Below are 72,089 nucleotides of genomic sequence, written 5' to 3'. Positions count from 1 at the left end.
TCCTTTTTTCCCCCCCCTTACCAATATTCCTTTGTCCTTGGGAGCTAAAGAAATGAAATCAGTGATGATTCCTCTAATTCAGAGTAAATTTTCCTTTTGCCTTGCATGCATACTAGCCAGATGAGTGGGTAATGATTTTGAAGGTTGACAATCTGCTTCAATTCTTACGAAGCAGACAAGTCTCTGAAGAAATAAAAAGAAGCAGGAAAAAAAAAAGCCTGGTCAACACAGATTTGAGATCTTAGTTTAGACTTATAGGAAGTGTATAAACTTAGTAACAAAGAGGGAAAAAAAAATCTAGCTCTGCTATTTATGAATATTGCAATCTTAGGCAAATAGTTGTTTTTGGCTGAGCCTCAGTTTCTCCATTTTGAAAGTGGAGAGAGAAACATCTTCCAGTAATGGCCTGACAGTTAAATGAGTTACCATCTACACCTAGCTTGATGCCTGATGCTGTTGTGGGCTCTCCACCAAAATTATTTCCCTTCCCCTCTTCTCTCTTTCACATTATTCTTGCCTTCAGACTATACTAATGCCTCCTTTCTTTCTTTCTTTCTTTTTCTTCTTCTTTTTACTGAAACTAAAGCTACCCTGACTTCTAAATGTTAAGAAATCTGTGGTGCAGCAGGTATGTCCTGTTTCCATGTGGCTTCAGTTATTCAGCTCTAGTAGTCGATCCATTGGTGCTTCTAAGCACAGGAGCACTCCTGAAAGTTACTCAATCAAAGCCCTTTTAGTTAAACGTTTCCTTAATCCTAGTTACTTCACCGCGGAGTAATAGGTGATGACTGAATTCTGCTGACCTAGAGAAGTCACCTTTAATTTTATTTCTGATAGCCTTTAATTAGGAAGATCTAAAACAGCCTGACAATATCTAACGCCAACATATGTCCCCAAAGGCAAGGAGCAAAATCTCCCATAAGGTCTTTTCTGGGATTTGTCCTTTCATGTCACTAAGTTTGACACTGTCAGCATGGAAACACAAAGCAAAAGGTGTGTGTGTTGAGGAGGGGAGTTAAGGGGGGTTGGGAAGGTGGGGAGAGAAGCCAGGAGGGGAACGGGGAGACAGGAAAGAAATCATGGAACACTCCTCAGCTTTGTGAGCATTATCAAATTGTGGATGATGTCATCTGCCCAAATCTGTCACCAGACAGCTCAAATCTGTGAGTAAAAGTTGGGAGAAGGACCCTCTTAAACAAACAAAAATCATTGTGTTAACACAGCCTCTGCTTTTGGGACTGGGGCTTTTAAGAACAGAATATCACATTTCTGAAAAAGCTAACTATGAAAATAACAGTATTTTCAACCACAAGTCTCCCCCTCCCACCTCCAGCAAACAGCTTCCAAAATGCAACACCTATCAAATATTTCCTCAGAAATGCCAGATTGCTGGGATTGTAAAGAGTTCTACCTTTTTTTTTTTTTTTTTTTGACATTTAGACAGATTGAATTTGAGAGAGGAAGTGGCTCTGGGTCCAGACTGCCCCACACCACTGTCAGAGGAAAGAACTGAAGTCAAATGAAGTGATAATATACTGTAGAATATTTAACAGAGCGCAAGGCAGAGGAAAATGGCAATCTGGGAATATACAACTGATCCCCAAAATAGACACGGTCTCCAGCGCCAAAACAGACGCCAAGTACAGTAGATCATAAAATGGGAAAATTACCTCTGCCCCGTGGGCTATGTGTTGACACGGGGGAGATGGCTCCCCAGCAGTCGAGGAGCTGGGTCTCCATGCCCAGTCACAGTCATCGTTTGTCATGGACCCTGCCAACTTTCCTTTCTACTCCTTTCTGTATATTCATCGGTGTGGAAGCTGGTAAGTAACCCCCTTAATGGCTGCTACGTGCTGCGGTGGGATTAATGACAGATAAAGTACTAGTTGAGCTCTCGGATCATGTTGTGAATGAAATCAGAGGGTTCTGTGCAGGACATTTTGCAAAGCTCTTTCCATTTCGTGGAAGACTCAAGGTGACTAGGGACATTTAGATTTCTCTCTCAAGGAAAGATAAATAGAGTGATGAAGGAAAGATACACTCCCTTCTATGTGCTTAATAAGCGACCTGCCACCTTCTGGGGGAAAGGGGGTAAGAATGCTTATGTGGTGGCTCAGAGTGATGTAAAGGTTGAACAGTTGGCCAAACTTCATCATGTGCTGAAAGCCACAGAGAGAGGAATGATGTTTCCAGGGGGAGGCACCTTTTCAAGGAAGACAGCTACCTCATATTCATAGTGGAGTTGAGGAGATGTACATTTTCAAGTCCTATTTGTCTTTTTAGTGTATGGATAAAAGAAAGTGGTCAGTTTTCCTCACTTCCTGGCAAATTTTCACTGACTCTTTCTCCTAGGCATGTGACTCTTTGCTAGCCAGCCCTTGAAGGCTGAGATAACCATGAACAGAAAGAACTAGGAAAAGTTTTTGTCCTAGATTTCTTTCTTCTTTTCCTGTTTCCTGCTTTTTTTCTTCCTTCCATCATTTCTCTCTTTTTTTTTTTTTTTACTTTCAAACCCAGAGACACTATGTACTATCTTATACAGAGGAAAAACAAATGAAGAAAAATAAATGCTAAAGAGAAGAGATGGATAAATAAGGAAGGAAAAATAACCAAAAAGAGACAAAAGAAATCACTGCTGAAAGCTTTGCTGGATTACATTATGAGACAATATGAGTTCAAGAATATATGTACACACACACACTATGGAAAGTTTTCCACAAAAAATGATTACTCTTGATTCCTAAACTTACAAAAATTAAGTGACCTTAAACCCTGGCTGAAGTTTTTTCAGGTGTGTGAATCTATAAAGTTTCAGTAAAAAGAGAGTCGCTATTTGTGGAAAGTTTAAGTTGCTATTATGTGAGGCAGAAGCTAGAATAATAAAAATGGTTTACCCAGAATTTCTATTCAAATCTTGTGGTTTTTAGAATAGAAATTTGTTCAGTCTTGGTGAAAAAGAACTTCCCATTTCAAAGAAGAAAAATTTATAAAAATTTCAAAACATTTCTTCATCCAATAATTTTTACAAAATGTTAATTGATAAGTGGAAACTAGTTTTCTTTTGCAGATTTAGAAAGTGTTAAGGGGACAATTATATTGGCAAATTAAGTTGGACATTTCTCATATGTTAAATGTTTGTAAAAGCATTTCTGTATTTTATATAAATCTGTATATAATTAGGATTATCTTTTCCTGGTAGACCATACTGATAAGCATAGGAGGATTTTTTAGTATGAAAACAGAAACAACTGTTTTCATTAACAGTGAAATTAAAGTTATTAAAGTTCAGAAATATATGTGGAACTAGAAAAAAGCCTTCTCTATCACATAAATTCAAGTACTTTTGATACTTTGATGTGGATTATTTATTTCTCTGTGAATTCATTCTCTTAAATACGTTTTAGTTATAATTATACCATCTGCATAATTTAATAATAATGATGATATCCGTAAGTTATTAACATCCATAACTTCCCAGATATATTATCTACTTTACATTTAATCCATAAATTAACCATATACAGTAGGAAGATGAAGGAATTAAAATTCGAACTTGCCTAAGGTGACATAGCCAGTCAGTGGCATAGCTGAACTGGAATTTCAGACTTTTTCACCTGTGCTCATTCCTCATCATCACATCTGTCTATGGAATCTGAGACTATTTAAGCGTCAATATGAGCAATAAATGACATTGCATCTATAAGCATTTCCCACTTTTAATAAGTACACATTTCCCAAAGATAAGTTTCAACACAAAGTTGCAGTTCCGTAATAGAAGCATGGTGGACAGCTCACCTTTGTAACAGTTTCAACTAAAAATCCAAGTTAACCTTTCGGTTTTTGTTTTGTTGTTTTGGCTAACAAAAAAAAACATGGGTTCATGCTAGAGTATGCTCACTCATGAAAATATACCTTATTTTTTACTCTGAGAACTCTATATTTATTGCTAATTCTTTATCTTACATATTGTTATGATTTTAATTTTGATGGAGTTGTAAGACCCCATCATTGTATTCCCTTGTGCTGTGTTCTTGAACGTTAATTATATAAAAGTAGAATAATTTTCCTGCACAAAGGAAAAGAATGGGGAAAAGAAGGCTGTCTGACAGTCTCAATTATTCAGTTTCTCAATAATACACAGGGCACTATTTGAACCTGTAGCAATTTTCTGGCACCAGGAGTATCAAAAGCATATTCAACGGATGAGAGGAGGGAGAACAGTTCCTTCGATTAGACTGGCAATTGACCATCTGCTTCAGAGGGTAACGTTTAACCTGTAGGTAATCACGGGGAAATACCTTGATGATGAGTGTCAGACTTTATTTTTTCCTGGATTGGGGCAGGGTGGGATGGGAGTGGTTAAAACACAAGACAGACAGCTGCCCTCCCGTCCTGTTAGAATCATGGACACATTCAGTACATTTTAAAGCATCTTCTCCCCAAACCAACCAGAAAAAAAAAAAAGCACAGTGTCCAATATTCAGTTAAATAAAGTCAAATTTAAGCTCCATCCCCTAATATTTCCTTAGGAAGGTAACTCCTAGCATCAGATGAAATGCATAGTGTGGATATAGATGTTCTTGCATCCCTCTTAAAGCCACCATCTGAGGACTAAGATGGTTAAGGTCCAAGGAATGATTCTGAAATTTTTATTAATATTTATGTATTATTTCAAGGTTTTGGGAAGTTATTCAGGGCTTTTATTGGATAGAGTAAAATTCTATGCACTTTTGAGAGAAGAGTATGTTTTTGTCAATTAGATTTCTATTTTCTTATGTAGCCCAGCATGAAGGAACATAATACTGTTAGATAACAGACTTCCAGGTGGCTGCAGCTGAGGGAGTAAGTGATCATGGAATCATTTTCTTTGTGTTTAAATTTGTTTATTATTAACACAACATTGTAAACCAACTATACTTCAATAAAATAAATTTAAAGAAACTTTTTGTTGTTTTTAGTAATGGGAATGTTTTTTTAACATAACCTGAAAGCTATTTTTTATTGACAAATAGTTGGAGAAAAGGAAGAAAGAAAGTATTCCCAGATATCTAGCTAGAGCAAAATTTACGCAGAAACACTGTGCAGACCTGTGCAGTAACTTACAGCATCAGGAACATCCAGTGCCTGGAATTATATTAATAGCAGTTCCCTCTTAGCTCTGGTAATGCAAAACTCAGGTGTAGGGAATTTTAGACACACTGAATTAATCTATTATCCCCTCTTAATACCCCCAGCAAGTGTCACTACCAACACAAATGTCAGGATGTCTGTTTTATTAAGTATTAATTTGTAGTCATTTATTTATTCAATAAGCAAATATTTGGAGGCAACCTGCCGTGTACCAAATACTGTTCTAGGTTCTTGGGAATCCAACACTGAATGAAAACAAAACAAAAAATACAAAACAAGAAAAAGAATTCTCTGCTTCTGTTGGAGTTTACATGACAGTGAGGAAAAACACAATAAAGAGACAACTAATACACCCAGAATATAGTAGATAATGATAAATGCTAAGAAGAAAAATTAAATCAAGGAAGGGGCTAGAAAACCCTGAGAAAGTAGACGCTGAAATTTTAGGTAAAGCAGCATTAAAGATTCGGAAGAGGAGGAGAATGAGTAACACAGCTAAGGGGAAATGGCCCTAAACATATGCTGTCCAAATACAGCGGCTCCTAGGCTCAGGCGGATAGCATAGCGGACAGCAGAGACGTGGGGCAGGCCTGTCTTTGCAGGAAGTTCTAGTGGATCTTGCTGCCCCCAATGCGCAGGCTCTGAACTGGAGAGCGACAGAGGAAGCCCTGAGAAGACCAGGGTGGTTGTGGCTGAGTGAAAGTGGTGGAGGGAGATAGAGGACTCGGTCAGAGAGTTAAGGAGCAGCCAGCACACACACAGCCTCTCGCAGGTCCTGCATGGACTGTAAGGTGCCACCCTGAGCCAGAGGGATAGTCTTTGCCATGTGCTGAAGAGGAGAGTGGCACGATCAGATCTGTGTTATTTCAGGGTCACTCGGGCTGCTGTTCCGTGAAATAAGTGAAAAGAGGCCAGGAACACAAGTTAGGAGACCATTGCGATGACCCAGAAAGAGGGGATGACAGCTTACAATAGAGGGTAGTTGTGAGCGGTGTTAGATTCGAGATCTACATTGGAGTGAGATAAAAGCCACGTGGAGAACACTTATTACCATTTAGGTTCTAGACCCTCACTGTTAGAAATCATGGTTTAGTTGAACTATTATGGAACATAGGAATCTCTCTCTCTGTTTTCTCCAGTGTAAATTCTAGTCCTGGTGTCCCATTTTGTCTCCCGACTTGTATCTGCCCTGCATCTCATTAAACTTTTGAAATAAATCTGTTTGGATTCATTTAACATTAACATTGCAGCTGATGAACACTGGGTGCTTCTGATGCATGCATTTAGGGAGCAATTAAAACCCCATCAAATGCCTCTCTAATATCATTGTGAAAGATAGGATACTTGACAAGATTTTTTGGGGGTGGGCTCATGTTTGATTCCCCAGAATTAAGCTAAAAGATACACAGCGGGTACCTAAGTGAGATGGCATTTCCACTCTTTTTATCAATGTGGCAGCTATAATTTGGCAAACAGATCGTGGACATACATTTCTCCTATGACAGTTCTTAAAATTTATCTGTATAAGATAAAATCATCCCATGATCTATTTTCTCTGCTTTCATAAAAAGCATTGCCTACAAGTTTCCATGATGTGATGATTTTTAAAGTTACTATCAAAAAGTACTTGCAAAATTGTATAAATGTTGAACAAACATTTGCTTTTTAATATTGAGATTAAATCAAACACATTTTGCTGTTTCATTTTTCAGATACATGTAACTTCAGCTGGGAATTTTTTTCCCTTTTTCTGTTTGTTGTTTTCCCTTCATTACCTCAGAAAATGAAATCAGATTAGACTTCAAAGAGGAAACTGAAGGAAATGCATTTAAAAGAAAAAAAATAGGTGAAGACGAATCAGGCTGAAATGAATAGTTACATTTTTGTCTACAATCTGGCATAACTGCTCTCATGATATAATCAGGAGAGGAAAAATGCTTCTAAGTATAATTTTCACATAAATCAAGTAGCGAATGAAAAGGAAAAAATAAACTTAATATTGTCTTTAGTACTATCCACAGGTGGGTGGAGGACCATATAGGAATAGACTATTGGAAAGTAAATAGATATTATGGATAGGCAGAGAAGACGAAAATTAAGGATGGCTGAAAACTGTCTTTCAATATGATTTCCCGAAAGGTTAATTATTAATGATTTTTTCCTTTTGTTTTAAACAAGACCTTAAATATACCCCAGGGAGAAAAAAATCATGTAGTCACAATCTTTAAATGTGAATTCATTGATCAGATCACTTTTTTTCCTGGCAAAAAATCCTAGGAAAGCTTTAAGTATTTGCTATCAGAAGTTTGAAAAGAAAGGCATGAAGCAAAGACAATAAATCTTACTGCTTTTTAGGGACCAATTCAGAGAATAGTAAGAATTTGCATAGACATAATTTCTGGAAATGCAAGTAGTTTCATGGCACATTCTAAAACATGGATAAATTGAGTATACTGTTTCACCAATTCCTGTATTTTTCCTTGGACTTGATCTAAAGGGTGGTAGCCGAGAGCCTGGTAATCACTCTGGGAGCCAGTTGCATTGCTTTCTGAGTTTTTGAGAAAATGCTTTCTATCATATTCACCCCTCCACATTAAGCCAAATAATTTTATCATGAGAATAAGGATGGCAAAGAAACTTGGGAGAGGCAAGGAAATGCATGGTATGAGGACAAGGAAGTCTGGAGAAACTATCCTATTTTTTTGGTCCCATAACTCCCCTTATATTACCCCTTGGTTTCAGCCATCACTAATTTTTATCCTCCCTATCTGTAACATCCATTTCCTTTCCAATAGTTTGGTCCCATTAAGAAGTCTTTAGGAGCTGACTCCTCGGGGGAAAAAAAAATGTAACATGAGGTCAGGTCTTGGGAGGGACTTTGTATAGGAAGCCATGCAAACAGTGAAAAAATGAGTCTTTCCCCAGAGGTGAAATGGTAGTTATACTGTAGTGGTAGCAAATGGTGTTTGTCATGAAGATGACTTATCTCATTGATTTTGATTTTTCAAAGAAAAAGATAATTTTAAGAGCCCGGAGTTGAAAAAAAAAAAGAAAAACCCAGAATATTTCTGATATGTTTTAAACATTCTATATAACCCAAGAGTAAACATTCTCTATATGCCCTAAGTATTTCTCTGTAAAAATATTCCAGTAAAACTTCATTAAGCAAGTAAAAATGGAATGAAGCATCCTATTTCAAGTGATTCAAGTTACATATAACACTAGCTAAAATTTCGGGGCACTTACTCTGATTAGGCTTCCCTGATAGTTCAGTTGGTAAAGAATCCACCTGCAATGCAGGAGACCCTGACCTGATTCCTGGGTGGGGAAGATCTACTGGAGAAGGGACAGGCTATCCACTCCAGTATTCTTGGGCTTCTCTGTGGCTCAGCTGGTAAAGAATCTGCCTGCAATGCAGGTAACCTGGGTGCGATCCCTGGGTTGGGAAGATCCCTGGGTTGGGAAGATCCCTTGGAGGAGGGAAAGGCTTCCCACTCCAGTATGCTGGCCTGGAGAATTCCATGGACTATACAGTCCCTGGGGTTGCAGAGTCGGACACAACTGAGCGATTTTCACTTCACTTCACTCTGATTAGCACTTTATATGCATTATCTCATTTAGTAAGTGCTTCAACTCTATAAGGGCTTCCCTGATGGCTCAGACGGTAAAGCATCTGCCTGCAATACAAGAGACCTGGGTTTGATCTCTGGATTGGGAAGATCCCCTAGAGGAGGAAACAGCAACCCACTCAAGTACTCTAGCCTGGAGAATCCCAAGGACGGAGGAGCCTGGTAGGCCACAGTCCATGGGATGGCAAAGAGTCGGACACCACTGAGCGACTTCACTACTTCAACTCTATAAAGTAAGTGTGATGAAAAACACGACCTGTTTTTATGCTGAGGAAACTGAGCTATGAGATCACTCAACAAATAAGAAACTAAGTCAACCCTGCAATCTTAATAATAGAATTCAGTTCCCTTGTAGCCTGGACTCCAGGAGAGGGTCGATAAAAGGCAGTCAAAAACCACCATTGCCAAGTATCATAAGATATTGTTTATATATGGAATCTAAAAAATTGGTACTAATGAACTTATTTACAAAACAGAAATAGAGTCACAGATGTAGAAAACAAACTCATTACCAGGGGGTTACCAGGGGTAGAACAGGGCAGGGATAAATTGGGAGATTGGGGTTGACATATACACACATTTATCTATAAAATAGATAACTAATAAGGACTTACTGTATAGCACAGGAACTCTATTCAGTACTCTGTAATAGCCTCTAAGGGAAAAGAATCTAAAAAAAGAGTAGTAGATATATGTTTATGTGTAACTGATTCACTTTGCTGTATACCTGAAACTAATGCGCATGCTCAGTTGCTCCAGTCCTATTCAACTCTTTGTGACCCCATGGGCTGTAGCCCAGCTTTTCTGTCCGTGGGATTCTCTAGGCATGAATGCTGGAGTAGGTTGCCATGTCTCCCTACAGGGGATCTTCCTGACCCAGGGATTGAACACACGTCTCTTATGACTCCTACATTGGCAGCTGGGTTCTTTACCAGTAGCACCACCTGGGAAGCCCATACCTGAAACTAATAAGACATTTTAAATCAACTACACTCCAATAAAAAATGTTAAAAACCACCCTTGCAAATCTACTCTGATGCCGCAGTGGGCCTCCAGCGGCTCAGCTGATTCTGCAGTGGACACAAATGGGCAAACATTTGAGTTCAGTCCCTCTCCAAGCCTCTCACTGACACCTTCTTCCCACGAAGCCTGCCTTCCTCTCTAGAGTCCATCTGTTGTTTTGTCATAAATGTCCTCCCCTGGGACTATGACTCAGGACCACCCTACCTTGCTTCTTGCCTCTAGAACATTTCAGTTTTATTGAACAGCTTCTTCTATAGCCTCCCAGTGTTGGCAGAGCGCTCTTTTTCCTTTGCCCTGAACTGGAACCTAGTTTTCCCTGAAAATATCATCTCACTGGTGTGTGCAGTTGAGACTTCTCTTTCTACCAGACCCCAGGGCCAACTGTGTGGTTAGCACTATCCTAGGTCTCTATCACCAACGAGAGAACTTGTTCACCTCCCTCCACGTTTCTGTCCCCAGCTCCACCCCACCCCCCAACCTCCTCATGGTTGTCAGCCAACACTCTCCCTGTCACTCACCTTTAGATTCACGATTCTGAGACCAACATACATAAAGGTTCTTTCTAAAATAAAAGTACTGATGCAAAAAGAAGGATAAATGGAAAGGAGATATATCAGGAGATGCAGAACTGTAAGCTGTTTTTATAGTGACGTCTGAGACAACCAGACTTGAAATTCTTTTAAAAATCCAAGCTCTTTAATAAGCATTCAAGAGCCTACATCATCTGGTTCGTGCCTGCTTACCTCCTAAACATCCCCCCTCATCACTCCATTCCTGACCTTTTAACACCTGAGCTGTGCAGAATTTTGAGTGGTTAAAAGAGAGCATTCCATGTTCCTTCTTACCCTCCTTCAAACCATATTCATGCTCCGTCTTCTTTGCCATCCCAATCCGAGACCAATTTATTTGGCTAACTTCTAGCCTTAAGGCTCAGTTTAGTGGTTATTTTTCACAAGACCCTTGACCCCATCAGGTTAGTGGCAGTGGTGGGAAGAGGAATTTAACTCTGTAGTCATCTCTCTCATGCACTCCCTTCATGGTTTTACAGTCATCTATTACATGTCTGTCTTCCCCACTAGACTGTTTAAAGGGATGAACTATGGTGTAATTTTCTCTTCCCCACCCCCCTCCTCAGCGCATCATGGAGTGCAGAGCACAGAGCGAACACTGGATGAATGCTTGTGCAATGAATGGATACCACCAGTGTCTTCAGGGGAAAGGACTCACTTAGAAATATTTCCCCTTTTATTATTCCCTTTAAGTTCCTTCATCATTAGGACAAGTCCTAAATGTGATTTCCAAGTTGTAATTTTGCAAATTGATGTTGTGATTTATTTTTTCCAGAAGCATGACTGCCTTTTACATTGAGGGCTGAGCTGGGGAAGCACACACTTGCAAGTTTTGTTTGCATACTCAGGACACTGAAAAATGCTCCCATTCAAAAAATCCAATGCTTTTAAAATCCCTGGCTCTTTCGTTTTAGAGAACATTCATGGTAGATGCCCCCCCTGAGTAAAATAAATGTAAAATCAGTGTGTATCAGAGGGCACATTTAAACATTTTAATTGAACTGCTAACCTAATCAGCTCCATCCTCTGATATATGCCCTCTCCATTCTCATTTCCTGAAGTCAAGAGCAAGAAGTGTGCCTTGTTCCAAGACGTGCATTACGTGAGTAAGTGCCTCTTAATCAGCACATATAGGTTTCGGTCTTCAGATATACTTTCCTTCCTTCTCTTGACTCCACGCTGCCTTTATTCTTCCCATTATTTCTAGAATCTTCGTTTGGCTCCTACTGAGAACTCCAAACATAAGAGGGAGGGTGTATGTAGGTGGGGAGGTATGTTTGGCCTTCAATAAGAAAAGTTCTGTGATCTCTGAGGCATTTGCCATATGGATTCTTACAGAGGCAGACACTGGAATGCTTTCTTAGAAGGCTCCGGAATGTTTCCAGAGACACAGGCATGCAAATTAAAACTTCGGCAAGGGCAGGACTGATTTACTGTACACATTTGCCAGAGGCTTTACCAGAATATTTTGCAGCATGAATTGTAAACTTCTTTTCTTAACAGCAAAAACAAGGAGGACATTATAAGCCTCCTTGTTCTTTAGACAAGAGTTAGAGAAGGTAAAATGGTATGCTTTTAGTGTATGTTAATTTCTGTCTAGGGTGCCTCCTGTCATGTCTTTTATTGTAAAACTTGGTTAGCAAAAGTAAGTGAAGAGAAAAACGGGTTTTGATGAAAGAAGGACAGCTTCAGTGAGGAAGAAGAGAAGGTCATTTTTGGAGGGGTAACTCATTGGCACCATCACCATAGAGTAGTTATGCAGCCTCTGACCCCGTTGCTGTTTTGGAGGTTCAAGTGTTTATCATGTTCTCGATACACTGTGAAATGGTAGCATGGCATCCCTAGCTTGCCAGAAGGTAGCGCTGGCATTTCTACTGGTGGAAGGTTTACAGAAGGAGACTGAGAGTCTAGCCATGAACCTATTGAAGTACAAGCAGGTGGTGTGGCTTTAATGTAACTTAAATTTCCAGAGCTACAGGTCTCAGGGAAGTTAATGAATTGTGGTTTTACAAGAAAATATACATATAAATCATCACCTGGCAGTTCCAGGAATAAAAATGAACAGTGAGTTGATTAGCAAAGACTGTTTCCCTACCATCCTGCGTCCCAATTCTTAACTCGCCTCAAATGTTAATACTTTATACCTAAAGTCATCACCAAAATAATTATTTACAAACGGCTCTTTAAAATTACAGAACAAAATTTATTGTACGAACCTGAGAAGAGTCCACATAAAATAACTCCTCAATAATATTTACTGACTACCAACATTTTAAAGAGTGCACAAAATCGCATATTGGAAGTTCATAGAAACAATTATCTTTTTAAAAAACTGAATGAACTGGAAAACTTGTGGGTAGAGCACCTTTTTAAAATCAGAAAGAGAATGATTTGTAGAGCTGAAATTAATTCTTGGAAACAATGCTTTTATTACTTGATATCCTGGACCCAATTCCTTTAATTAAAAAATTAGTACAGTAGAAAAAATGCCTGGTAAAATTTTAAATGTGTCTAAAAATTGTTTAGTAATATTCAAAATTTGCTGAAGCAGAGCTCTTCAGTATCCTGAAGGATATCATAAAATTATTCATTTGGCTTTTGTCTGAGAAAAGACCGTTAAAAGCTATAGCTCTAATATTAGTGTCTTGAGCAGAAAATGCGTGATTAATTAGTAAGTAAAAAATTTAAGATAAAATGGAATGGATTAGAAATATTTTTTCAAAAAAATTCAATAATTCAAAGGTATGAGGAACTACACATTTTCCCCCAAAGGCACACAGACTAAAAATCTTCACTCATGCATTGTCAATCACCAACCAAGCTGGCATAGCATTTGTTAAGAAGTAGTGCGTGAGAGTTAAAAGTGTGAAATAAGCACCAAGGACCAATTCTTAATGCTGAAGTACTGGTTACTGGTAATTTTTTGTTTTTGTTTTACTACAAGGAATATTCTTCCTATAAACATTTCCCAGAATATTCTACTTTAAATTATATATTACTTTAAGCAATAATTCATCCTTCCAACACCTGTCAGTTCATCTATTTCCTAAATCTCCATTATGCTTTTAATTCTTTGCTTTGGGCTGCTGTGTGCTTACAGCTGTTGATCATTAAGGTCACAGCTGGCCTGTAATGAAGTAGTCTTTGCAAAAAGAAAAATTATTTGTGTTTCTTCTCATGTTCCAGTGGACATTAGCTAAAGCAAGTCCAGAAGCAGATAGCCGGCCCTGTCCAGGCAGCTGGTTAGCAGAGTTACACACTGGCCTGGAAATCACTTTTTCTGCAGCTAATTTGAGTTTACAAACATCGAATAGGGAATATCATATGCTGTCAACTAGATTCCTGGGATTTACACATGTGACAAAACTACTTGTTCATATTGGAAAAAAACAAAAAACACAACCCCCTTACCCCCCAAAACCACGCAAGTATTCACATGTATTTGGAATAAGAACCTTTCAAAATACAGCTTTGTAGGTGGTGGTAAGTTCTGGTTGCCAGTGCCTTCCTAGATAAATATCAGCGTGATTTTAGGTACAACTGTTTGACAACAGACAGTGGGACAGTGGAGCAGGTTACTACATCAGTTAAGTAACCCAAAGTATGCAAATTGAAACAAAGAGGCTCTTTCTTTTAAATAAAATAGAGAATCCCTGGAAGTTCTGAATCAGGGTGAAAACAAATTCCATTTCTATCAAAATTGTTTTCTAAAATGATGTCATTGTTTCTACATATAAGCCTCTGAAAGCCAAAGAAAAGACACAGTAGAATATTGATTAATTATTAATAAATAATTAATAATACCTGTAATCATGATTTGTCATTTCACAAAGTAGGAGTCTTTCTTCATTTCATCCCTTCATCAGTCCAGTTACCCAACAATTGTTGAAAGCAGCAAAGAGAACAAATTAAATGAAGCTACTTAGCATTTGCCAAATAAGCCACAAATTAAATACTCTCTTAAAAGAAAAAAAAAATTTTCAAGTCTAAGAAAAGAAGTCAGTGCTGGTTGATGAATATTGTCATTTGAAGATATATTTATGTCATGAAATCTTTTCTTTGTCACTTGAAAATTGTCAACAATCTTTGCCTTATATTTGGTTCATCTTGAAAGCCACAAATGGCATGATTTAACTGTTACATGGCTTTGGGATAGTAACAGTGGGAAAGAAAACAGCAAAATAAAAAACAAAGGCAATGATAAACTTTAAAACAGCTCATTCAATCTCTGAAAGACTGGGGAGAGATTAGAAAGATCTAAGGACAAAAAATAAAACAAATCGGAAGCTGTTGGGTTGGCCAAAAATTTCATTGGGTTTTTCTGTAAGATAGTATGGAAAAACCTGAGCAAACTTTTTGGCCAACTCAATGTTTTTGTAAAACAGATTCTTTGGCAGAAAAAAAAAAAAAATGATGTCTGAAGAACAGAGCTAAGGACCTATGACAGCAACATATCTTTGGCTTTGACATCTTAGCAGAGGTGGCTGCTCGGGACTCTGAACACAAAACTTAGGCTTCCAAATGCAGTGAGCATTCACTAACGTAGTAGTGATTGACCTGGGATTTGGTATCTCTCAAAGTGGGCCTTCTTTTTAAAGATAAGTTTTGTTTTTTCTTAATTCTTAGTACTTATTACAGATATTAGACGTGTTTCTTTAGTGTGGGCATGTTAACTCTTGATGTGCTGGGCAAATTCCAATTTGGGTACTGTACTGTAAAAAGCAATCAAAAAATCTGGAAGTCTATTTCATATAAGAAAGCATATGGCTTGAAACTAAATATAGTTTAAACATATGAAGCATATTAAATTAATTATTATAATTTAAGCGATTTGAAAAATGTCTCCAGTTTTTATGACATATGCTTCTAATGATTCACATTACCTGTAGGTACTTCAAAAGCATTGGGATTTAGATTCTCTTCAGTAATTAGGGGGTCAAATGATATGCTGGCTATATTAGGGAAAAGAGTCCTCTGAAAGTGGGCCACAAACCAAGATAATACCCTTCAAGACAGATGGGAACCAAGCCTCAAAATGTTCTGCAGTTGTATACCACTTCTGAATGCCGTGCTTTAATGCTGTGAGAAAATATAAGGGCTGTATCTGTAGAGCTTCATACAATATGTGTATCTGAGGTTGAACAGAACGGTTGTCCCACCCTCAGAGCCCATTTCTACCTCGTAGACTATTATGTGGCAATGTATTTTCATGCTTTACCACCTCTGAACATCCTAATCTGAACCAAGTACCCTATTTATTTACTCACTCACTCAGATATTTATTCTATTAATATTTATTGAATACCTATGTGTTCTAGACACTGCTTTAGGTAGGAAAGGAAAGGTACTAAGGAAATGTGGTAAAGAAGAGAAATACAGTCATTGTGTTCTTGTATTTTCTTCTGGTGGTCAGATGGACAATAAAAAATAAAAAAGAAGAAAAGAAAATTAGGAAACATCAAATACGGAAAGGAAAATCAGAAGAGAGTGATTGTTGGGAGATATGAGTTTCTGTCTGCAAAGCAGGTGACCTGGGTTCAATTCCTGTGTTGGAAAAATTCCCCTGGAGGAGGGCATGGCAACCCACTCCACTATTCTTGCCTGGAGAATCCCTGTGGACAGAGGAGCCTGGCAGGCTACAGTCCATGGTGTCGCAATGAGTTGGACATGACTGAGCAACTAAGCACATGAGTGTCTTTAATCTGGGTTGTTCAAACAGGCCACACCGAGCAGTTAGGTGACACGTTCTTAAGACTTCAAGTCTGAAGAGGCAAGTACACTGCTTTTTAATCTTGGAGGAACAGCTGGTAGATGGGCCTTGAGCTGGGAAAGTGGTTCAGGAAAGAGCAAGAAAGCCTAATGGCTGGCTCCAAGCACATAGGGAGGGAGGAGAAGAAATGATTGTTGGGCAGAAGTGAGATGATACACAGCCCACAGTAGGGTGTCTGTATTTTATTTAATCTAAAATAACCATGATAACCATAATGATGCTAATATTAAGAGGTAATTCATTGAATATGTGCTGGGCACTGTTAAGCACTACCTGCAACTACCAATAAGTATCTACTTATTATTTCTGCTGCATAAATGGGAAAGTGAAGCACTGGGAACTAAAGGAATTTCCCTCATCACCAGGCTAGGCAGAAATGTCATTTGATGATAAATACTCTATGCCTTAAATTTCACAGAACTTGCAAACACCCAAATGAAAATTCTTAATCCTTCCTTTTAGCTCAGACCCTCAAATATGCCTTACATAACCACTCTCTGCAAGCCATTGTACTCAGCACAGCTAGAGTGCTATCTCACAATTTCACCTTTGTTGAGACTCATTTCTTACAGAGACAGGCCATGATGGAGATTACATGGCAAAGTGGGAAAAGCAACAGATGCAAGAATTACCATTCTGGTTTGACAGGCTGGATGGAGTAGTAGTTAAGAGCATACGGTTCTGTGGCCTCAGACAAATTATTTGATCACTCCAAGCATCCCATTGATGTATTGCTAAAATACAGATAATAATAATATTGCTTACCTCATGCAGGTGTTCATTCATTCATTCAACATATATTCATTGAGGGTCTTCTACTGCCTTTATGCAGTTCACATTCTACTGGGATAGGCAGAGCTCAGCCATGGTTAATATATGTTAAAATGTATAGCAAAATGTACGATATGTTAGATGGTATTAAGTGTAGTGGAGAAAAAATAAAGCATTAAGAATGACAAGAAGAATCAAGGTGGGGAAATGACTGCTTCAGGTGAGGAGCTCAGTTGAGAAATCACTGTGAAGATGACACTTGAGGAAAGATCTTTAAGAAAAAGAGGAAACCAGAGGCAGAGACTGAATTGAGAGAGAGTCTGCTGTTTTGGAGAAAGTCAAGGGAATGCAGTGTGGTGTAGGATCTACTGAGGCAGAGACATGACTCTGGTCTTTACTCAGAGTGAAAAGGAACAGCCAATGGAGGGCAGTGAGCAAATGAGTGATACAATCAGACCTATGTTTTGACAAGACTTGCTCTGGCTGCTGTGTTTAGAAGGGACCATGGTGGAGAAAATACAGGCAAGGAGATCCCTCAGAGACTATTGTGGTATTCCAGGTCAGGGACTGTGGTGGCTTGAACCAGGATGGTAGCTGTGGAGGTGGTAAGAAGTAGTCATATTCTAGATTTATTTTGAAAGTAGAACAGAGAGAATTTGCTGAGGGATCAGCTGTGAGATGGGGAAGAAAAAGAGGCACAGAAAAATTGCAAAGCCATTGCTTATTGTGAAATATACATAAGAACCTGCATATAAAGCATGGAGTATGGTGCTTAGTACAGAGTGGGGGCTCCTGGACTGATCATTCTTATGTAAATTTCAACATGGACTTTGTAATTTCTTCACCCAATACATGGCTTTGGTTCTGTCTGTGTAATAGATTTACAGTCAGAAGCATGAACAGAAACTGCAAAGTGATTCATACATTTAAATCCTTACAATAGACGTTTAACAAGGATTTGGGGAAGAAAGTTTAAACTTGGTCCCCATGAACAATAGGTGTACTTAGTACTTACAGAGCCTTGATAGAAGTTCCCAAATGCTAAAATGAGAAAAACTAGAAGCATTAGGAAGGGAAGAAAGAAAAATAGGTTCACTCACTAGAAGGGTTAAGGCACTGGGGAAATGACTATGGTAACTGCAAGGGAAAGTTCCCTAGAATAAACCAGAGGAGTATTAAGGTGAATGGACAAAGTGCTAAGGTTTATTTTTGGGTTAAGAATGAACTGCAGATTTCCAATACTAAAGTCATTAGTCGAGGGGAGCAAGATTAGACCTAATAGGAAATTGAAGGTAGAGTCCATTTTAAACTCGCCTGCTTAGAAAATATTTTAGATAAAATGCTGACTAAATAAATCAAGAGGTAGATATTGTATTTCAGCTTTTTAATCACTTTACAATAAAAATGAAGGGAATGTTATTGCCTGCCATTTTAGTCTTCAAATGCAGATCTTAAATTGTTTTCATATATACTGGATAGAAAAAAAGGGCAGCTTTTATCATAACTGAACTATTTTGTTCTATTCCTATTGTGAATCCTGTTAGATAGCTCTGTGACGTGTGCATTCATGAGAAGCACCTTTTCATATTTTAAGAAGTATATAGGATGTCTATCTGAATACTAGCATTGGGATTTCTCAGAAACATATTACAAAAGTCACTAATTTTTGAAGAAAGCTGAAGAACTGAGAGAGTCATATCACTAAAGAAGGATGTAATTTGCAGGGATTAAAATGGTGGCTACCAGAAAGAATGGGAGATTATTCCAATAATTCTTTTTTTAAAAAATTTCATTACATTACCAGCTTCATAAGGAAGTTATTGACAGACACGTGTTGTGAGAAAAACTGTACTTCCACCTGCTAAGAAACTGTACTCATGGTTATGAAAACTGCCTGGCATTTTTAGAATCAGAAGCTTCTGTAACTTTCTTCTGAAAGGTATTACCCCTTGGAACTTGCATTTTAATTAGTGATTATTTTCTCTGCTTTATTTCTACGTAGTGATCAAGGTGCTTGATTGAGCTTTTTGAAAATAGGACATATGCATTGTTTCGAAGTAGTTTTGCATAAAATGTGAATATGAATATAGCAACTACGTTATTTATTTGAATCACAAATACATTAGCAACTATTACCTTCTGTCTTTCATTTAGCTGTCTTGCAATAATATTAAAAGAATATTACATGTGTCTGAATTACTAAAGGTTTTTTTTTTCAACTCTGATTTACATATTATTCACTTAAAGCTAGCAATATAAAATTGCCTTTAATGTTTACTGTTTCAACTTTAAAGTTTTTCTTTTTAATCAGAGAAAATCAAGTTGGCAAAATACAATTACGATTTTCTCCAATTACATTACCTTTAGGCAATGCTGTCTTTCAGATTTGTAACATCCTCTGTTCTGGTACTATGGAATTATGGAATGTACAGTGTTTAAATGTATGTTTCTAAAATCAACAGATTAGAGATTCTTAGAAATACTATATACTGTATGTATTAAAACCATTTCTAGCACCTAAATGTACTTGTTATGTTTAACGTTTCAAAGAGCAATAATTCTGTGTTGAATTAAAGACCTTAGGAAAGTTTGACATTTGAGGGTGTATTTTTGAATTATTTAGATAGTATTTTAAATGTAAGAGGATACATCAATTCCCCTCTAAGAATCACCAAAATGATGTTATTAATGTCTTCCTTAAATATTTTTTAAAATCAAAAAGTTACGATTGGCCAGAGATTAATGGTGGAAAGTTTTAGAGTGAAAGGAAAATTATTCAGAAGGTTGAAAGCAGTTAGAGTTATAAAGGAGAATCTTTAGGTCATCTACGTAACATCAAGTCTCAAATGGAACAAAAAGTTTTTATTTAGTTTATTAATCTTAATTTTGATTTTCAATGTGGATTAAAATGAACCTGTTTTATTTTTTTCAGAACTTGCTCAATTTTACTATTTTGATTAACTTTTCTTCTGTTTAAGAAAAACATTTTATTATTTGGAAACTGTCATAACTGACATTAGAAATCCCAGGCTATTTTTCTATAAAGTTTCAGAACTATTATTTTTTTTAATTAAAGCTTGAACTAACTCTCCAACTCTTTCAATTACATGTTTTTTTTTCTTCTCTATGAAAAAGAAAATCACTTTTTTTGTCATAGGTTTATGCATTCTGTGATTACTGAAATATAGCAAAGAAAGTTAGTTTTTAAAAATGAATATTTCTGGTATAGTACAATCAGAGTTCAGCACAATGATCCTGATGTCTGAAAGATATGCTTATACTATTTGTTCAGAAAGCCTGAAGCTATCACTTAAGAAAAATTCTAAGAGCATTCTATATTATACATATTATCTTTTAGGGAGGATAGTAGGGCAGGTATTATTATCCAAACATTTAATTAAATACAGGGGGAAAAAGAAGCTATATATTCAGCACTTCTTCCATTGATAGAATTTTTGGCAGTGGGTTATTTGGCCCTTGCAAAAGTCTAACTCAAGCTGTTTTTTGATTAATAAGAAAACTCAAGTGCAAACTGGAAGAGAAGCTTTCAATGATATCAGCAGCTATAGGAGAATTAAAACTGGGTTAGGAAATGATCTAACATTATGAGGTCAGTTCTGCCTTTTAAAGATAGAAGTCAAACCAAATAACCTAGTTCTTTCATATTAGAAAACTGAAAACAAGCTTGCTTCTTAGAGAAAGAGAAGTTCATAAGAGATCAAAATCATAAACTGGGAGTTTTACTCTGGCTTCATGTCTTCCTTTCTCCCAGGCATTGGCCAAGTTACTTAAACCTCAAATGGTTCGTCTATAAAATGGGGATTACAATAATCCCTTCCCCTGTAATGATGCACAAAAATTGAAGCCTTGCTCTCAGTGCTTTTTGAAGTTCTTCAGTAAGCAGTAAGGCATTATTCAGACATGTGTAGAGAAAATAGCATTGAGAAAAAAAAAATCAAACAGGTCTGTGACCAAATGTAATGACTCTTGGAGATTATGGTTTCACTCACTGACCCACACCTTAGTTCTGTCGACCTCGATGATATTAAAAATAAAGCGAAAGTCATTACACAAAATAAAAAACTAAAAGTAAAAGATGGAGCAGATCTGCCTAGAACTGATCAACAGAGTGAAAGTAGAGGAAAGTGTTTTTGTATTCTAGTAAGGATGATTGTATAGATGGATCACTTACTTGGGCAGAATTGAAGCAAAAGTCTGTTAGGGAAGTAAGCAAGAATCTGGGGTCTGTAAGCACTTTCAGAGCAACTTTTAATTATACAAACCTTTAGTCACACAGTTTCTAAAAAAGGGAATAGATGCCAGCTGAGAAATTCCTCCAAGCCCCCGCTTGCAGCATAACTCATCAGATCCCGGCTTTGAAAGGTAACAAGGACTCTCGGCAAATGCAGGACTCCATTGGGCCGAGTTACAGAAGATGCCAGTCTATCAAAACAACAGCAGCAACTACAACCAGAGTAACAATTAAATGAGCAGTTTCAGCTTGGTTTCCATTTTTAAAAAGACAGTGGTAGTAACTTCTGGTCTGGTTCTCCAATCTCCGTTAGACCGTATTTCAAAACGGGCAGAGAATTTTTTTTTTTTTAATTTTATAACTTCCTATAAGAGGGATACAATTTTCATCCAGTTTTGAAGGTTTCAATACCTTGTCTTAATAAAAACCATTCTAAAGTGCTTTCAAAACAAACAGGAATAATTGAGGCTAAAGAAGCACTCTGTCCTGATAATTTAACATGAGAGAATGTTCAGGAGTAATAAATATTACTAATTTTTCTTAATATCTTAAATATATCCCTTTATTCCCCCTCCATTTGGCAAAAGGAGTGCCAAATGCAGAGAGCGTGGGGCTAATTTTCATTCACAAACACAAAATTTTCCTTCTAGGAGAAGTTTTCTTAATCGCTGATAATAAAAGGCATCTGTGCCCTGTTTCATCTTGCAGTTGAAGAGTGTGAAATTGTGACACAAGTGCACATGCACACTCGCACGCGTGCACACACACACACTCACACATACACTCACGTGCACACAGACATTTCTGTCTTCTGTCATATATTTAAATCCCATTAGAATTCTCATCAAGCCCCTCCAAAATTTAGCCACAAGCAGACATTTTATTTAAGGAAAAAATCTTTCCATGGGCATCTTATACTATAAAACTTAAAAGGTCCCAACTGATGGGGGTGGGGATTGCCCAGAGCGCATACATTAGTCAATAAGGAACAGTGCTTTGATGTGTTTTGGCTATTGCAAGCCAAGTTCCTATTAATTATAGGTTGCTTTACCTTTCCACACATAATTTACCTTTATTAAATGTAAAATACATTTTATATTATGATTATACCAGAGCCAGGCTAGCTGACGATTCTCTTTTCTGCATTATGTGATGACAATAACTGCTATTACAAAACCCAACATACTTTTGGTGAGCATGATACCTAAAATGTGATCATCTCAGAAATACCTTTGAGCATAATTCCTAGGAGGGAAAAAGAATGAGATATTTTAACATCTTTCCATTTAACCTCATATACAATTCCTTTTGTTCACCTGTTTTGACTACTGCTGCTGCTGCTGCTGCTAAGTCGCTTCAGTCGTGTCCGACTCTGTGCGACCCCATAGAAGGCAGCCCACCAGGCTATCCCATCCCTGGGATTCTCCAGGCAAGATTAGATTGGGGTATTTGGCTTTATGTAAAATAGAAAACAAAAATTCCACTGACCTCAGTCAAAACTGGAAGTCCTTTGACTGAGGTCAGTGGAATTTTTGTTTTCTATTCAAACACCCCAATCTAATCACAATTCTACTCATTAACACAAATTTGAACTTTGTGTAGTTTGATTTTACTAACCAAGAAATACTCAAATTCTGGTGAGTTGATTTAGCTCTTCTTTGAAGCTCTATAATATACAGAATTTGAACAGAAATATCAGTTTCCAAAGAAATGTACCTTTTTTCCCCTTCAAGATTCATAGTGAGTACATGAACAATTTGTATCTGAAAACACTCTTGAATTCATTCCTGCACATTCCCAAAAGAACCAGTAAGATACAGAGTATAGAAACAATTCCTTGCAGAAAATATGATTTTAATTTTAAAAACCAAATCTGTGAACTAAACAAACCTTTGGTTTCAGTTTACTTTAATCAAAGGATAATGACTTAAAAATTATTTAACTCCCAATTGAACAGTTTACTTTTAAATTGAATAATCCAAGAAAAGTATATTCTGGCTGTGGTAAATTTTAAAACATAATTAAATTAATATCAAAATAGAAAGTACAGCATTTTGTTTATTTTTATCATTATTAAGTTGGTGACCACTCAAATCATAGAGTGTGATGTGTAAACAGAAAAATTCAGCGGTCCATCTGTGAGGATTACACCTGCCATAAACGTAGTAAGTTTACCACTGGAAAAGTATAACACTTCTCTACTTCCCACCCCCTTATTTTTGTGTTAATAATATAAATGTTCCTGTGGATAACACAATCAATTTAAAAAACACAAATTCTTCTACCAAAAAAATAGTTAATTTGATAGATACCGGGGCTCATCTATCATAGATATATTTCAAGTGAAGTAACTACAATTAACTAACATAATTAAGGGTTGTATTTCAGTTTTAAGAAAGCCAACTGTGTTGAAATGTGTGTGTGATTCAAAGATTGGTGATACTCAGCTTTCAAACGCTACTGGGTTATACATCTCCCCTATGCAGCCACCTCTTTGGAATCAGTATCATTTGTGAACAGATAAAATAAAGATCACAGGATAAACACTGCCCATATAGCTTTACAGAGGAGGATGTGATAGCTCTGATCTCTTGTCTAGTTGCCCAGATTAAGGATTCAGGACAGGAGGAATCAGTCTTAGCAACAAACCACACTTTACATACAAGACACAGTCCTTCTTTTGTACAAACCACGTCAAAGCATGGTCCCTGCTGGGACCTAATCTATAACAACTTTTTGACCTCCTGCTTCTACAGCTTAATTATTTAGGATCAAATAGACAACTAGATACATTAACATGACCCTGGAAGCCAAACCCTGTTACTCTCTTCAAATATTCAACTGACCTTCCAAAGTAAATATTTCCCCCTGACCCTTCCACCACTCATTTTCTCTTAAATTGGTTGCTAATGCTTTGAAAAGTCTCCTGATATTTTGCAAGCAGCTTTAAAGTAAACAAACCCCGGACTGTATAATTTTAGTCTTATTGACTGGTGCTCTGATAGAAACTAAAGCATGCAAGAAGTCCCACAGATTGAGCATTATGTTAATCACACCAACCTTTTTGGCTCAAAGTTAGAGATCTTTGTGGCAGGCTTACAAAATCTGCAGCTTCTACGTTAGCAGAGAGCTTTCTTTGTTTTGTGCCAAGAGGACCTACTTTGAAAGAATGAGGCAAGAGTGAGTTGAGAATATCAGCACCCTAAGCAGAATAAGGATTACTTTGACACACGAAAATATAGGTCACGGCTATTTCCATGGCATAAGTACCACTGGCTATATCACTTACACCCAGATCATTTTGGGAAAACTACCAGCAACAAGAAGTGCTTAAGTGGACAGCAAACACATCTTGTCTTAACAAGGTACTTTGGGCTCCATTTACAATCTGTTGAACTTAACATCACTCAACTATATTGCTTGCCTTAAAAAAATTATGTAAATGAGCTAGAAGTTGAACAGTTGCTTTGCCTGTTTTTTTTTTTTTTTTTTTTTTTCAAGTTTAGGTGGTAGGGCACAGAAAAGCTAGAATGAATAGTGAAAGCCAGCAGTATTACTTTAGTATGTAGGGTGGGGAGAAGAACATAATTAGTTTTATAACATCAGTGGCCCATTCTAAAAGAATGCCTTTTTGAAGCAAACACAAACACACCCCATATGAATCCATTCCATTTTCAATGAATCGAAATGGTGGTAATGGGCAGAGTAATGCATTCACTCCAGTTGTAAACAGACATTTTCCTCCATGTGAGGACATAATCCCTGCTGACATTAATGGGAGTGACACGCAGGCAGGGAGGAGAGAATAGCCCCTTTTGTTTGTTCTCACTCACATTACTCTAGAGTCCATTTTACAAGTCCAACTTCAAACTGGTGGAAAACACATCCTGTGGACTGATAATGGAAAAATGAGATTAACCAAGTGAGCAAACAGCCTTCCTTCTTTCTGTGATGTGGGAAGTTAAACAATGCAATGGAGAAGGATCCTGATTTTACCTTTTCTTTTCATTCTTTCTTTTGCCTCCATTACCCACTCTATTTAAGAACCTCTTCATGCTTGTAAAATTCCCTTTCTTGGTTCATGTAAGAGAGTAATAAAACCATTATAGTTTTCCTTCGCCAAAAGGTACTTTAGAGACTAACCTTAATTTAGATCCAGACACTGCTAAGTCAAATACATCAGTGTTGGGAAAACGAATTAGAAGAGAGGTTATTTTTCTTACTAATTTTTAAAAAAGGTGTTGCAGATTGAAAATGCCTTAGGAATCATTCCTTAATGCTATGGCTACATTACAAAGTCATAATTCTCCCACTTTGACACTTGGGATTTCCAGTGGCTTATTTTTAGGAATCTACGTTAGGAATTAATTTTTTACTTACTGGTTCATATCAAGACTGAGATTCCCTTTACCAAAATGGTACCAAAAAAAAAAAAAAAACCCAAAAACAAATATTCTCACCAGGTAGAGATAGCCCCCAAATAATGACTTAAGCTTTCAAAATTACCCTTCAAAAACTATTTACACATAGTCACATTATCTTCCTCACAGAAATAACAGTCTAGAATTTGTCCTTCAAGCTGCCCAATTCTTTGTGTGCTTTATTTACATCTTTTCCCCTTAAATGAACGGATGTGTTTGTTGATATGTTTTGATCCTAAGGGAAAACTGATAAGATCTCAAACTGGAGACTTCAGTCTTCATTCATAGCTGAAAAAGAAATTGAAACTCTCTTTCCATTAGTAAAAACCTGTTAACTGAGTGAACACAAAACTAATGGAATGTAATGAAGTAAAAATTCTTTTTTCATATTACTTTTCAATCCATAAAAATCCATAATAGCTAAAAAGTTGAAATACTAGTCAAATCTGGGAGACTGAAAGAAAACATATCTTCAGAGCTGGGCCTGTTACAATGAAGATGAGATATTAAAACCAAGATACTGATCTCATCTGTTCACTGAATCCAGTGAGATGGTTAGACCCAAGGATGTATACTAATGGTTTAATTCCCAAATAACCTACAGTGTGAGTAACTGTCTTGTCATCTTTTTCTTTTTTTAAGGTGTAAGTTCCCCCAGAGGGATCTCTGGGATTGCTTTGGTGCATTTGTAACCCAGCAGCTCTGAGAAGCCATAGAGCCATCTGAGACAGTGGCATGCAGATTCTTCATTCATAAACAATTTCTTTCATAGGATACCCGTTTTGGAGGTACTCGTCATTCTCACTACACACTATGAAAGATTGCCAACCGTGCTTCGCTGCTTTTCAGATTCACTTGTCATGAACAAAATATGTGATTAAGTTCCATTTTCTGTAAAAGGAACTCTATTTAATTCTCTACTTGGGAACATAAAGAGGTGAAGGGGTATCAGGTTTTAATTATTCCTTGCCTTTTTAATCTCCAACATCTGGAATACTTTTAATTGGATAGTATTGTCACATTTTTAAAGGCACTATTTTAATTTTTAAAGGAGTATTAGTGTTTTTCTACAGAATGCAACAATGTGAACTAACACTAATAAGTACATTATTATCCCTATGACTCAGCAGATGTTTAGTCTTCATAATTTAAACATGTTTGTAGTAGATCGCATTTTCCAGAGATGACTGCAAGAATATCCACAGTCTCTTCTTACAATATGACTTGGACACTCCCCCCAAAAAAGTAGAATCAAAAAGGTAGAATCCACCTGCTGCTCTTGAAACTGGGTGGGTTTTGTGACTATTTTAACCAGTAGATTATGGCAGAAGCCACCCTCTGTGACTTCTGAGGCTAAGGCACCACAGAAGTCTTTAACTGCATGTAGGCAATCCAACGATCCTAAGACTTCCATGCTGTAAGGAAGCCTGAACTACCACATGCAAAGGGACCACATGAAAAAGGCCTGAAATTACAGGAAGAGAGAGAGATGCCAAGGCAATTCCCAGATATTCTGCTCCCTTCCACCTCTGCTATTCCAGCTCCAGCCATTGTCTGACTATAACCACAAGGGAAACTTTGAGTAAGAGCTGGCCAGCTGAGAGTCTTGCCAGAATCTCTGAGCCACAGAAACCATGAGAGATAATAAAATGATTGTTGTTCTCTCAAGCCACCAAGTTCTTCTGTGATGAGTTACACAGAATTAGATAAACAGAACAGTGCTAAATAACTTTTAGAATTAGGTCTTATGATTTTAGAGCATTTTGAAGATTATGGGTGTGTGTGCATATGCTCAGCCATGCCTGACACTTTGCGACCCCATGGACTGTAGCCTGCCAGGCTTCTCTGTCCATGAGATTTTCAGCAAGAATACTGGAGTGGGTTGCCATTCCTCCTCCAGGGTTGAACATTATTTACAGGCAGAAGAATGTGTGTTTTTTTGCTGTGTAAGTTAGTCTTTATTTTTAAATGAATATTACCATAGGGTAGACCTTGCCCTAAGTGAATCCACAATCAATATTCTTGGGACAGCTGAGGCATCTTTCTATCTCCTGTTCTGCATGTGACACAGCCAATAGGAATGTATCCAAAGTAAGTGCTCTATAAATAACTGCTCTTTAATTAAGTTGAATTTGTATGCTCCACAAAAAGATTTTATTTTAATTAAATATAGTAAAAATAATCTTCTATAATGAAGTATTCATTGTCATATGGAAACAGAGTCAATCAAACATAAATTTAATTTTATCATGGTGCCTTTAGGTCATATTGATTGTGAAGGTTACAGAGCTGGTTACTTCTATACTGACTGACTCAAGACTGTTGATCCTAATGGTGAAGCTGCCTAGACTCACATATCACCTTTTAACTGGTGGCCCCAGTTGGGTTTCCGCTTGTAATCTGGTTTCTTCCATGTTCTGGAGGAATAAATCATATATTCAATCTCATTAAACAGGAATGGATTTAACTGGTTGAGGATGTATTTTTAAAATATTCTAGGTATTTTTAGGTTTTCTAGGTTGCTTGAAACTGTTGAAGAAATGCCAAATAGAAAGAGCTCTGCTGTCCTAAGAATCACAGTCTCATACATTTGAACAAAATGTTAGTGCGTATCTATTTACTTCAAGGTTCTGTTGAAATTATTCTATAAGATATTTCAGCCAATAGTTGTCAAGTTTAACATATTAAATTAGAAAAGATTATTAAGTATTCCATCCTTTGAGTTTGATAACCTTAGTACTTCTAAAATTTCTCGTACAGCATAAACTAATTCTCCTTATTATCTTCATTAGCTCCAAGGCCCAGCCCCTATCCTACCAGATCCTTAGAGACTCTGGCTCCCTCAGTATGCCTCGTGGGGCTTGGTAATAAACCTCAGAAGTACTAGGAATGACATTCTATGGGGAAACCTGACCAATAATAGACAGGGAAAGAGAAAAAGCTGCCCTCTGCCTTTCTTAGCCTCAAGATATCATGCATGACTAGCAACCAACCATGTTTTTGTTTTTGTTTTAGATAAACAAAGGACATGGGCCTAGGAACCAAGTTGTGAAAACAGGAGATACTGTAATTAGTGCCTGTCACCATCAATCTTGAGCTTCCTCAATGGCTCAACAGGTAAAGAATTCACCTGCAATGCAGGAGATGTGGATTTGATCCCTGGATTGGGAAGATCCCCTGGAGGAGGACATGGTAACCCACTCCTGTATTCTTACTGGGAAAATCCCATGGACAGAGGAGCCTGGTGGGCTATGGTCCATGGGGTTGCAAAGAGTCAGACACAACTGAGCACACCATCATTCTCAGATATCCACTCATGCAACAGGTGCAGCCCATTCCTGTAGTTCGGGGTCCAGTTTCCAGGGAGGATACTTCCACAAATGGATACAGCAGTGGCTATATTGATGTAGGAGTTGAAACTACCACCTGGGCATTATTTTTACATGTCACACCTACAAATCAGTAGACAAAGACAGGAAATGCTGTATTGACGAGATGATAAATTCTGAGTAACATGAAGAAACAGGTTGTTACTGCACAATGAGAGGGGCTTCGCAGGTAGCGCAGTGGTCAAGAATCTGCCTGCCACTGCAGGAGACACAGGAGACTCTGGTTTGATCCCTGGGTTGGGAAGATCCCCTGGAGTAGCAAATGGCAACCTGCTCCAGTATTCTTGCCTGGAATGTTCCATGGACAGAGAAGCCTGGCGGGATACAGTACCGGAGGTCACAGAGTCAGATACGACTGAGCACACATGCAGGCACGCATGCGCGCACTACACAATGGAGAACAAATTGTGTCTGAAACCAAGAATATTCACTAAGGAAACGCATTTCTCTACCCAATGATAACTGCTAACGGGTCACTGAAGACCCCTGAAAAGGACGGTTTGTGCCACTCTTCCTGGCAAGCAAATCAAGACAGCCAGAATTTTGGGAGAAACTAAGAAATAACAGGAAGAATACTGAAGGGGGATGACAACAAATATGAGACTCCCAGGTCCAGCTCTAGCAGTGAAGAGTTGTGGCTCGGGGGGTTAACCTTTCATGGGTCTTTTTAAGAGATTGACACTAGTCAGTCTGATCTTCCTAGAATGTTCTTGCACCTCTCATCTTAAGAAAAAGTGAGAACATCTATTTCTTATATGGAATATGGATGTAATAAAGGGTGAAAATGCATCTGAGTGGCTTATGTACTAAATTATGTACAGTAGTGGATTATGGTGGAATCGCTGTTGCCACATTTTTACTTTGAATAGCCAGCATCTTCAATATGTGCTCAATGGAGAGCCTCCATCACCATCAATTGTTTTATCTCCTGAGATTTCCAGTTCTCTCCTCGTCCCCCTGGGTCTGGACTTCAACAGAGTTTCATGGTATTATCCACTCAGCTCCAGAGCCCAAGATCAAAGCAACCAGACCTATGGAGTCTCTGGCTTTCTCAGTGTCTGCCTGGAGGTCTTGGTAAATTCAATTTGGAAATGCAGGACACTTAATAGTTTTGTAGAACAGTTTTGAATCCAATACAGATAAGACATGCAAAGGAGCTACAGGTAAGTTCATCTTTCTCTCCCCTACTGATGGTCTTACGTAGCTCTCTAAAGACATCTCATATGACCGACTTTTTCTTGTGAAACTCTGGATCACTTGGTAAGCTTTCCCTCTTTCCCTACCTCTCTTCTTTTTGTCCATCACTTTTGTTGCCTAGAGATTGCATCACTTAGTAAGATATTAGCATATATTCTAGAGACTTATGCTAAGACAATTGCTAATCTCTGAATAAAGTCTAAACTGCCGGTGTTCATAGTATGAGCTGCATAGATTTGCTATATCACCTCCCTCATTCTAGAGAATACCCATCTAGTAATAAAATCTCAAATCATAAAAACTTTAGTATCTATCTCACAATCATCTCTTATAAAGCTTTGGTAAAATGAAGCTCCCAGTTATCATATATGCTAACATATTTCTATTCATCACAATTTGCAAATTTATCATAGTTGACTCTCATGTTAAGTTTTATCGACCATTCTAGTTTGTTGAGTCTGTTTAGAACTTTATCTTCTAAATCTTTAAGTTCCTCTCCCAAACAATATAAACCAAACATGCAAAAAATGTGCAGACACACAAGCTGACTTTCTTAGCCAAATCATTAACAAAACATTGAACAAGACAAAAGTGAATACAGTCTCTGTGGCATGCCACTATGGACTACTTACAGATTGATACTGACTGTTGTTAAGCTACACCTATTGATTGTAGTGGCTCAATCATTTATGAAGCCACCTAGGTGAACTATTATCTATTTAATCTTTGCAGATTCTTCCTTTATAGTTGCTTCCATGTCACAGTCTATATCTTAAAAAAAAATGTTTTTATTAACTTTTCAACATAGAAAAGCACTTGAGAATTCAATTATGACTGATGATGTTCTTTTAAAGCCAAATGAATCCCTCTGGAAAACTTGGAGAATAATAAAAAAGTCTCTGATCAATTTAATAGTGCATTTCAAATGCCTTAAGATGCACATAACTCTTGGTTCAGTAATTCCACTTCTAAAAATTTGTCCTAAAGAAATAACCATAAAAGTGTGTGAAACATACATGTGCAGATTTTTATACAAGCAAAAATTAAAATAATTTTAGAGATTAAACTTTGATACAACAGTAGAGGCCCAGTGAAATGAAGTAAGCAAATCTTGGAGTTGGAATAAAATTTACTCATTAAAAATAGTTCTAAGGCTATTTATTGATGTGGAAAAATATTTGTATTAAGTGAACAATTAGCCAGATATCTTTCTGCTGTCTTTTCGCTAGAGCTTTTTGGGTGGAAGCAACAGAAATCTTTGATTATTACGAGATCAAAGTGCTAAATTTATCATTCTATGGGCTAAATATAGCATCCTGCTTATACCAATGTCTCCTGTCCACAGAAGAGCTGAATCAGCTACAATTATGACATGTGTTGCATACATAAACACATAGCACACACAGTGGGAAATTGACAACAAAATAAGAACTCGGACTAACTCAGAAGCATCACCACAATCATGACACTAAACATTTTTTGCCCTGATTTTCAAAAGAAACAGTGTCAAAAGGGAGGAGAATTTTTGCCTGTGGACTCAATTGTTTCTGTGGCCTAAGTATGCCCTGCAAGCACTGAGGCATGGAGACTGAATAGCTCAAGTTTTGGGGTTTTTTTTTTTTTTTTTTTTTTTTTGAGGTTAGTTACATGAAGATTATTTAAGGGTGCTTTGGGGTTTGTGTAAAGTTGTGTTCTTGCCTGGAGAATCCCAGGGATGGGGGAGCCCAGTGGGTTGCCGTTTATGGGGTCACACAGAGTCGGGCACGACTGAAGCGACTTAGCAGCAGCAGCAGCAGCAGCAGCAGCAGCAGCTCAAAATTAATACATTAACTGCCATACTGGAAAGAGTTGTATTTGGATAGACAGACCTGTACCAAGGAGCAGCCAAATAGCGACATTAATGTAGTACCTATAGAATATGGGACTGCCACGGAATGAGCAGGGGGTAATGAACTGTTCACCTCGTCAGGGAGTGGTGTTCTCTGTCTCTCATGCACACATACAAATAAATAGTGGTGGAAAATTTTTCACATGTTAAAGTATGGGGAAGTCATTCGGTTTTATACATGATTTAACTTGAATTTTAGGTGAAAAATAAACGCGAAAGTGTTAGTCACTCAGTTGTGTCCAACTCTTTGTGACGCCATGGACAGTAGCCTGCCACGATCCTTGTCCTTGGGATTTTCCAGCAAGAATACTGGATTGGCTTGCCATTTCCTTCTCCAGAGGATCTTCCCAACCCAGCAATCAAATTCAGGTCTCCCACACTGCAGACAGATTCTTTACCATCTGAGCCACCAGGGAAGCCCTATTAACTATTTTATCTTGGAAGATTCTTCCTTTATAGCATACTTCCATGTCAGTCTATATCTTTAAGAATATAGATTGTATGCCTATCCATTGCCTTTTAAACATGCATTGTACGTATGCTTCAACTATTAAAAAATAATGCATTTTTTCTTTATTTTTATTTCAAATTTATTTATTTTAATTGGAGGCTATTTACTTCACAATATTGTAGTGGTTTTGCCATACATTGACATGAATCAGCCATGGGTGTACTTGTTTTTCCCATCCTGAACCACCGCCCCCCCCCCCACCCCAACCTCCCTCCCCATCCCATCCCTCTGGGTCATCCCAGTGCACCAGCTCTGATAAATAATGCATTTAAAAAGTCAAAATGGGGTAACAGTGGTTCAGGTATTCAAAATAGAGCTGTGGGGCCATTGTGGATATGGTTTCAGACATGTTCCTATATTACTGAGACCTTGAATCTTCTGAACTGTATCAGACCCAAGGATACCACCAGCTATTCTGAAAATAGAATCTGCCAGTTGTCAGCTGCAATGTTATAGTCTTAAGGTTCCCCCTATAACTATGCAACCATTTCAAACCCCAATTAATCCTTACTTAACAGCCACCCTAACTTCTTGCTAGCTCCAATCCTAATCATGACAAACAATTTATATAATTTTGTGAGTTTTGCCTTTATGTCATCGTTGTTTAGTCACTAAGTCATGTCTGACTCTTTTGAAAAAGTCGCATGGACTGTAGGCTGCAAGGCTCCTCTTTCCATGGAATTTTCCAAGCAAGAATACTGGAGTGAGTTGCCATTTCCTTCTTCAGGGGATCTTGCCAACCCAGGGATGGATCCACATATCCTGAATTGGCAAGCATTTCTTTTCCACTGAGTCAGCAAGGAAGCCCCTACTTTGTAGCCCTATGGCCTACAGTTCAAGTACTTCTTGAATCCATGCCTCCCAGTCTATAGTCCTTAGTTCAGTTACTCAGTCATGTCTGACTCTTTGCAACCCCATGGACTGCAGCATGCCAGGCTTCCCTATCCATCACCAACTCCCAAAGTTTGCTCAAATTCATGTCCATTGAGCCAATGATGCCATCCAACTATCTCATCCTCTGCCATCCCCTCCTCCTCCTGCCTTCAATCTTTCCCAGCATCAGGGTCCTTTCAAATGAGTCAGTTCTTCATATCAGGTGGCCCAATTACTGGAGTTTCAGCTTCAGCATCAGTCTTTCCAATGAATATTCAGGAATAATTTCCTTTAGGATTAACTTGTTTAGGATACTCCTCAGTTTGGCTCAAATAAAACACTTTTCTATTCCTATTTTAGATTGGTTTACTGAATATTATCCGTCGACAATAGAGAGACACACACAGAAATGGAGATAGATGGGAAATAGAACATGTTGGAGTGTTTTTAAGTGTTTTTAAAATAATTTCCATCCTCTTACAACTCAAAGCTGAGTCACAGTGCAATGAACTGTTTTGATGAGTCACTATATACTTTAACCGGAGAAGGCAATGGCAACCCACTCCAGTACTCTTGCCTGGAAAAATCCCATGGACGGGGGAGCCTGGTAGGCTGCGGTCCATGGGGTCGCAAGAGTCGGACATGACTGAGTGACTTCACTTTCACTTTTCATTTTCATGCATTGGAGAAGGAAATGGCAACCCACTCCAGTGTTCTTGCCTGGAGAATCACAGGGACAGTGGAGCCTGGTGGGCTGCCATATATGTGGTCGCACAGAGTCAGACATGACTGAAGCGACTTAGCAGCAGCAGCAGCATATATTTCAACTGAATGCCTGTATTCATACAGCATCCCACAACTTTCCCTTTCTGGATCACTTTTCTCTTGTACTGCATTCTGACCTTGTTTTCAGGCATTCTGATTCTGGCACACGCCATCAGTTCAGTTCAGTTCAGTCGCTCAGTCGTGTCTGATTCTTTGTGACCCCATGAACTGCAGCACGCTAGGCCTCCCTGTCCATCACCAACTCCCGGAGTTTACTCAAACTCATGTCCATTGAGTCAGTGATACCATCCAACCATCTCATCCTCTGTCGTCCCCTCCTCCTCCTACCTTCAATCTTTCCCAACATCAGGGTCTTTTCCAATGAGTCAGTTCTTCACATCAGGTGGCCAAAGTATTAGCGTTTCAGCTTCAGCATCAGTCCTTCTAATGAATATCCAGGACTGATTTCCTTCAGGATGGACTGGTTGGATCTCCTTGCTGTCCAAGGGACTCTCAAGAGTCTTCTCCAACACCACAGTTCAAAAGCATCAATTCTTCAGTGCTCAGCTTTCTTTATAGCACACACCATAGTAAAAACCAGAATACATGCTCAACTCATTGGTGTTAAATTACGATGACTAGCAAAGCTTTGTATTTATGTTTTTCTTATTTCGTGTTTTTATTGATATATACAAGTACACAAATCAAAAAGGTACAGCTCAATGCTTCCCCCACCCAAATTGGCACCTATATATAACAACAATTCAGATCAAGAAATAGTATAGTGCCACATTAGAAATTCCCCACTTATCCACTTCTAGTAATTAATCTATCTCCACAAAGAGTAAACACTTTCCTGACTTCTAACATCCATGATTATTCTGACTTACTTTTAAACTTTATATATATGAAACCATAGATTATATTCTCTTTTTATATCTAGCTCCTTTCACTGGGCGTTATGTTGGTGAGATTCACCAATACTGAAGTAGTTACAGTTTATTCATTCTTGTTGCTATATTTTCTATTGTGGAATAAACCAGTTCTACCAATAACTATTTAAGTAGTTTTCATTTGGTGCTCTTACAAGTAGTGGTGCTATTGGAACATCTTAGTTCTGTGAACATATGTAAACATTTCTGTTGGTTGTACATCTACTAAAGCAACTGAGTATCAAAGAATAGGCATATGTTTAGCTTAAGTAAACACTGGACTGGCAAAGTTTATGATATTACTTTCGCTGTTATATTTACATTTTAATATGAGTTAAGACATCTTAAGCCATAAAAGTAAATCTCTAATTGTGGAATTAAACTGCCAAGGAGATATTCTGAGTGCCAAGGAAACTTTCTGAATTACATGGGGACCATCCAAAGCCACCTGAACTTTGCCTACAACTGATTTTCATGCTGGGGCAAGCAGAGATCATAAAAATATTTTTGCTAGTTTATATTAATAAAAAATTGTTTCCCTTCTGAAACCAATTATACAATTCTTAGAAGGCCCTAATCAGATTTGTCACAAGTTGAATAGAGTAGACATTTCTGGTAAAATTGTTTGTTTGAAATCCATATTTTTTTTTTATTTAAGACATAGCTTTTGTGCAAAATTATAGAAAAATATGTAAGTTAATATAATACTAAACAAACATTAGTGCTTCAGGACAAAAAATTACTGTGAAGTGACAAAATATTTAGGAGAAAAGTTTGAATCACAAAGAAGGTTTTCAAAATGTTTTATATGTTTTATAAGGAAAACTTTTACTCTTGAAGTGAATAGTACAAAGATATTTGCTAAACCAGGGCTCTTGTAATTCAGAAAACATTTTGTTTAGCAGAAGGTTAAAAATCAAAACAGAAATGGAAAGTGGATATATACACATGTATTTACACAATACTTTTGGAAATGTATCTTTACAATAGTTTTGGAAAAACCCTGATACTGGGACAGATTGAAGACAAAAGGAGAAGGAGGTGGCAGAAGATGAGATTGTTAAATTGCATCACTGACTCCATGGGCATGAATTGGAGCAAACTCTGGGAGACAGTGAAGGACAGAGAAGCCTGGTGCACAGTCCATGGGGTCATATAACTTAGCAACTGAACAGCAATTTTTACAATCAGAATAGAGATTCTCAAGATTATACATTTTTTGTTTGTGCCTCTCATATGAAGAATGTGTTGTTGTTTAGTCACTCAGTTGTGTCTGACTCTTTTCAACTCCATAGACTATAGCCCACCAGGCTCCTGTGCCCATGTGATTTCCCAGGCAAAAATACTGGAGTGGGTTGCCATTTCCTTCTCCAAGGGATCTTCCCGACCCATGTCTCCTGCATTGCAGGAGGATTCTTTCCCACTGAGCCACACTCAGGAAGCCCCAAAGAGGGTGATATATTCAAATTAGCCTCAGTCTGCTCTAAGCAAAAGATTATGAGTTTCTAAACGGTAAAACCTGTACACAGTCAGGAAGCAACAGTTAGATCAGGACATGGAACAACAGACTGGTTCCAAATAGAAAAAGCAGTACGTCAAGGCTGTGTATTGTCACCCTGCTTATTTAACTTATATGCAGAGTACATCATGAGAAACGCTAGGCTGGAGGAAGCACAACCTGGAATCAAGATTGCTGGGAGAAATATCAATAACCTCAGATATGCAGATGACACCACTCTTACGGCAGAAAGTGAAGAGGAACTAAAGAGCCTCTTGATGAAAGTGAAAGAGGAGAGTGAAAAAGTTGGCTTAAAGCTCAACTTTCAGAAAACTAAGATCATGGCATCTGATCCCGTCACTTCATGAGAAATAGATGGGGAAACAGTGGAAACAGTGGCTGACTTTACTTTTCTGGGTAAAGATGGTGATTGCAGCCATGAAATTAAAAGATGCTTACTCCTTGGAAGGAAAGTTACGACCAACCTAGATAGCATATTCAAAAGCAGAGACATTACTTTGCCAACAAAGGTCCGTCTAGTCAAGGCTATGGTTTTTCCAGTGGTCATATATGGATGTGAGAGCTGGACTATGAAGAAAGCTGAGCGCCGAAGAATTGATGCTTTTGAACTGTGGTGTTGGAGAAGACTCTTGAGAGTCCCTTGGATTGCAAGGAGATCCAACCAGTCCATCCTAAAGGAAATCAGTCCTGGGTGTTCATTGGAAGGACTGATGTTGAAGCTGAAACTCTAATACTTTGGCCACCTCATGCGAAGAGCTGACTCACTGCAAAAGACCCTGATGCTGGGAAAGATTGAGGACAGGAGAAGGGGACGACAGAGGATGAGATGATTGGATGGCGTCACCAACTTGATGGACATGGGTTTGGGTGAACTCCAGGAGTTCGTGATGGACAGGGAGGCCTGGCATGCTGTGGTTCATGGGGTTGCAAAGAGTTGGACACGACTGAGCAACTGAACTGAACTGAACTGAAAGGGTAAAGAATGTCTTCATCCTCTTTTTATCCAGTGACCGAGCCCAGTTCTTCCTATCTATTTGTTAAACTGAGTCTTTTAAAGTAGTCTACACATCAGACTCTCTGACAATACTATCCTTCACATATGGTACAGATTACATGTAATTATTCTCTGTTAATTAGATGGAACAAATTTGAGCTTCAGTGATAAAACTGAATTTGGAGCTATTAATTCATGAGCATATAAATTGTCTAGGCCTCAGGCAATGGCACCCCACTCCAGTACTCTCGCCTGGAAAATCCCATGGACGGAGGAGCCTGGTAAGCTGCAGTCCATGGGGTCGCGAAGAGTCGGACATGACTGAGCGACTTCACTTTCACTTTTCACTTTCATGCATTGGAGAAGGAAATGGCAACCTACTCCTGTGTTCTTGCCTGGAGAATCCCAGGGATGGGGGAGCCTGGTGGGCTGCCGTCTGTGGGGTCGCACAAAGTCGGACACGACTGAAGCGACTTAGCAGCAGCAGCAGCATGTTTCTTACATGATATTGGGATAATAATAGTTATTTCAAGAGTTGTGCAGAGGAAATGTGATCCTATAGATAAATTGCTCAGTGATAGTAATGTAGAGAGCAGAAATTCACTATTAATTCTATTCACTTTAAAACATTGAAATTCTAGTAGGTAATTTTCCTCTTGCTCAAAAAAAAAAAAGTCTTTACAATTAAGGAATCTCAGAGTCAAATGAGAAAGGGAGTCTAAAAAAAAGGAAATGGGAGAGGAGAGGGACAGATGACATTATTTATAAGCAGGAGTAAGAATCTTAATTTGGTTTTCCCAAACTCGATTGTAAAATTAAATAAAGATCCTAAACGCTGTTCCTTCTTTTACTTACACAGCCCAATTGTAAATGGAAAATAGCTAGTTATAAAATAAAGAACATGGACCTTGAGGTTTGAGAGGTTTAGCATTTACTATATTGATTACATATGGGTAATTGGATTAACTTCTCCAAACCTTAGTTTCTGTTTGTAAAATGGAGATAATAAGACTCAGGGTCATCAGCATTAAATGAGATGACATACAAAAAACTCTTAAAGTGTCTGTCTCACAAGATATTAAACAAATTAGTTCTCCTCTTTTATATTTTTTTTCTTTTGCCTTTGCCTTTACCAGCTAATGACTCAGAGCTCTCCCAAGGAAAAGAAAATGGAAACAAATCAAAAGGTATTGTGCTAATTGAATGCTTATCCCTACCCCCCAAAATCACAGTGTAGATATTAAGTCACACACAGATGTTAAAAAATAAATCAAAAGAAAAAAGTATAGGGTATAATTTTTGCCAACCTTCCTCTAAGTAAAACATCTCAAATGCTGCTGACTTGACATTTATTTGCATATTTTGCCTATGAACATCATAGATTCAAACATGAGGCACCAATATTATTTTTTCTGGTCATAATAGCACTTTCCATTTTGGGGGAGTGGGGAAGAGGATGAGGAAACGTTTTCATAACCATGAGGGTGGAATTGGAGTGGTTGTCTTCTCAAAGACTTCACATGGCTGATCACAATAATGGGCTAGCAGTGGCTCTTGACCAAAGCTCGAAAAGTTAGAGCTCTTGGGATTTTGCCCAAAAGATGCAGAACTCAGTCTCTTTGGAGAGCAAAACTGGGAAATAATATTTTTAGACCTTCCCTATTTTTCTTTTTTTTTCTTCTTTCTTTTATTCCTTCTCTCCTTCTTTCCTTTCTTCCTTCTCTCCCTCCTTCCCTCCCTTTCTTCTTTCATTTCCCCCTTCCTTTTGATAAATGTTGAGATACAATAAAAATAGATTAAACTGCACATATTTATAGTATGTAATTTGATCCTTTTTGAAATATGTACTCACCTGGAAAATCATCCCCACAATCATTATATCAAATATTTACTGCATTGCTTTTCAAAACATAAGCCTGAAATTATGAGGAAATTTTGCCAGTGGCCCTAAGACCCATATAGGCTCTGCCTGCACTTTGATCAGATGAGTCAGTAAATCTTTACACCTTAGCTGGATCAAGTTTGGTTACCATCATTTACTACTAAGATTCATCAATAAATGCCCTGATTACCAGCTCATCTAGAAAGCTTTTTGAAGCAAAACTCAAATCAATTTTCAAATTCCTATTCATGCTAAGTAAAATGTACAACAAAATTAATCACAAGTGCTCCTCAATGTTTGACGAATTAGAAGCAGTTCAGAAACCATTTGCTAATTTTTCTTTCAGTGTGAAACGGATTCATAAAGTTACTTAGAAGATTTAATCCATATTTCATTTTTCTGTTCCTCATCAGAATTGTGGTTCTGGAGAAGGCTCTAGAGAGTGCCTTAGATAGAAAGGAGACCAAACCAGTCAACCTTAAAGGAAATCAACCCTGAATATTCACTGGAGGATTGATACTGAAGCTGAAGCTCCAATATTTTGGCCATCTGATGCAAAGAGCCAACTCACTGGAAAAGACCCTCAGGCACACACAACTTGGTAACTGAACAACATCAGTTCCAGTAACTATGACATTGTTTAAAAACCCACTGTGCTGAAAGATGTTCAGTTCAGTTCAGTTCAGTTGCTCAGTTGAATCTGACTCTTTGCAACCCCATGAACTGCAGCATACCAGGCTTCCCTGTCCAACACCAACTCTTGGAGTCCACCCAAACTCATGTCCATTGAGTCGGTGATGCCATCCAACCATCTCATCCTCTGTCATCCCTTTCTCCTCCCGCCCTCAATCTTTCCCAGCATCAGGGTCTTTTCAAATGAGTCAGCTCTCTTTGCATCAGGTGGCCAAACTATTGGAGTTTCAGCTTCAGCATCAGTCCTTCCAATGAACACCCGGGACTGATCTCCTTAAGGATGGACTGCTTGGCTCTCCTTTCAGTCCAAGGGCTCTCAAGAGTCTTCTCCAACACCACAGTTCAAAAGCACCAATTCTTCTGCACTCAGCTTTCTTTACAGTCCAACTCTCACATCCATATTTGACTACTGGAAAAACCATAGCCTTGACTAGATGGACCTTTGTTGACAAGTAATGTCTCTGGTTTTAATATGCTCTCTAGGTTGGTCATAACTTTCCTTCCAAGAAGTGTCTTTTAATTCCATGGCTGCAATCACCATCTGCAGTGATTTTGGAGCCCCCCAAAAATAAGGTCAGCCACTGTGTCCACTGTTTCCCCATCTATTTGCCATGAAGTGATGGGACTGGTTGCCATGATCTTAGTTTTCTGAAAGTTGAACTTTAAGCCAACTTTTTCACTCTCCTCTTTCACTTTCATCAAGAGGCTCTTTACTTCTTCACTTTCTGCCATAAGGGTGGTGTCATCTGCATATCTGAGGTTATTGATCTTTCTCCCGGCAATCTTGATTCCAGCTTGTGCTTCCTCCAGCCCAACTTTTCTCATGATGTACTCTGCATATAAGTTGAATAAGCAGGGTGACAATATACAGCCTTGACATACTCCTTTTCCTATTTGGAACCAGTCTGTTGTTCCATGTTCAATTCTAACTGTTGCTTCCTGACCATCTCAAGAGGCAGGTCAGGTGCTCTTGTATTCCCATCTCTTGAAGACTTTTCCACAGTTTATTGTGATCCACACAGTCAAAGGCTTTGGCACAGTCAATAAAGCAGAGATAGATGTTTTTCTTGAGCTCTCTTGCTTTTTCCATGATCTGCGGATGTTGGCAATTTGATCTCTGCTTCCTCTGCCTTTTCTAAAACCAGTTTGAACATCTAGAAGTTCATGGTTCATGTATTGCTGAAGACTGGCCTGGAAAATTTTGAGCATTACTCTAATAGTATGTGAGATGAGTGCAATTGTGTGGTAGTTTTAGCATTCTTTGGCATTGCCTTTCTTTGGGATTGGAATGAAAACTCACATTTTCCTGTCCTGTGGCCACTGCTGAGTTTTCCAAATTTGCTGGCATATTGAGTGCAGCACTTTTACAGCATCATCGTTTAGGATTTGAAATAGCTCAACTGGAATTCCATCACCTTCACTAGCTTTGTTCATAGTGATGCTTCCTATGGCCCACTTGACTTCACATTCTAGGATGTCTGGCTCTAGATGAGTGATCACACCATCGTGATTATCTGGGTCATGAAGATCTTTTTTGCACAGTTCTTCTGTGTATTTTTGCCACCTCTATCTTCTGCTTGTCTTAGTTCCATACCATTTCTGGAAAGATGTTAAAAGATATAAATTGTCTAAATATCCTTGCTTTAATATGCAATAGCAAATTTTCCTGTTGGGGTCATTGGACCCCCCCTAAAATAGAAATCTTTGCCTGAGTCGTACATGTGAAGGGGAAGGGCTATAAGAAATTATAAGAAGTATATTGCCTCATCTCCCAATCTTCATATTTCTAAAACATGGTCATCTTATTTTGGGTAAAAGCTAAATTTGAGGAAATGAAATAATAAGAAAAATTTTGCTAGAAATACTCTTATGAAAATATGTTCTTAACTATCTCAACTTAGTGTTTGATTAGTCTAAACCTGCTTAAAACATCCTGGTATTGGGATTTTAGGATCTAAGAATATAATTTTTAAAAGTACATACTAGGGAAAAAAAGAACATCCAATGAAAATTTGAGGGATTCTAGATTCTAGAAACATTGTTTTCTCTTTAAAAATGACCTTGGTCATTGTGAGATAGATTTAATTTAATTTATGCCTAACAGTTAGACATTTGAACTCTTTCCTGGCATGGTTGTTGATCTCACTTAGGAAAATACATTCTTACTGGTTGAATTAATAATATCTTAAATAAAGAGAATAAGGAAATGGATTCAGAGATAATAATTTAAATTCTCTTATAGAACTCAATGTGTAAAAACAACTATCAGTTTCACAAAAAAAGCTAAAGCAAGATTAATTTTGTGTATTAGTCAATCCTTGAGCCCTACTCAGCCTCTAGCAACACTTTGTAAAGTTATACCTTATATTATCTTCCTTGAAATATACAAACTCACATTTGCTAAGAAAGGAAACAAAAAAGGCTCAGTATCCACAGTTGTTTCAATAGTTCTTTAACTGTTTCTCCTGTTTTATACTCATCTGAGCTCACTTTGACTGTGTGGATCACAATAAACTGTGGAAAATTCTGAGAGAGATAGGAATACCAGACCACCTGACCTGCCTCTTGAGAAATCTGTATGCAGATCAGGAAGCAACAGTTAGAACTGGACATGGAACAACAGACTGGTTCCAAATAGGAAAAGGAGTATGTCAAGACTGTATATTGTCACCCTGCTTATTTAACTTATATGCAGAGTACATCATGAGAAACGCTGGACTGGAAGAAACACAAGCTGGAGTCAAGATTGCCGGGAGAAAGATCAATAACCTCAGATATGCAGATGACACCACCCTTGTGGCAGAAAGTAAAGAGGAGCTAAAAAGCCTCTTGATGAAAGTGAAAGAGGAGAGTGAAAAAGTTGGCTTAAAGCTCAACATTCAGAAAATGAAGATCATGGCATCCGGTCCCATCACTTCATGGGAAACAGATGGGGAAACAGTGGAAACAGTGTCAGACTTTAGTTTTGGGGGCTCCAAAATCACTGCAGATGGTGATTGCAGCCATGAAATTAAAAAATGCTTACTCCTTGGAAGAAAAGTTATGACCAACCTAGATAGCATATTCAAAAGCGGAGACATAACTTTGCCGACTAAGGTCTATCTAGTCAAGGCTATGGTTTTTCCAGTAGTCATGTATGGATATGAGAGTTGGACTGTGAAGAAGGCTAATTGCTAGAGAATTGATGCTTTTGAACTGTGGTGTTGGAGAAGACTCTTGAGAGTCCCTTGGACTGCAAGGAGATCCAACCAGTCCATTCTGAAGGAGATCAGCCCTGGGATTTCTTTGGAAGGAATGATGCTAAAGCTGAAACTTCAGTACTTGTCCAACTCATGCGAAGAGCTGACTCATTGGAAAAGACTCTGCTGCTGGGAGGGATTGGGGGCAGGAGAAGGGGACGACCGAGGATGGGATGGCTGGATGCCATCACTGACTCGATGGACATGAGTCTGAGTGAACTCCGGGAGTTGGTGATGGACAGGGAGGCCTGGTATGCTGCAATTCATGGGGTCGCAAAGAGTCAGACATGACTGAGTGACTAAACTGAGCTGAGCTCACTTTGGGCTTCCCTGGTGACTCAGCAGTAAAGAATCTGCCTGCCAATGTTAGAGACATTCGTTCTATCCGTGGGTCAGGAAGATCCACTGGAGAAAGAAGTGGCAACCCACTCCAGTCTTCTTGCCTGGAAAATCCCATGGACAGAGGAACTGGGCAGTCTATAGTCCGTGGGGTTGCAAGAGAGTCAGACATGACTTAGCAACTAAACAAGAAGCTCACTTCATGAAAAGAATGCTATGTGTCATTTGCAAAACACTTGGCAAATTTACAAACATTCCTAATGATACAATCTTCCCAGAATAAATGTAGAAATCTTTTGTGATCTGGTATGGGTTAGCATTTTCATCAGAGATCACATCAGGAATAACTCTTCACATTTTGCCCAGCAGGGATTCAGAACTGAGCAGAAATGACATTTACCAAAGAAGTGGGTGGTACATGCAAATCGACTACACTTGTGATGTGTGTTGCAAACATCTGTGGACGTTCAGATTCCTCCAGCCTTATCTCCTTTCTTAGTAAGCTATGTGTCTCCTTGGTTAAATGGATCATGTTTTGTTGATCTTTGCATTCATGATGCTGTGTACAAAGCAAATGTCTGATTTGTTGTGCAGATGAATAACAGCTTTAGTGAGGGTCTCATGATCTGAAGTAGGGTATATGCTAATTTATATGGAGTAGAGGTGAAGTTGGAGAGATAGAGTTAGGTCTTGGTGACTGTACTTGTCTTCACCAGAGTCCACATTAGTTAGAACTTAAGTATTTGGGAGGGAGAGGTAGTAATTCACTATTTGGAGTCTTTTCTAGGTCATATCATTCAAGGGAAGATGGAGACATGAAGCAGCTATGGAAATGCAACATTAAATATAAAATGGGTGTAGAGGATAACACAAACCCAATTGGTCAAGACCCTTGGGGGAGAAAAAGGATTCTTCAAAAGATCTCTGTTAACATGGGACTGAATTATAATTAGACTTTATGAATAAAACAAAATAATAAAGAAAGAAATTTAAAAATGGGGCACATACAGAGCTGATCAAGAAGGGATTATCAAGAGACTATTACCCAACTACTCATTTGCAAATGAGCATATTCTCACCCAATACTGTTTTCAGTTATGACTGAATGGAAGCTCTAATTGAATAGGCCTTTGTGGTGTCCAAAGTCCAAGACAGCAAGCAGTTCTTTTGTATGGGTTTATAAGTTTTCCCAGAATGAACTGTAAAACACTCATGCTTTCCGTGAACAGAGGCAAGCTGGCCTACCCAGTTTCTGGCAAATTTTGTTAAGCAACACAGACTCCCCACTTAATCCTTTCGTTTAAACAATCTGTAGTTAATACAAATTAGTGAAGAAACAAGCAGAGACACAGGTCAGTCACCCAAAGAAAGATGTAAAAATAAAATAAGATGTATTTGAAACACACTGAGTGGGTCAGAGTTAAGCCCAGTACAAGTTAGGACAACTAAAAACTCATCAATCTGGGAACCTTCTTGGGTTTACAAGAAGACTCTTCTGATCTCAGACTGTATTTATCTTCTAGAAGGAAAAAAAAGGAGCAATAAATCTCTGCATATCAAAGGCCTGTTTAGGAGAAATAAATTGAACGTGTTTGGCCAATTAGAATGAACTAAATCTCCCCTAGGCAAACCTACTATCGATATATGTATTTAGCTTAAAGGGCTGGCTAGCCAAAATCAAAAAAGGTGACAATTCTAAAATTTGAGTTACCTTTACCGTCTATCACAGCAATAAAAAGAGATGTTTCTGCTCTATTGAATTTTGTTGAAACCAAAAGTATAGACTGTAGAGATAAGTAAGCTGGACACATTTTATAGGAATAATAATAATACAGGAATAATTGTTGGAAGAGAACATAGAACAAGGGTGCAAGAACTGGGTTCCTGTCCCAGCTCTGTCAGGCTCTGTATGACTCTGGGCAAGGTTTTACACTCTAAACTTCATAAGCTACTTTCTTGTAAATAAAATAATAGTAACAGGTTATTTTTTAAGTTACCCTGACATCCCCAAATATCTATGATTCTAAAGGGTGAAAGGAAGACATGTGTATAAATTATCTCAAAAGAGTCTATAGTAATTGTTTCCCTTGCAACTAAAATGGAAGATGCACAAAGCACATTGTCAAGACATCTCCAAAAAACACTTTTCATCATCAAAAACCACCAAAAAGCAGGAGTCAAATAAACTTTGGTTGAAACAGTTACTAAATAATATTGGCTAATAACTGGTGAGTACTTACTATTCAAAATCTTATTTGGTCCTCAATACAATCCTTTGATATGGATATTATTTTATAATTATTTTGAGCATAAGCAAACAGATACAGTCATAAAGTTCTAAAAGGCAGACCAGAATGTCACCTCGGGCTGCTCAGATTCCTAAGTTCATATGTTTAATCATCACACAGTTAGCTAAGTTTTCTATAAATCTTCGGTTTGTGCTTCAGGCTATGGAGCATACACTATATTTGCATACAAGCACTCCTTCAGTATTTCTGCTGCGGCATTGAAATGAATCCTCTTCCTTTGGTTTGTGTAAAAATATTTCTCTTAATTTACTGAGACTATTTGAGAAAAAATGAATTGATAAATTATGCTAGTCTGTTGAAAGTGATAGAGTAACTCATTGGATTTTTAACATTCTCAGCATCCAAACACTATGTATAAACTGGACTAAGACTCAGATGACTTTCATCAAGCCCTCACTTCACCAGTTGTTTTGGGACCTTGCACAAGTCATCTCATTGACTCTGAGGGTCAGTTTCCCAACTACAAAACAGTTCTTTCCTCACTAACCTCAATATCCAAAGGAGGTAAATGGAAGAAAGAGAGACTCTGGAGTTCGAGGATCCTGGATGGGAATTCTCACAGGAGTTATGTTATTTTTCACAAAATCCTTCAGAATTTGAATCTTGAGCGTTTTGTTTGAAAAAATGAAGATGATAATAGTAGTAAATTCATAAGGCTAAGGTATAGATTAAATTAGGGAACTTTTCTCACACAAAATAGTTTAATACAAAATAATGTGTGTGTTTGGGGGGGTGGGGTGGTATGGAATCACCAGAAGTGTTTCTGAACATGGCAGTAACATTCTGTCCTGGACATGATTATTTCCAACATACAACTTTTCCTTGGGTGTGTGTGTTGTTTTATTTGTTCATTCGTTTCGCCTAATGAAGATGGATTTGTGCCTCTATATTCATTTTCTTTCTTTTGACTTTCCTTTCTTTTCTCTCTCTCTTCTTTTTTTTGTGGAACTCCAAATACATCATTTTAAAAGTACCTGCTGGCAAAGTGTCCTACTTATTCCACATAGGACTAACCCCTCCCTGACATGATTAAAAGTAGCATGCATGTGTGCTAAGTTGCTTCAGTTGTGTATGACTCTTTGCAACCCTATGAACTGGAATCTACCAGGCTCCTCTGCCCATGGGATTCTCCAGGCAAGAATACTGGAGGGAGTTGCCATACTCTCCTCTAGGGGATCTTCCCAACCCAGGGATCAAACCCACCATCTCTTACATCTCCTGCACTGGGAAAAACCTCACCAGTAAATCACTGATACATTTTTTTAAAAGACACTGGAAAAATCAGAACTAAGTTCAACTGGGAATTTGGATTTCCAAGTGTAATTTTAGTATTAAATAATAACTATATTAAAATTAGTGACAGCAACTATCATTTACCAATTGTCCAGCACGGCTAAACACCATGCTAAAACCCTACATTAATTTTCTCAGTTATTCATTACCCTTCAGGTCACCATGTATATTCCGACCTCATTCAGTGTTGCCATTTCTTGCCACATCATGCTTACTATCATCTCTAGATTTTTGCATGTACAGGCTGTGCTTTCTCCTCCATCACTGCTTCCCATTTTCTATGCACAGTGACTACCTGTGACAAATCTGTGCCTACCTGTGGCAAATTACATTTGGGGTCTGTATTCTCATAACACTTTCCCTCATCTCCTTCATAGACAAGAACGCTCTGAGGTCAGTGTAGCCCCACTGCCTGCCCCATATTTATAGAAATTATGAATTCAGTAGGATTATTTTCTTGATTTACCAATGAACAAATTGAAATGCACAGAGTTTAAATTTCCCAGCATCAAAGAGCGTGTGCGTAACTAAGATTCAATTTCAAGTCAATTGGAACCCAGAATCTGAATTTTAATAACTCTGTTTTTTTATGGTTGAGGGAGGATGCTATGTTATTATTTAAAATTGAAGTATGGTTGATTTACAATGTTGTGTCAGTTGTCAGTATACACTAAAGTGATACCTACATGTATATATTCTTTTCCAAATTCATTTCTCTTAGATTATTATATAACATTGAGTATAGCTCCCTGTGCTATACAAAGTAGGTCCTTGTTGTTTACCTATTTTATTATATAATAGTGTGTATACGTTATGTTGGATATATGACTTTGGACAAGTTACTTAAACTCTTGGAATCTTGTTTTGCTCATCTATAAAATTCTTAGCGTATATTGGGATGGGGACATGGTGGTAGACCAGATGAACTCTCTAGCTCATTTCACCTCTAGCACTCATGAGTCTAAGTATCTGTATGAAAGATGATTTATAGATAGAAAGTATTTGACAAGTAGACAAATGTATTTATTGTTGAATTCGCTCAAAGTCAAGACTATGGGCATATGAAACACTTTTCCACATTCAGCAATACTCACTCTCCTTAGCCAGTTTTGAAATGACCGATTCTTTCACTTTTGGGGAATTCTCACTCTCATTCTAATAGCAAAAACAGGTAAGTCTACTCTTTTTCTACAAGAAAATTGCGGTTCCTTGATAGGTTAAGCTCCTTGGCTTTCAACCTCCTTGTTTATCCACTCAGGAAACTGGTTTACTGCCTCACAAAATAGCACACCCATGTGATTAGCACTTAATTATTCCCGAGTCAGTAGCTGGACTATAAACTGAGGTTGAGTTAACTCACTCAGAATAAATCTGGATGTTGTTTGTTTCATTTGGGTTGCAAAGTGACAAAATTTTGCATACCATCTACTACAGATTTTACTTATTCTGAAAGAATATGAAACTTTCATCCGTTTCTCTTTTAATGTCAAAGCAAAAATAAATTACTTGGAATCTGATATCAAATCCTTCCATGTAAAAAAAATATTTTAAAAATTGGCTAGATACACTTAGACACATATTTAAATGTAAGCATTGCTCTATTTTACTAACTTGGAAATCATTGTTAAAAATTTATGAAAATGGTTCACTGACTAAGATATACATTATAACAAACTTTTGGGGTTCATTTTGTTTAGTTTTCATTAACTGTTTCCAAGACAAAATAAGCATTTAAGATGAAATATGAATGGGATTCCCTTTGTCAGGTGCAGTAGGCAACCTGGTATCCAGGTTTTTGTGCCGTTTCCTCCTAAATCATACTAGCGTTGGTGTGTGACTGAAAGGGTACTGCAATAATGTTGTCATGTCTCTTCTAAGACTAGGTCGTAAGCTTCCTCTGGTTTTCCACTTTTGCTTTCTTTCTTGGATCAGTGGCTTTGGGGGAACCAGCTGCCCTGTGTGGAAGAGACCCTCAAGGAACTGAGGCCCAAAGCCAACAGTCATGAGAGGGATTCTAGGAGCAGACCTTTGGGTTTAGTCAAGTCCTTAGGTGACTACAGCCCAAACCAACACCCAGACTGCAGTCTCATGAGAACTACCCAGCCAAACCACTTCTGAATTCCTAACCCACAGAAACTATGACCTAATTAGTGTCTGTTGTTTTTAGCTGCTACATTTTTGGGTAATTTTTTATGCAGCAGCAGATAACTAGGGAATGCACAGAATGAAGATGTTTCAATTATCATTTATATATCATCCTTTATTAAAACTAAAAAAAAAAGATGGAAACTGCAGTGGGCGGACTATATATAATATTAAGACAGTATTATTATTTTCAAAGTAACATCAAAATACATAGTTTTTGAATTGTATTGGTTTCTGGAATTACTTGGGTGTTAATAGAGCATTTGATTACTAAAATTTAAGAGGGATGTAGAAAGAGGGAAAGATTCAGTAAAGAAAATACAAAAAACTGGAAAAATTAGTCTCAATAGAAAATCTATGCATTATAATAACAGCAACTAGAGCAGTAGTTTTGAAAATTTTTGTGTTTTGGGTTGAGAAAGTCTTTTTTCAAATGAAAGCTTTTAGGGAACCCTGAGAGAGTGTAGCCAATATGTCCCCATAGTAGCTTCAGAATAAACAGAAGAGAAACTGGAAAGGAATGAGCAAAGGGAATTGAATGGGCCTCATACTTGAAAAACTGTCATAGAGTGTTGACTAGAAAAGCTGATAGAAAATATACTTACTTGCTTCTTAATGCCAGGGAGAAGCTTTCAGTATTCTACCATTCAGTATGTGGTTTGGTATTCAATTTTTGGTCGATATTCTTTATCATGTTAATGACGTTCCTTTTGGTTTGCTAAGAATAGTTTTTTCATAAGTGAATGAAGAATTCTAGTACTGTTCTCAGACATAGGTAAATAGGAACCTTGCTCTTGCTTCGTGTTTTATAAGGCTTCACTCTGCTCTTCTCCAGCTGTGTCCTTTCCTGTAACTGATTACACAGGTCATATTCCAACTTAATAATGTTTCACCCTTCAACATCCTCACTACATTTGCTTCTTGACATCAAAATATAAGTATTATAAATGTATAAAATGACAGTGTGAGCATTATAAATTATATACTGGTACAAAGTAATATATTTTTCTAGAAAAATTGTTATTATCTAGGTATGAAAAATTAAGAGAACTCCAAATGCCAGAAATAAAAATAATACAAAAATTAAATAAAAACGTGATGCCTTTATTTTCCTGTGGGTAAACCAATAGATAAATTTTGTTTACCCATGTAAACATTTGAAAGTCAGGAAATTTCACTTAATATGTGCACTTCAAAGTTTTATTAAAATATTTATTAAAATATTTGATAATACAGGGCAAAGAGTCCCAAATAAAAACAGCTGGTTGGAGCCATAAGCTAGTCTATGGAAAATTATTTAAAACTTACAGCTTATATGTGAGAGAAAATTTGTTAGAAGTTTTTCTAAAATTTAACATATATCCTGAAAAGGTATTTGACATTAGCAATATAAAGTAGTGGAGTTGAAACAAAATCTAAACAATCAATAAAAAAGAACAATCTGTCATGCTAGAGGAAAGATTCAAATATATTCACTACAGAAGACATAAAATCATTGTCAAATAAAGAGGCAATTCAAAGTATGCAGACAAAAATGTAAAAAAAAAAAGTATTATAGATACATGTCAACTAGTTATTTAACAAATATATTTTGTTACTTTTCTGGATTTTATGATGTTTGAGATACTTGTCAGATTTTATAATTTATAATTTATTGTGATTCCTTTGCTAAATCTAAATAAGTATTCATTCTTTATATATATATATATATATATATATATATATATATATATATAAGCTTCCCTGGTGGCTCAGATGGTAAAGCATCTGCCTGCAATGCGGGAGACCCAGGTTCGATCCCTGGGTTAGGAAGATCTCCTGGAGAAGGAAATGGCAACCCATTCCAGTATTCTTGCCTGGAGAGTCCCAGGGACAGAGGAGCCTGGTAGGCTACAGTCCATGGGGTTACAAAGAGTTGGACATGACTGAGCAACTTCACTTCTGTTCACTTCATACATGTATTTATGAAATTGGCTTCCCAGGTGGCACAGTGGTAAAGAATCTGCCTGGCAATACAGTAGACGCATGAAGGTTTGATTTTGGGGTTGGGAAGATCCCTGGAGAAGGAAATGGCAATGCACTCCATATTCTTGCCTGGAGAATTCCATGGACAGAGGAGCCTGGTGGGCTACAGTCCATGGGGTCGCAAAGAGTCAGACATGATTGAGCATGTGCACGTTTATAAAATGAACTATTTTATTTTTATAATTTTGTATTATTTTTCTTAACTGGTTCCACACAACTTGGATCTATCCTTACCAGTTATCAACTGAGAGAGAGAATAGGACAAAAGATAGTCACATGCTAGATAATTCAAAAGAATACAGCTAGCACAGTGAGACATTAAGGAATGCCTTGGGAAAATTTATGAGGCCAAAGAACATTCTAATTCTCATTATGATCATTCCACAAAAAGCACAAATGAAGTGAAAATTGCTCTCATGCAATTTTGTTAGGGGGAAAAAAATGACAAAAGAAGCAACAATGTGGAATGTTGGATCTGTTTTTAACAGATGCAATTTATGGGCTATTTTTCAGGTATCTATTATCTATCAAAACTATAGAGATGAAAATTCCCAGGCAGGTTATGCTATGAGACTATCATAAGTAGTTAAATTCACTGTTGTTTAGTCACTAAGTTGTGTCCAACTCTTTTGCAACTTCATGGACTGTAGCCTGCCAGGCTCCTCTGTCCATGTGATTTCCCAGACAAGAATACTAGGGTGGGTAGCCATTCCCTTCTCCAGGGGATTTTTCCAGCACAGGGATCGAACCTGAGTCTTCTGCATCAGCAGGCAGATTCTTTACTGATGAACCACCAGGGAAGCCAAAAGTAGTTGAACAGTAGTAAATTAGAATTACTTCCAGAGAATTCAGAAACCATTTTTCCTGCCTTCCCCTGGTATCAAATCAAAGATAAGATGAAAAAAAATGAAGATGAGAATGAAGGAGATAAGAAATGGGAAAGAACAGTGTGGGGGAAGAATAAAGGTGAAAATGAGATTGGTGGGGGAAAAAAGCCATCCCATGCTCCATTATATATACACATTAATTTCCACTTAGAATTTTCCAGACTGAGTAAACTGAATTTTACTTAAGCACATTGTTCTGTAATGCAGAGCTGGAGTGCAAAGTCGGGCATGTATGCCTAAAAGACTTTTATAGTTCTAGATCATTATTGTGCATTTTGTGAGTCTCAGTGCCCAGCAGAATCAATTGTATGTGGAAGAAGACCTCTTCCAAAACTGCATTGCAAAAGTTTTCCTTTGGAAGGAATTTCAGGTAAATAAGACATCACTTAAGATCCAGATTGTATGTGTGTGGTGTGGTGTGGTGTGTGTGTGTGTGTGTGTGTGTGTGTGTGTTAGTCCCTCAGTCGTGTCCAACTCTTTGTGACCCCAAAGGTAGCCCACTAGGCTCCTCTGTCCATGAAATTCTCCAGGCAAAAATATTGGAGTTGTTAGCCATTTCCTTCTCCAGGGGATCTTCCCAACCGAGGGATCTAACCCAGTTCTCCTGAACCATAGGCAGATTTTTACTATCTGAGCCACCAGGGAAGCCTCATGAACCTGGTTTGGATAAGGAAATTCATAATCACCACAAAGCAACTCTGTGAACCAAATTTTGGAGGAAGACAAACATGATTTCTGATTACAATGAGATTCTGGCCACAATGAAAGGAGAGTCATTTTAACTCTTTGGTATGCAGCCAATTTTTTCTTTTTTCATATAGGTAAGTATCATGAAATTTCATATTTTCTCTTCTATAGTATAATGATCAAGAGAAGAGTGCACAGGAGTCAGGCAGACAGGGATTCTTTCCTGCTTTCACACTTACTAGCTGTTTAACTTGCATAAATTCTTAACCTCTGCAAAGCTGAATCTTCTGATCTCTGAAATGTGGATAATAACATTGACTTTATAGGGCTTTTGTGATGTATAAATGAGGGCCAAGGTCAAGTACTAACTCATACCTGACATACAATAGCCACTACTGACCACTCAAAAACATCAATTAATAAAATGATGATGAGAAACAAAACCACTCAGAATATACAACTAGCTTCAGAGCAAACAGTGGTGTAATTTTCTTCCAGAAATAACTTTGGAATAAAGACCATTGCCAAGGAAGATATGAAACACGGCAGCAAATTTTCAAGATGATTTCTCCAATTGCGTGTATTATGGATTCCAAGAACCCTGCAAATCAGGAAAGAATGACAGAAGCAAAGACCTCCTTGAAAAGCTGTAGCCACTAGAAAGGACACGGGGAAGAAGGCAGTTGTTTGCGATCTAGCCTCTCACTCGGAATTCAGACAAAGGCCTCTGTCCTCAAAAAAAAAAAAAAAACTCTATCCCAGCAGCTGCCCCTCAGCTACAGCAAATATCAGCTTGTTTTTCAATCATTGCCCAGAATGGTGTCTTATCACTTCACCCATAACATAGGACTATTCTACAAAAATGGTGCTGTTGCAGGTCTGGCAGTGAGAGCTTCAGTTCATCTCAGCTAAGCTTATTTCTTTTGTTCAAAGGAGAGAAGCTGTTTACAAATAATCTGTGTATAATTAGTTACCTGGTTCTTAAACTGTTTTATTTTTATTTCCTCTCTTCTTGTGAAGCCATCTGGGAAAGCTGATTACTCCTAAGTCATTATAAGCTAATATGCAGTCTAGGTAGGCTGGGTTTTGAATCTCTCTGTTAATGCTGGTTAAATACTTAAAACTAATTAGACCATTTTAATAGGAGTCATTTATTATTATATAATGCTTCTTAAAGAATCTTATAGTTCATGCTGAGGTATGCTACCAATTACATATTTATAAATCATAGTTTGCATGCTCAAGTTCTGTTATGTAGGTATATAAGAAAAAGGTAATTCTCAAATGAAACAAAATTACATCAATGCCTCTACAACTGCCACCAATACAAGGAAAGTTAGACACTCCTTTGGCAACCCAGTCCAGTATTCTTGGCTGGAAAATCCCCTGGACAGAGGAGCCTGGCAGACTACAGTCCATGATGTTGCACAGAGTCGGACACAACTGAGCGACTTCACTTTCACTTAAAGGCTTAAGAGAAACCTTAAGACATTGAATACTGATATACTTTTCACATATCTCTATCATTTCCAGATGCAAACACTTGATTTCTTGTCTTAGTGATTGGTCAAAAACAATGTAATTCAGACAGTAAAATGGAGCTGTGCAAAGTTTTCACACCTATCTTAATTTTAAGCCAAAAAATTCACCACCTCTCTGAATCTCTGATAGGTTAACTGCGGTTTCCAATTCAAGAGTTTCTAAGTATTCATGTAGTTCTAAAGAGACAGCTAATTCTAATATGAATGTCAAGTTCTCTTTTATGTTCCTTTGAGATAAATAAGAAATGAGTATCTACTTAAAAAGAAATTTTATGAGATATATGCAGGCTTCCTTCTCTCCTGCAGGAGCAAATCCATGCTTGCTTAACTTTTTGTCTTTATTTTCAGCACCATAGTGCTTAAGCTCATTATATGGTGGTGGTGGTTGTTGGTTTAGTCACTAAGTTTTGTCCGACTCTTGTGATCCCATGGACTGTAGCCTGACAGGCTCTAAGCAAGAATTCTCCAAGCAAGATACTGGAGGGGTTGCTATTTCCTTTTCCAGAAATGCAGATAAAAATCTCAAGTCTCTCCTTGGAGCTCTGGTACATTCTAGAGATCCAAATGAGAAGTAAAAGGGATTGAAATTTCATACTGATTCTAGTAAGTACTCACATACATACATACATTAAAAAGAATATAAAAAAGAATAAAAAATGTAACTGGCTTTCAGTTAACGCACTAGAAATGGGACTTACACCTAGGCAGATTTGGGTTCATCCTCCTGAATTTGCATCTAGTTCTATGCAGAAGTGTCTTAAAACCTTATTAAGGCATCTAATTAAAGTAATGACAGAGAATTTCCACCAAATCTAATGAAAGAAAACAAAGATTAAATTTAAGTTAATCAGCTTTGAAATGTAAACAAGCACATTCAATCATTGAATGATTCCATTTATTTTTAACAGGTTCTTAGGAGTGAGTCTAAATAAACATCCCACCATTTTTCCTTGGTCTGCCCCAAATGTTCATCAGCATCATTAATCCATCAGTCAAAATCCAAAGGGACATTTCATGCCTGGGATAAACTGATTCCAAGTTTTTGATGAATGGAGGCAAGTAAGTAGCCAAGATCTTTCACACAATAAATTCTAAAATAGTGCTCAGAAGTGTTGAGAGTAGAAACTTAAAAAAAATTAAAATACAAAAGCAACCGGCTTGAACAATGAAGGTTGTCACAGGTCTGCGATCCCAAGACAGTAGTTCACTGCTTTGAGAAAACAGTACAGCTAGCGTTCCTGGTAAATTTGTCAGCAGTGCATTTTGGAATCTGTTTCCAGCCACCAGATAGTCGAGAGCAGAAGGAAATGTTTTTACATTTTGCAGAGTTTGGAGATGAAAGAACCAATTTCAGGGTTGATGAGGAAAGGTATCACTCAGCAGACGAGGAGCCGTCATGATGTAATCACATTCCTCCAAACGGTTTCACCAGTACCAAGAGTTAGCAGCCCAGAACCCATTTTGACATGAGGAAAAGTCTGGTTGATTCTCTGTATTCTTCCTCAGACAATTAATGGCTTGCTTTGTTGGTTTGTTTTGTTTTGCGGTTACGAGAGGTTTGCACTTCGAATTGAACAGAAGTTATCATTTCCCCGTGGGAGCTAGACTTACCATGAGCGGCCTCAGCATCCTCACCGTTTTTCTTGCCGTGACACATGATGGAAGAGGGAGGTGTTCTCTGCTTAAACTTAGGGTTACTCATTAGTTCTGGCATGCTAGCTCTCATTTCTCTCTGATGCAATAAAACATATGAGTGAGCAAATGATCAAAAATAGCCAAATTAGTGAGGTCACAGCAAGTGTGCCTTCTAGTTTATAAGGAAAGTAAACCATTCTTAAATTCAGGGACATTGCCTGTGTCATTCATTCGGTCAACAATTATTTTTGTACTGTTGTAAGAACAATTTAACATGAGCTCTACCCTCGGAGCAAATATTTAAGTGTACAGTAGTGTATTGTTAACTAAAGGCAAAATGACCATACAATGGATAGAACACATTCATCTTGTGTCACTGAAATTTTGTAGCCTTTGAATAGCATCTCCACATTCCCCACCCACCCTGTCCCTGGCAAGCTCCATTCTATTCTCTGCTTCTAAGTGGTTGACAAATTTTAGATCCCTCATGTAAGTAGAATTATGCAATCTCTGTCTTTCTGTGATTGGCTTATTTCACATTTGGCAGGATTTCCTTTTTTATTAAGTTTGAATAATATTCCATTGTATGGATATACCACATTTTCTTTATGCATTCATTCATTGACAGATATTTAGATCATTTCCAGATACTGGCTACTGTTAACACTGCAATGCAGACACCTCTTCAAGATTCTGGTTTCACAACTTTGAGATAAATATCTAGAAGAACTCATTAGGTGGCAGGCACAGTTCTCAGGGAAAGGGATAAATTATCAAGGAACAAATGACATGCAAACCCTTAATAGTGAGCTCATTCTACTAATCTGTTAGAATATTGTAGTTGTTCAAATATCCATTCTCCATACAACCTCCAGAGTAATTTTTTGGAAAGCATAAGTGCAATCATATCACTCTCTTGCTTCAAACACTTCAATGGCAGACTTTGCCCTCAAAATACAATCCCAGATCCTTCCAGTAGTCCTGAAGTCCTGCACCTGCTGACCTCTGACCCTTTCTGAGTCCCCTCCTGCATCGTGCTCATCTCCTTATCATTTCCATTGCTGCATTTCTGCCACCACGGCATCCTTTCAGCTCCTTGAATGCATCAATCTTCCTCAAGCCTATTCTTTGAGGGGGAAAAAAAAATACCTCTTTTTTATTTTTAGTAAACCTGTCCAAATATTTTGTCCTACAAATCTCAGCTTAACTATAAACTCCCACAGGGAAATCTTTCAGGAGTTTCAGATTAGGCTGGAGGCCTCTATTACCCATTATTACAGAGTCCTGTATTTTTAAATAATACAAATTATCTCAGCTTTAACTAAAACATATTTGTCTAAGACCCATCTCTCTCAAAAGACCATAATGGGAGGCAGGGGCATAAGGATAGAGACAATATCTTCCTTACTTCCTGCTACTGTGGGCAGCACAGTATCTGGTATGTAATAGAACTTTAATAAATATTTATTGAATTACTGCATGAATGAAATATGTAGCATCCCAATGGCTTTCAAGCCCTCTTTAGTTATAGGACCCAGAGAGGGCAATGGCACCCCACTCCAGTCCTCTTGCCTGGAAAATCCCATGGACGGAGGAGGCTGGTAGGCTGCAGTCCATGCGGTTGCTAAGAGTCAGACACGACTGAGCGACTTCACTTTCACTTTTCACTTTCATGCATTGGAGAAGGAAATGGCAACCTACTCCAGTGTTCTTGTCTGGAGAATCCCAGGGACGGTGGGGCCTGGTGGGCTGCTGTCTATGGGGTCGCAAAGAGTCATTCATGACTGAGCGTCTTAGCAGCAGCAGCAGCAGCAGCAGCAGCAGCAGCAGCAGTTATAGGACCTCTTGTGTTAAGTGATTGTTGGGGAAATGGGTTAATTCTTCCCCTTGACAGTTTTTAAGACACTGTGAATAACATAGTTTTAAAATCACTGCCATTCAAAATCATCCTGTACAATGGGATACTATTCATCAATAAAATTATGAATGACAAATGCTGCATCATGGATGAATCTCAAAAGCATTGCTAAATGACAGAAGCAAGATACACAAGACCACATATTGTATGATTCCATTTATATAGCACATCCTGAGAAAAGTGAGTTTCTGGATACAGAAAGTAGGTCCGTGGCTGCCTGGGAATGGGAAAGGGGATCAGCTGTGAGTGGTCATGAGGGATCTTCTTGAAGGTATGAAAATGTTCTAGTACTAATTTATGGTGATGGTGGTACCACTCACTCAAGTTACAAAAGATCATACACTTAAAATGGGTGGTTTTCATGATTTGAAAAATATATCTCAATAACGTGGTTTTCTAAATTATTACTATAAATATAGCTGAGCTATTTCAAATCCTAACAGATGATGCTGTGAAAGTGCTGCACTCAATATGCCAGCAAATTTGGAAAACTCAGCAGTGGCTACAGGACTGGGAAAGATCACTTTTTATTCCAATCCCAAAGAAAGGCAATACCAAAGAATGCTCAAACTACTGCACAATTGCACTCATCTCACACGCTAATAAAGTAGTGAATTCTCCAAGCTAGGCTTCAACAATACATGAACGTGAACTTCCAGATTCCTAAAGGAAATCAGTCCTGAGTAGTCATTGGAAGGGCTGATGTTGAAGCTGAAACTCTGACACTTTGATGTGAAGAAATGACTCATTTGAAAAGACCATGATGTTGGGAAAGACTGATGGCAGGAGGAGAAGGGGAGGACAGAGGATGAGATGGTTGGATGGTATCACCGACTCCATGGACATGAAATGAGTAAAATCTGGGAGTCGGTGATGGACAGGGAGGCCTGGTGTGCTGCAGTCCATAGGGTCTCAAAGAGTCGGACACGACTGAGCGACTGAACTGAACTGATAGCTGACTTTCAACTGCCTTTCTTGACACAATTGTCTTTTGTTTCACTTCTTCCAATTTGACATTTAAGAACACATTAAGCTTGCATTGTTTCCTAACAGTTTCATGGGGATTCATGTTGTCCAAAGATGGATTACCTGTAGCAATCATATTTCTCTAAAAGCTCTATTCAGGCATCTAACAGGTAATTAGATACTCATTGGCTGGCTGATCCCCAGTCATAACATATTAGCCTTCTCTGAGATAGGCCCTCTAAAATCTCTTTCAGGGAGGAAAACGTTATGGAAAAGATGAGGCTTGAAATAGGAAAATGCTGCCTCTGTGGGTAAAATGGAAGAAACTTTGAAGAAACAAATGGAAAGCATCACACTTGCAGGCAATTACAGACTCTTGGCTGAAATTCAGCTTCAGGCTTATCTCGTGGGGAGGAATTTTTAAACACTTCAAAGTCCCACCCAGCGTTATAGCTGTCACCTTAATCTACCCCAAAAACATCCATTTCAGAAAGTTAAAGTTTCAGAGTATACTGCGGAAGAAATCTGTAATTGGAGTAAAATATAACTGTGAATGCCTTCAGGGATTTTTTCTTTTGATATTGTGTGCAAACTGAAGTCAAGGGTAAATGACTAAAGAACAAGAATTTCTTCAAACCGCACTGCAAAGCATAACGGCTCATTCCAAAACAAGGTTGCAGGAACCCCAGAATAAAAATATCAGATTTTTTTTATTGCATCATGTTACACCTATCATCTGTGTCAATTATGGACACTAAAATGACTTCCAGAAACAGGAACAAATATTAGTAGCATAGGTTATAATCCAGAGATTTAAAGATTAAAGGCATTCACAAGACATAAACTAGATCTAAGATTTCATTCTATTTTTAGAGTTACAGGACATGTCTATTTGATATTTTCACTGACAGTTTCTCCAGCTCAAAAATATGTTCTGGAGAAACGGAAAATAGATTACTAAACTTTTAATAGTAAAATATTGTTGGAGGTATAATACCCGTATTAAAGAGCAAAATTTTCACAAGTACAAATTGATAGCATAAAAAATATATATATTGTGTGTGTTTACTGCTATTCCTCCTATTATTGTTTTCATTTACAAGATCCAACAGTGATCTTTACTTTTCACCCCTTTATTTTCCCACTCTATTTTGGAATACCTGTAAACGAATGTAAACTCAGTTCAGTTTAGTTCTGTCACTCAGTCATGTCCAAGTCTTTGCGATCCCATAGACTGAAGCACAGCCATTTCAAATCCTAAAAGATGATGCTGCAAAAGTGCTGCACTAAATATGCCAGCAAGTTTGGAAAACTCAGCAGTGGCCACAGGACTGAAAAAGGTCAGTTTTCTTTCCAATCCCAAAGAAAGGCAATGCTCACACTACCACACGATTGCACACATCTCACAAGCAGCAAAGTAATGCTCAAAATTCTCCAAGCCAGGCATCAACAATACGTGAACCGTGAACTTCCAGATGTTCGAGCTGGATTTAGAAAAGGCAGAGGAACTAGAGATCAAATTGCCAACATCCGCCGGATCATTGAAAAAGCAAGAGTTCCAGAAAAACATCTATTTCTGCTTTATTGACTATGCCAAAGCCTTTGACTATGTAGCTCACCACAAACTGTGGAAAATTCTGAAAGAGATGGGAATACTAGACCACCTGACCTGCCTCTTGAGAAACCTGTATGCAGGTCAGGAAGCAACAGTTAGAACTGGACATGGAACAACAGACTGGTTCCAAATAGGGAAAGGTGTACATCAAGGCTATATATTGTTACCCTGTTCATATAACTTATATGCAGAGTATATCATGAGAAATGCTGGGGTGGATGAAGCACAAGCTGGAATCAAGATTGCTGGGAGAATTATCACTAACCTCAGACATGCAGATGACACCACCCTTGTGCCAGAAAGTGAACAGGAACTAAAGAGCCTCTTGATGAAAGTGAAAGAGGAGAGTTAAAAAGTTGGCTTAAAGCTCAACTTTTAGAAAACTAAGATCATGGTATCCGGTCCCATCACTTCATGGCAAATAGATGGGGAAACATTGGAAACAGTGACAGACTTTATTTTCTTGGGCTCCAAAATCACTGCAGATGGTGATTGCAGCCATGAAATTAAAAGATGTGCACTCCTTGGAAGAAAAGTTATGGCCAAACTAGACAGCATATTAAAAAGCAGACTTTACTTTGCCAACAAAATCCATCTAGTCAAGGTTGTGGTTTTTCCAGTAGTCAAGTATGGATGTGAGAGCTGGACTATAAAGAAAGCTGAGCGCCAAAGAATTGATGCTTTTGAACTGTGGTGTTGGAGGAGACTCTTGAAAGTCCCTTGGACTGCAAGGAGATCCAACCAGTCCATCCAAAAGGAGATCAGTCCTGAGTGTTCACTGGAAGGACTGATGTTGAAGCTGAAACTCCAAAACTTTGGCCACCTGATGCAAGGAATTGACTTATTTGAAAAGACCCTAGTGTTGGGTAAGATTGAAGGTGGGAAGAGAAAGGGACAACAGAGAATGAGATGGTTGCATGGTATCAACGACTCAATGGACATGAGTTTGAGTAAACTCTGGGAGTTGGTGATAGACAGGGAAGCCTGGCATGCTGCAGTCCATGGGATCGCAAAGAGTCGGACACAACTGAGCTACTGAACTGAACTGAACTGAACTGAGGCTTCCCTGTCCATCACCAACTCCTGGAGCTTACTCAAACGTATGCCCATTGAGTCAGTGATGCCATCCAATCATCTCATCATCTGTCATCCCTTCTCCTCCCACCTTCAATCTTTCCAGAACCAGAGTCTTTTCCAAGGAGTCAGTTCTTTCTATCAGGTGGCCAAAGTGTTGGCGTTTCAGCTTCAGCATCAGTCCTTTCAGTGAACATTCAGGACTTATTTCCTTTCAGATAGACTGTTTGGATCTCCTTGCAGTCCAAGGGACTTTCAAGAGTCTTCTCCAACACCAGAGTTCAAAAGCATCAAGTCTTCGGTGCTCAGCTTTCTTTATGATCCAACTCTCACATCCATACATGGCTATTGGAAAAACCATAGCCTTAACTAGACAAACTTTTGTTGGCAAAGTAATGTCTCTGCTTTTTAATATGCTGCCTAGGTTGGTCATAGCTTTTCTTCCAAGAAGCAAAGATCTTTTAATTTCATGGCTGCAGTCACCATCTGCAGTGATTTTGGAGCCCAAGAAAATAAAGTCTGTCACTGTTTCCATTGTTTCTCCATTTATTTGCTATGGAGTGATGGGACTGGATGCCATGAACTTAGTTTTTTGAATGTTGACTTTTAAGCCAGCTATTTCACTCTCTTCTTTCACTTTCATCAAGAGGCTCTTTAGTTTCTCTTCACTTTCTGCCATAAGGGTGGTGTCATCTGCATATCTGAGGTTATTGATATTTCTTCCAGCAGTCTTGATTTCAGCTTGTGCTTCATTCAGCCCAGCGTTTCTCATGATGTACTCTGCATATAAATTAAATAAGCAGGGTGACCATATACAGCCTTGACATTTTCCTTTTCAATTTGGAACCAGCCTGTTTTTTCATGTCTGGTTCTAACTGTTGCTTCTTGACCTGCATACAGATTTCTCAGGAGGCAGGTCAGGTGGTTTTGTATTCCCATTTCTTTCAGGATTTTAAACAGGTTATTGTGATCCACACAGTCAAAGGCTTTGGCACAGTCAATAAAGCAGAAGTAGATGTTTTTCTGGAACTCTCTTGATTTTTTGATGATCCAACAGATGTTGGCAATTTGATCTCTGGTTCCTCTGCCTTTTCTAAAACCAGCTTGAACATTAGAAGTTCACAGTTCATATACTGTTGAAGCCTGGCTTGGAGAATTTTTAGCATTACTCTGCTAGCATGTGAGATGAGTACAATTGTGCAGTAGTTTGAGCATTCTTTGGCATTGCCTTTCTTTGGGATTGGAATGAAAACTGACATTTTCCAGTCCTGTGGCCACTGCTGAGTTTTCCAAATTTGCTGGCATAGTGAGTGCAGTTCTTTCAAAGCAACGTCTTTCAGGATTTGAAATAGCTCAACTGGAATTCCATCACCTCCACTAGCTTTGTTTGTAGTGATGCTTCCTAAGGCCCATTTGACTTCGCATTCCAGAATGTCTGGCTCTAGGTGAGTAATCACACCATCGTGATGATCTGGGTCGTGAAGATCTTTTTTTGTACTGTCCTTCTGTGTTTTCTCACTATGTCTTCTTAATATCTTCTGCTTCTGTTAGGTCCATACCATTTCTGTCCTTTATTGAGCCCATCTTTGCATGAAATGTTCCCTTGGTATCTTTAATTTTCTTGAAGAGATCTCAAGTCTTTCCCAGTCTATTGTTTTCCTCTAATTCTTTACATTGATCACTGAGGAAGGCTTTCTTATCTCTCCTTGCTATTCTTTGGAACTCTGCATTCAAATGGGTATCTCTTTCCTTTTCTCCTTTGCCTTTTGCTTCTCTTCTTTTAACAGCTATTTGTAAGGCCTCCTCAGACATTCACTTTGCCTTTTTACATTTCTTTTTCCTGGGGATGGTCTTGATCCCTGCCTCCTGTACAGTGTCACGAATCTCTGTCCATATTTCTCCGGGCACTCTGTCTATCAGATCTGGTCCCTTGAATCTATTTCTCACTTCCACTCTATAATCACAAGGGATTTGATTTAGCTCATACCTGAATGGTCTAGTGATTTCCCCTACTTTCTTCAATTTAAGTCTGAATTTGGCAATAAGGAGTTCATGATCTCAGCCACAGTCAGCTCCTTTTCTTATTTTTGCTGATTGTACAGAGCTTCTCCATCTTTGGCTGCAAAGAATATAATCAATCTGATTTCAGTATTGACCATCTGGTGATGTCCATGTATACAGTATTCTCTTGTTTTATTGGAAGTGGGTGTTTGCTATGGCCAGTGCATTCCATTGGCAAAACTGTGTTAGCCTTTGGCCTACTTCATTTTGTTCTCCAAGGCCAAATTTGCCTGTTACTTCAGGTATCTCTTGACTTCCTACTTTTGCATTCCAGTCCCCTGTGATGACAAGGACATCCAAGATGGATGGGTCATTGTGGAGAGTCTGACAAAATGTGGTCCACTGGAGAAGGGAATGGCAAACCACTTCAGTATTCTTGCCTTGAGAGCCCCATGAACAGTATGAAAAGGCAAAAAGATGTGACACTGAAAGACGAACCCCCCAGGTCGGTAGGTGACCAATATGCTACTGGAGAAGAGTAGAGAAATAACTTCAGAAAGAATGAAGAGAAACAACACCCAGTGATGCATGTGCCTGGTGATGGACGTGAAGTCTGATGCTGTAAAGAGCAATATTGCATAGGAACCTGGAATGTTAGGTCCATGAATCAAGGTAAATTAGAAGTGGTCAAACAGGAGATGGCAAGAGTCAACATCAACATTTTAGGAATCAGTGAACTAAAATGGACTGGAACGGGTGAATTTAATTCAGATGATCATTATATCTTGGAGAAGGAAATGGCAACCCAATCCAGTATTCTTGCCTGGAAAATCCCATGGATGGAGGAGCCTGGCGGGCTAAAGTCTGTGGGGTTGCAAAGAGTTGGACATGACTGAGTGACTTCACTTACTCACTCACCATTATATCTACTACTGTGTGCAAGAATCCCTTAGAAGAAATGGAGTAGCCCTCAAAGTCAACAAAAGAGTCCGAAATGCAGCACTTGAGTGTCATCTTAAAAATAACAGAATGATATATGTTCATTTCTCAGGAAAACCATTCAACATCTCAGTAATCCAACCCGTAATGCTGAAGAATGTAGATTACCATGCTGCATCTTCTCGTATGTGACTAAGGACACATGAGCCATGATAGTTCTGTGTAGAGACTTACTTGAGTTAGTTCCATGAAATGTCCTGATTAGGATTTGAGACACAGAAACCAAATGTTACATTTTAATTATTGAACTGTTAAATATTTTTTAAAAATGTATGTGATATGTGAATTAGAAAGAGAATCTATTATATAAAAATCAGGTCATATTTCTTCAAGAATTTGCAGGGACGATTCAGGTACTGGGCTTTGTTTTGAACATGGTCAAGTTTCTCCATAAATGAATCTTGAATAGAGTCCCTAAAATAACCACAATCTTTCCTAACTCATATTGAAACTAGGAAAAAAAACTCTCCTCTTGCTTTAAAATAATGAAATGAATTATTTTTCTGTGTTTTATAGCATTTCAGGTGTTTCATAATGGAGAATTTTCATATTGGCAGAAAAGGGGGCACCTGGTTCTTCTTTACTTTCCTCTGGTTTTCACTTGCAGAAAGTGGTGAGGGAGATGGTCTGGGGTATATTTTTCTTTTTGAGAAGTACCATTTGGTGTTTCACTTAAGGAGACTGGTTCACCATCAAGTCTGTAAATTTTACATGATATTGAACCTTTCTGGACTTAATTTCTTACTTATGGAATAACAGGGTAAGTATATAGTATGATCTTTAAGGTCTTTCCCAGTTTTTTAAAAAAGTAGTGATCCCTACAAACAGATCCTCATAGCCATGTAGAGCATGAGGCCTGCTCATCAGATTTGTAAAGATAGCTGTAGGTCATGCCATGGCAGGAGGCAGCCAGCAACATTATTTCTAGAGAACAACTAAAGCACGTTGTTCAGTTCAATCCAGTCACTCAGTTGTGTCCGACTCTTTGTGACCTCAAAGCCAGGCTTCCTTGCCCACCACCAACTCCTGGAGCTTGCTCAAACTCATGTCCATTGAGTCGGTGATGCCATCTAACCATTGCATCCTCTGTCGTCCCCTTTTCTTGCCTTCAATCTTTCCCAGCATCAGTGTCTTTTCCAGTGAGTAGATTTAACCTGAAAGCATAATGACACTTATGGCATTATACAAGTATCTCTTTGTTGCTCTTGTTAATTTTTCATCGTATTTTAAAATTTGTGATTTGCCATGTATATTTGTGTTTATGTGCATGAATGTGTGGTATAATATGGGGGATATCTATGTAGAAATAAAATGAAAACATTTAATAAATTAATTATAGGAGACAGACACATATGGAAGAGATATTTTCTAAGGCCTATTGGTGTATGCTTTTCTGTGTGTGTGTGTGTGTGTGTGTGTGTGCACGCGCTCACGCGCGCACATAAGTGAGAGAGATGAACACACGGTTTTTATCCATCTGATGTTTATCCCTGCTTTGTTCTAGCAGCAGCTCCTCCCCCAGTTTTGTCACTGACACAGCCCCTCATTGTTGAGCCGTGTGAACTGGTGGGTTTGACCTTACCCTGGATAACAGAGGTGGGCAAGTGAGTCAAGATATCTGAATAGAGCAGTTTATCTCTGTGGTCACATTGACTCCGTAGGAAAAGGGCAGATTTTGAGCCAGATCAATGCGACTTGAATCTTGGGCTTTATTGGTGCTCTTAGGAAGGCTGAACTTTCTCATTCTCTGAGGATGTGTGAGATGGCAATCAGGAGGAGGGATCTGCAGCTACCAGTGACTATCTCATTCCCATGGATGAAAATCGAGGAGGAGAAAGTCAACCAAGCGAACAGCAGAAGCAGAAGAGGGAGAGAGAGAGAGAGAGAGATAAAGATTTGAGTCTCCTGACCTAACCTGACCTAACCTCCTTCTTAAGTCTCCAGCAGACTCTTCAACTCTTCAATTCTGGGAGTCAATACATTCCTCTTCTTTTTGCAGCCACTTTACTTTGAACTCAGAGACCCATGATTCAAATTGAGCATGTTTACCAGAGGTTATCTCTGTCTCCTTCTTTACTTCCCTTTGTGTGGGCACCTTTCAGATTTAACTCAGGCATTATGCTATCTGAGAACACTTTCTTGAGTCTATTTTTCTTGAGTTAGATGAACATCCTTTGTACTGTGTTGCACTAACCACATACTATTGTTATTATTGTTAACATCTGTATTGCCTTCACTATATTTCAAGCTCTGTGTGATTAGGAACCTTTTTTCTCTTCCTTTGTATCCTCAGAACCTATGGGAGGCAGTTGGCTGCCATTTGGTAAGTGAAGTTGCTCAGTCATGTCTGGCTGTTTGTGAACCCATAGACTGTAGCCTACCAGGCTCATTCCCATGAATGAGCTGGCTCATTCCCAGGCTCCTCCGTCCATGGGATTTTCCAGCCAAGAGTACTGGAGTGGGTTGCCATTTCCTTCTCCAGAGGATCTTCCCGACCCAGGGATCAAACCTGGGTCTCCCGCATTGTAGGTAGACGCTTTACCTTCTGAGCCACCAGGGAAGCCTTGATAATTGACTAAATATCATGCAATAAAATTGCAGCCTTCCAAATTTTAAAGACAGAGAAGATGTTCCTGGTTGTCTTCACATCTCTGGGCCAACATGTTTAAATATACTTTTATTTTTACTTTCAACCTATTCGCCTATACATTTCCCCACCCCATCCCACTCAGTGGCCTGTCTTTCTCAATCTCTCCCTTAGGAGATTTTCACTTAATTATCCATTCATTCAATAAAAGTTTAAGGGTCTCTTAAGTCTTCCCAGGTGGCTCAGTGGTAAAGAATCTGCCTGCCAGTGCAAGAGATGTCGGTTTGGTCCCTAGGTTGAGAAGATGCCTGAAGAAGGAAATGGCGACCCACTCCAGTATTCTTGCCTGGGAAACCCCATGGAAAGAGGAGCCTGGCAGGCCACAGTCCATAGGGTCACAAAGAGTCGAACACGACTGAGCAACTGAGCATGCATGCACATGACTTAAGAACTGCACTAAACAGGAAGAATATAATGTTAGACAGAACTCAGGTTCTCATGTACATTATAGTCCAGGGTGTGAGATGGAGAACAATTGTAGTAAAGTCTGATTTGTGCTAGAACTGAAAAAAAGGTGAGAAAACTACAGTGGGATATAGTTTGGGCAAGTCACTGGATGTCTGCTGAAGGAAATTATTTTATACTAAACTCTGAGTGGTGAGCCATTGTTAACTGGTCAACTTGCCTGGGCCATTTCTTGATCTTCTTTGAGGCTCAAGACTGACCCAAATGTTATTTAGCTAATATGAAGAAATTGAGGTCTAATCCCAGATTCTGAACTACTGCACCATTTTAACTCTCTTCCATATTCAATAGTGGTCCTCCTAATATCTGACTCTGAGGTAATACAAGTTTTTATGAGGAAGGTCATTTGGGATGAGGGGGAAGAAAAGTGAGATGATTTGAAACTTGGATTGGGAATCAGAGTAGTCTTGGAGAATTGCTAGGCTAAGGGTTTTGGTTCATTAAAAGTGATCAGTAAAGGAAGTGATTGTACTAAGAAAAAGAAGATATGTTGGCCAGGAAGGAAGGAAAGATTAGGGAATGAGTTATCATCAGATAAAATTGACTTGACACTTTGATATTACATTCAAGAATGAGAGAGAACTATTAGTTTAACTCACAAACATACAGTATGTCCAGTATTCATCATCTAACCCAGAAGTTTCCATTCCCAAAGTAGGCTATTAGAGTGTACTGATTTCATGGGCATGTAGTACTTCTCAAGTGGAGAATCACATTATTCTCACCAAGGTCTTTGTGGATATAAACAGCATTTTAAGAGAAAGCACAGTTTAGGTAACTGACTTCCTATCTCTAGAATTTTATATCATTAATAATCTGATAGCTTGACATAGCTGATTTCATGTGCTATTAGTAGATAGTAGTAAATCCATTGTTACTTTTTTGCTTTTGGTTTTCACAATTTCAGCATAAATTTACTAGAGTAAGAGAATCAAATGATATAGTAAACTTCCAGAAAACAAACAAGGTGAAGTATCAAGGATGAAAAAAATAAAAGATGTTAACAAGGCCCTAGGGATATAAGATTTCCCTGCACATTACATAGGGCTACTAGTGAGAATCCAAAATGTAAATAAGGTTTTGACATTCGAACAGCACAAAACTGCTACCTGTTTTGTTGTGTGAAATGTAGAGCATAGTGTTGCTAACTACAGAGAAATAGGAATGCGGACCACAGTTGGCCAGAAAGTCACTGTTACAGAGATTCTGATGGCAGAATGCTCTCTGAGTTTAGGGGCAATTTATTCTGAATATTCACTTTCAATCCTGAGTCAAGCTAACTCCCATTTCAAGTAAAAAGATGCTTCAGATATTGATTAGGGAAGAGCTAGGTACTCTTCCAAAGAAACCTGTATGACTGAAGTTAATTTATTGCTTATGTGGAATCCAAATGTCTGTTTCTAATCAGCAGATGGCTCTCCTCCAAGCCCTTCCTCAGTTTTCGCTCCTCCATCTTCCGTAGGAGGCTCCCAAGCTTGTCAGGATCACCTGCGTTAGGTCGGAGCCAGAGCCGAGAGGGTGGAAGAGGCTCAGCCACTGAAAGTCAGACACAGCCTCCACTCATCCGCATGGCCCCACTGATGGAGCTTGGAAAGCGGATCCTGCTGGGCAATTGGGCTGCTGAGGAATGGACCACATGATTTGTGGAATGAAAGTCTTGATACTCCCTCCTGGTCTACTTCTATCAACTCACCATTCATTTTTCTTTCTGGAACAACAACGGAACCTCTGTGACAGCTGACCTTTTGACAACACAGGGGTGAGGGGTAGCAACTCTCTGTGCAACTGAAAATCTGAGTACAGCTTTATAGTCTGCTCTCCATGTCTGTGGTTCGAGATCAATGGGCAGATATAGTCATACTCAATCATGAAGTATTGTAATAGTGTGTGCATGCACGTCATCTCTTGGCAACCCCATGTACTCTAGCTCGCCAGGCTCCTCTGTCCATGGGATTCTCCAGAAAGAATACTGGAGTAGGTTGCCATTTCCTTCTCCAGGGGATCTTGCTGGCCCAGAGATCAAACCCATGTCTCTTGAGTCTCCGGCACAGGCAGATTCTTTACCACTGTGCCACCTGGGAAGCCCTATTATAATGTTATAGTAAAAAATCCACAAACAACCAGGCCCTTGGAATTAAAATCTGTATTGTTCAAGGATCAGCTTGAACTGACTGAAGCTTAATAGTTCTCCAAGCTTGGTACATATTTTCAAACCAAAATTTTCATTAGATACAGGAGATAGATAGATAATAGGTAGATAGATAAATGCATAGATACTCAAAAAGTTTGCTACATATAAACCACCTAGGTAATTCAGACACATATGCTTTTTGAAAATTTTTGGTACCTTAATTTTTCTTTTCAATTTAATAATAAGTTGACTTACTTTTAAATATTCTCAGTAACAATTTTACCTGTCCTAGTCATCAGAACGGAGAAGGCAATGGCACCCTACTCCAGTACTCTTGCCTGGGAAATCCCATGGACGGAGGAGCCTCATAGACTACAGTCCATGGGGTCGCTGAGTCGGACACAACGGAGTGACTTCACTTTCACTTTTCACTTTCATGCATTGGAGAAGGAAATGGCAACCCACTCCAGTGTTCTTGCCTGGAGAATCCCAGGGACAGAGGAGCCTGGTGGGCTTCCGTCTATGGGGTCGCACAGAGTCAGACACGACTGACGCGACTTAGCAGCAGCAGCAGCAGCAGTCATCAGAAGGCAATGGCACCCTACTCCAGTCCTCTTGCCTGGAGAATCCCATGGACGGAGGAGCCTGGTGGGCTGCAGCCCGTGGGGTCACTAAGAGTCGGACATGACTGAGCGACTTAGCAGCCGCAGCAGCAGCAGTCATCAGAAAAACAGACTTCCTTTTCAGTCTTCACCCTTCTAGGTCTTACTTCTGAAAGACAGGGCTGTGCCTGCGTAGTTCCTATCTCTTCATCAGCTCCCTTTCTTAGTCAGTCACATGTTATGTTAAATTGACTAGAGAAATTGTTTCCTAAAGGAAATTAAAGTGCAGGGTTAAGTGTTACACTGACTTCTATTGGTCACTGGTTCCTGTTCCAGTGATGCTCATACCTCATCAGAAGGCACACTAGAATTAAGACTTCACTTTCTTTGCAGACATAACAAAAGAAAATGACAGGGCTCAAACATTGCCTCAGTGATCAATATAATTGAATGATCTTAATTCCAAATTTAGTCCTATCTGAATTATTAACTTGTATTAAGAATAAAGTCAGAGTGAATTTTATTTGTTCAGTGTCTATTTCCAAAACTATAAATGTTGGCCATCCCAATGCAATTTTGAACCATTTTGTCTGCTTCCTTTTTTCTCAGTAATGTGAGAATCATCATCAGATCAGATGATATCATTTCATTCATTCTGTCTGTTATAGGAAGTATTGAATATAAACAAATTTCACAAGAAAGATGACTAAGGGAAAGGAGAAAAATGGATGACAAGTGGATGCTACTCAAAACTGGTAAGAAAAGAAGAATGGGCAAATAGCAAAGCAAAAATTAGCATCTGAAAATAACTGGAATCCAATAGCTCTTGAAACTGTGGAAAAGTGTTTTTGCATTCAGAAAACATGCCTTTTATATTAAGAAAGAAACACAGAGCTTACTAGGTACTTTTGAAATCTAAACCCATTCCTATTGTCTCCTGCATTTAGAAACCAGGCCCTCTTCCTCTCTGAACGTCAACTTAATGCCCGGACTTGATGGGACAGTTCAGTGGTTTGGCTAGAACCTGTCTGAAACATGTATCAAAAGGTTTAGTGGCTCCCACTCACCACCGTTCAGCAGTCTTCATTTTTAAATGGATATCAGTCTTGTTGAAAGATTTACTTTATTGTGGGGAGTTGCAATATTTCTCTATCCTGCCAATAAGCCTCTGTGGTAAGATTAGCTCTGTCTTTTTAAAGAAAATAACTCTAGACGTTTACTTTATGGGAGCTGCCTTACTGATCATAGCTACTCATTCACATGGAATATAAATAAATATAAATACAATCAATCATGAGAAGACCTCAAAAATTCTTGTAACTCATTACAGATCAGTAGCCCAAAGTTTGGGTGTATATTTAAA

Source organism: Budorcas taxicolor, chromosome 14, assembly GCF_023091745.1.
Source record: "Budorcas taxicolor isolate Tak-1 chromosome 14, Takin1.1, whole genome shotgun sequence".
NCBI classification, from domain to species: Eukaryota; Metazoa; Chordata; class Mammalia; order Artiodactyla; family Bovidae; genus Budorcas; species Budorcas taxicolor.
Note: the sequence above shows the minus strand (reverse complement) of the source record.